Consider the following 72089-nt stretch of genomic DNA (forward strand, 5'->3'; position numbering starts at 1 on the left):
ATGCTGCTTGCTTTGTGCTTTGTGGGACTTTGAGTGATGGGAGTTGGTTGTTAGGTGAATACGTCAAGTCACATGTGATAAGGGTTGGATAATCTTAGAGGATTGGATTTGACCCTATTGCGCAGCTCTTGTTTGAGTCTAACCGTTGTAGGGACGAGTCTTTTACTCGAAGGATTATCTGAGCCTCGTTACATGTGATGGTATTCGGGTAATGGCTAATTGGCATTACAAGGAGGCCTTCAGCAGCTGAGGACCGGTGTGGGTCGTGTCAGAGATTTTCCCTAAGGTAAGCCTAGGATGAGAGTAGTAGAGATCAGTAACAGTAGTAGTGACTTGGTGGAGTCGAGGCGGTTCTTGAGGAAAGTACGGATAGATGTCGAAGGTAGTATGGGCCCGTACTACTGAAAGCAGAGGATCCGTACTTGAATCGAGAAAGGTTGAGGCAAGACCAAGGAGCTCGTGATGGATGTGATCCCTCTAGATGTATCAGTATCACTGACGGTTGTCATTATGTATTGCAGAATGGTGGTACTACGTCCGAGGCCAGCAGTTGGCAGTTCAGGAGAGGGATCGGGTTCGGGCTCAGGTTCCTAACCAGTTGATGAGAGGCTACGCGAGTTTATCGCGTCCGAGATCACTAGAGGCATCCTTGATGCGACCTCGGTCATCTTTCGGTCGATCAAGGAAGGGATTGTCGAGCTGATGGAGGATCGCCTCCGGGCGTTCAGGAGCGACATGGCGACCAGCCAGTCGGGATCACGCACACTGTCCTTTAAGGACTTCAGGGGCAGTGGTGCGCCGGATTTCCATGGGGCGAAGGACCCCATTGTGGCCAGACGGTGGATTGCAGACATTGAGTCTGCACAGTTGACCAGCTTCTGCCCTGAGGGGTCGAAGGTGAGATATGCAGCAGGATGCTTGAGAGATAGGGCCAGGGATTGGTGGGAGTCGGTTGGTGACTCTCTGGGAGCCCCGGCGGTTGAGGCTATGACATGGCCGGACTTTGTGACTTTGTTCAGAGCGGAGTTTGCACCTACAGTGGAGCTCCAGCAGTTGGCGAGGGAGTTCTTAGATATGAGACAAACTACGGAGACTGTGGCGGAGATCACCGCCAAGTTCCGGGAGAGGGCGTTGCTAGTGCCCCAGTATGCGGGAGATGAGGATATGAGGAGGACCCGCTACCATGACATGCTGCGAGCCGACATTCGGGAGCATGTTAGTTTTTCAGCTTGCCCTACCCTGGATTCCATGATTGTCAGGGCAAGGGAAAGGGAGATTGATCTGGAGCACATCCGGAAGAGGAAGGTAGAGGAGGGGCAGGTGACTGGGGCTTCGGGGAAGAAGCCCAAGGGACCAGATGGTAGGCCGAAAGGCCAGCCAGGACAGGGCCGCTGCAGGAAGTGCGACAGGCAGCATGAGGGAGCATGTAGGTTGGGATCTTTGGGCTGCTACAAGTGCGGCAAAGCGGGGCACTTCAGCAGGGATTGTACCGCCCCTGCACCCACTATTCAGACATTTGAGTTGCAGTGTTTCCACTGCAACAAGAGGGGCCACAAGAAGGCCAGTTGCCCCCAGTTGTCAGCAGCAGCGCCAGTGAAGGCGCCAGCTCCAGCGACCCTGCGGATTACTGATGGCCGGCAGGGCAAGGCAGAGGCTCCAGTGGTGAGGAGCCGGGCTTTCCAGTTGACGACCGAGGAGGCACGCGCCGCACCCGATGTGGTGACGGGTATGATTCTTTCCCTCTGATTTATTTATATGATGTTTATGATACTGATATGTGCTCTGTTTAGGATCGTTCCATGTGAACGGTATCCCAGTTCAGGTATTGTTTGATTCGGGTGCTACCCGATCGTTTGTTTCTCTTGCTCTCAGCAAGAGGTTTCCCGAGTCTTCAGGCATGTTGGATTGCCCTTTAGAGGTAGAGATTGCCGATGATCGATCGGTGCGAGCATCAGCGATATTCCGAGATTATGTGCTTAGATTATTCGAGGAGCGCTATCTGGTAGACTTGGTTCCCATACCTTTGCGGGGGAACAAGGTTATTATCGGCATGGATTGGCTAAGCTCCAATGGGGCGGTGATCGACTGCGCGCAGCAGTTGGTGCGGATCAGGACCCCAAGTAGGGGAGAACTGGTGATTCAGGGCGAGAGGCCACAGCGAGGACCAGCTTTATGTTCGGCAGCAAGGGCTAGGCGTTACCTTCAGCAGGGTTGCGCAGGATATGTCGCCTATGTCATGGATACCCGGGATGCGGGAAAGGCGACGGTGAGTGACGTTCCGGTGGTGCGAGACTACGCAGATGTGTTCCCAGAGGAGCTTCCTGGGATACCCCCAGAGCGACAGGTGGAGTTCAGGATCGACCTAGTCCCTGGTGCGGCTCCGATATCCAAGACACCGTATCGGTTGGCTCCTCCTGAGATGCAGGAGTTGTCTACACAGCTGCAGGAGCTGTTAGACAAGGGATTCATTAGACCGAGCAGTTCACCTTGGGAAGCCCCGATTCTGTTTGTGAAGAAGAAGCACGGGTCGCATCGGATGTGTATAGATTACAGGGAGCTGAACAAGGTGACGGTGAAGAACCGTTACCCACTCCCGAGGATTGATGACCTCTTTGACCAGCTACAGGGATCATCTTGGTTCTCAAAGATTGATCTGCGATCAGTATATCATCAGATGAGGGTCAGAGAGGAGGATGTACAAAAGACTGCATTCCGGACGCGCTATGGCCACTATGAGTTCGTGGTGATGCCTTTCGGGCTCACCAATGCTCCTGCCGCGTTCATGGACCTCATGAACCGCGTGTGTAGACCGATGCTGGATCGGTCCATGATAGTTTTCATTGACGACATCTTGGTCTATTCCAAGACGCAGGAGCAGCATGAGGAGCATCTGCAAGAAGTTTTGGATACTCTGAGGAGAGAGAGCTTGTACGCCAAGTTCTCCAAGTGTGAATTCTGGTTGCGCGAGGTGCAGTTTCTTGGGCACCTTGTCAACCAGAACGGTATCCTGGTCGACCCGTCCAAGGTGGAGGCCGTGATGAGATGGGAGGTTCCTAGGTCGATAGGAATTTCACTTCCAAATTCTTCATATAAATTATTTCTCCGGTAGTGTCTACTCTACAAGACACACTATCCCAGAATTTACTTAGTAGTGTGGAGACAAACGGTCTCTAACTAGCTGCATCATTTTCTAACTCATGCAAATCACCATGCACATTTATTCATTTCATTATCCTTTCATGACATCATCATTCCTTTATATGAGAAAATTTTCTTCTCATGGGTGTATCTTTTAAGTTTACTTCTTAGGAATCTATCCTCGGAAGTCTGCATTTTTAACTGCATCTCAGCATGTTTTACTAGCTTCGACTTGGTTCTCTGTCATTCCTAACAACAACATCTCTTCTCATACAACACTCTGAGTGTATATATTCTTCAACTTTGTACTCTACCTTACTCTAACTAGTAAGTCATTCAGCCTTTCACAACTAAACAACTCATTTCACCATCCTAATCATGTATGTTAAATTCGGCTTAACACACTATGGAACTTTCATAAGGATGTGATAGAAGTCAATTGTCACTCGGTATTATTAAATACTAAGTCTGAGCATCTGGTATAGGGTTACATATCAGCTCTTACTATACTACTCGAACTGCATACTACATCACAATGTTAGGCAAGGTCTTGGCCTATTGAGTCTGAAAATTTTGTTAGCCTTTCCTTTGATCTTCATTGAATTCTTCTAAATTTCGCACAAAATCAATTTTCGATATTATCGAAGTATTCATCACCATCTCTAGTTCTTCTAACTCTGTAAGCAATCACTGCTTCAATCTGGTTAGCGGTGGAACAACTTCATGGATTACACCAAAATATTCATCTCTTCCGAATGTACTTTGAACACACAACATTCCTCCAAAGGTGTTATTATTTCATCAAACATAGTTTGAATGTACAACACCACTCTATAGGTATTAATACACTATTTACGGTATCACTTGATAGGTTTTATTTTACGATATTTCTCGACCGTTTATTTACGAAGTTATCGATGTCAACTATTGTAAGTCTCCTTATCACCTTGAAAAGTTTCATGCCGATGGAAAAGAAGAAACAGAAACAGTTCTATCGACACGTGGATGCTTCGGAAGAGAAAGTGTGGCACCACGTATCCCCAAGTCGTGCTCGTGCTTTCGGGTATTTATCTTTTAGCACATATTAGCATATAAGGCATCTCCCTTAAAGTATGCTAGTGCACACTATAGCTAGTGAGGTATTCAACATAAGGCATGCTATAACAATTCAATTAGCATATAATATTAATTAAAGCATATACCATACTTAAGTCTTTCTTATGGTTTGTATCCATATACTCCTAATGAATCCGTTCATATATTGAACTTCCGACGGTTTAAGTCTAAATACCAATCCGTGGTATTTCGTTCACTTAAACTACTGCTCTGATACCATGACTGAAAGACCCCTTTTCATACTTAACATTATTACTCCAAACATGCTACATGCATATTCATAAACATATTTTACATATATGGTTTTGTTACAAAAGACTGGATACAAGCCGACTAACGAGGTTTTTACAAAGTTTTATATATTACATAATTTCCCAGGAATTTATACACAAAATACAAAAACTAAAATATTATCTATTCTACATCTTCTAACAGTACATAACTATACTGGATGTTTATTACCTGCAATAAGTAAACACTGAGAGGGATAAGCGGGTGACGCTTAGGGAGTTCAATAACAGTTACAATATAACGTTATGCCATATATATATATATATATATATATATATATATATATATATATATATATATATATATATATATATATATATATATATATATATATATATATATATATATATATCTCAATATGACAGAAGCAAAGAGGGACAAAGCACAACAAAGGCAGATGAGTATCATATGACATGCTTTCCATATCAACGAATAATCTGATTCAAAGATTTACAATCAATGAAATACAACAATTTCAACATGATATACATCAATAAGACTTTAGCCCATGTGGCGTAGAAAAGACACGATTTCTGAATTAACATTTTGGCTAGCAATTTATAGGCTTTCAGCCCTGCCTAGCCTTCTGCCAATGCCAAAGTGATGCTTAATCATTCACTTCATGGTCAAAGGCTACATACCAATACCCAAGTGATGCTTAGTCATTCACTTCGTGGTCAAAGGTATAACTCATTATCATAATAACACGGGAAAACACATTGCACATATAACAAATAACATACAATTGTCCCTATATTGAACTCACCGTGAAATAACTGAATGATAAAATGCTGATTTGAGCAGCACTTCGTCTCTAAAAACGACTTTCTTTGACGAAACCGGGGATTTTTGTTGAAAACCGGGCCTTGCGCGAGCAGATTTTCAACTCGAAAAACTCTTTTCTCGGGATCTTAGGGCTCTCCGGGGCTTGCTTACGATGCTAGGATGATATTATAGGTTTATGGGTGTTTAGTGTAACATAAACGAAAGTAGAGGGTGAGAGAAGTGAAAAATGTAAACAAAAATTGGCTGCCTTCGATCGCTATTTATAGGGGACCGAGAGCTCGCATTACGCTTGGCGTAATTCTCTGGTACGCGGGGCGTACTACCTCGCAAACCTCTTCGTTGGGCATAACTTCGTACGCTGGACGTACGAAGTGGATCAGATCGGACGCGTCAAGGCTACGACACGTGGCACTCATGCGAAGGAGTAGGGAGGGTGACGGACTCCGGAGCACTTACACGAGTACGATGGGCGTACTTCGGTACGCAGGGCGTACTCCTTCAGACCAGCCTCGAAGTTTGTGCCCAAAACTTCAAAAATTCGTATCTTCCGCATACGAGCTCCGTTTTTTACGTTCTTTATATGCACGCATAGGTGAAATTATGCTCTGCAACTTTCGTTTAGACTCCGTCGGCTAATTTTGACTTTATTTTTAAAGTTATATTTTTAACAGGCCGGGACAGGAAAGGTCCGTTAAAATTTCATAACTTCTTCATCCGATGTCCGTTTTCATTTGTCTTTTTACCATTGTACTACTATTGACGAGGTCTCCGATTCTCGTTTAGGTTGTGTCGGCTAAAATCACTCGATCTTTATTTCGAGTTTCGGGCTGTGTACTCCTATGTCGATTCTTAGAAAAATCATAACTTCCTCATACGAAGTCAGATTTGGACGTTCTTTTTATGAAAACTCTCGTTTTAACAAATACTACGACTTTCATTTAGATCACTAAGGCTAAAAAGTAGTTTATCGTAAACTCACTTTTTACGTCATATGGCGTCGTGCTGGTTCTGTCGTGAAACTTTAACAAGTCATAACTTCTTCGTTATAACTTGGATTTCGATGAGGTTTTCGCCTAAATGTTTCTAACGAGATAATATACAACTTTCAATAACATTTTTTTACTTATTTTCCAACTTAAATTTTTATATTTTCGTTAATTTCAGTATTTGACTTTTGATTGGAATCTCATAAGACTTCCAATACTTCCCGAATGATTTTAAACATAGTTTTACTTCAATTCTCATAAAACTATCTTGTTAGAACTCAATGCTCAAAACCATATATTATTTAATAATATTCATTTTTAAACTAACAAAACACGATAACTGAACGTGTATGTTAGAGTTCATTACTTTGAAACAAACATCTTTATAAAAGCGAGTGCATTACACTTTTACATACATACTAAACATACTCGACTCTTATAAACTTTATACAATGAAATTCATTATGCCTAGTGACTTAATGACAATTAAGTTAGGGCTGAGAGCTATTCACAAACTTTTTAGTTAAGGGCTTTTTAGTGAGACGTTATTCATTACCTGAGTCTAAACACTTAGCATATCCACACTACTATAACTGTTAATCTTTGAAGCGAGATACATATGTATAGATCTATACAGGGTTGACATCCCCACACGTGGTTGCTAGCTACAACGCTCAACCGATCAATCGAAGCGGGTGATAGGTGTCTACGATCTTTACTGCAACATCTAATGAAGCGTTGTGTCCAGGTACAATCAGTCACATAGCTCGGTTATAGGACTCACTATAAACATTAACCATAATATCTCTCTCTCTCACTACCAACCATGGACTTGGTTGCTTCCAGAACTATTTTCAGTATGTAATTACTTATGTAACATAACAATTTGGTTTTTCAAGGATATTCAAAGATTCATTACAAACACAATTTTAAGTACATATTTACTTATTCAAAAATACATTTTGGCTTTTAGAGACTCATTTCAAACACTTTATTAACTATTGTTATACATACAAAGAAATTACTTTTTAGACTTATTAAAAGTATTACTGCTATTAGCATAAAACTGTTGGGTTTTATGTACTACAACACTCCTATGGTGCACATACAACCCTAATGCTTTGGATCTAAGTTTTCTCTAGCTATACATGCAATAAAATATCCAAAGCATGAAGCCTACAACTAGCATACAATTTGATACTTGAATCATAGAATAAATTAGAAGATTACCTCTTGTTATAGCTTGTTGAATTTTGGCCTTTAAGAACTTAGCACCCCAAGTGTGATGCCTCAAACGGTTCACAACACACCATGAACAAAAGAGGACTTGAGAGAGAGGTTGGAGGCACTCGAATTCGGCTATATGAACTCTAAGAACACTTGTGTGTCCGATTTTAGGCCAAGGGTAACATATATGTAGTGTATGTAACACTCCAAATCAGGTATTACTTTGAAACCCTTGAAGAAATCTATTTTTAGTGTAATAGCCCCTTAAGTATGTTGGGCGTACTTATGAATACGCTTAGCGTACTATGCAAGGATGATCGCGGAGGGGCAGCACATACGCTGGGCATACCAGAAGTACGCTGGGCGTACGTGCTGGATGTTTAAACCCTAAATTCCAAACTTGAGGCCTATTTAAACGTCCTTAAGCCCCTTGGACTTAACCCTAGAGAGCCTCCATAGCCTTAGTTCGTTCTTCTACTCCAGAGAGAGCTTGTGAGACCATTTTGAGCTTAGAAAGGGTGTTGGTGGCCATTTTTAGTGTCATTCAAGAAGGAGAAGTTGTCAAGGAAGCTTGGAGTGACATTGGGCTTCAAGAATCTGCATCTAGTTCACCTTGAGGAGCTTCTGGAGGTATAAAGCTTGGAACTTTCCACCTTAATCATTAGATCTAGCTAGGGTTTTCTAGTTTTGTTCCCTTTCTTGGTTTTGGATCTCCTCTTGTGAGTTGGGCAACTCCAGAGGATGAAAATGTTAGATCTGAGGTCCCTTGGTCCATTTATAGCATAAAAATGAAGTCTTGGTGGGTGTTTTGACCTCATGCATGGGTTAAGACCCTTAAAAAGGTCTTAATGGGGGTGTTGGGAACATATGAGACATGCAAAGGCATAAAGTTGCCAACTCTATGCCCTAGGTCGTCTTAATAAGCTTAGATCTGACTTTTGGACGTGAGAGAATCAAGTATTAAGCACTTAATGGAGAAAGTGCTTAATCTGTTAGTACGCTGGGCGTAACCTGGCGTACGCAGCGGGTAAGGCTCAAAGACTCAGTACGCTGCGCGTACCAGGGTGGTACGCTAAGCGTACGCACAACAGATAGGCTTGGATTTCGTTTTGGGCCTTTGAACTGTTGGGCCTCAATTTGTTATTGGGCCTGGACGTGTTTTTAGGATGTTGGGCCAGTTCATCTGTTTTGAGTCATGGATGTTATGATTGGGCCTTATTGGGCCATGAGGCCCATTAATGATTTTGGATATGGACTTTGGACCCATTAACTAAGGAAGACCTTTTGGGCCTTTGTGAAAGGACTTGGAGTTTGGGATTTTTCAATTAGGTTGTGCTTAGCCCTAACATGGAGTGATATTATTGTTGTTCAGCATGGGTGTCTACGGACTGTTAGGAAAGCAGCCTTCGGATTATACAGACAGAGGTGAGTCTTCTCACCATACCAATGGGTCTAAGGCACCAAGGCCGACCCATATTATGATATGTGGTACACTAGCTGTAGTAGAGATATGTGGTATGATAGTTAGCTTTATGCTAAGTTGTATGCTAGTGATTATGTGGTATTTGCATGAAAGACCATGGGGGAGCCCATGACACTTGGATGTAAGACCATGTAGGGGAGCCCATGGCTATCCGGCAGGGAAACACCACGGGGGGAGCCCATGGCACTTAGGTGTAAGACCATATGGGGGAGCCCATGGCGTCCTTATGCATGGATATGTGGTTGAGATAGCTTGTATAGCTAATATGATATGCGATATGTGGTAGAGATAGCTTGTATAGCTAACATGATATGTGGTATATGGTAGAGATAACTTTTATAGCTAATATGATATGTGTTATGTGGCTTGTGTGTGGGGTATGCTCTGGGGGACTCACTAAGCATTAGCTTACAGTTTGTGGATTTGTTTCAGGTACATCTGAGCCCAAGGGCAAGGGCAAAGCTTGATGGCGCAACGTGCACTCTCTCACCGACATTTTATGGGACACTCTGATGTTTTTAAATAAAGTTGTAATGAATGTGGAATTGAAAACAATTGTTTTGGGACTTCATGGTTATGGAAATGTGTTTGATTAATTGAAAATGAAAATTTTCTTTTGAAAATTTGGGTCGTTACAAGTTGGTATAAGAGCCTTGGTTTGAGGGATTCGGGCACACTCTCGGGTGTGTCAGGACTCAAACTAAGGAAATGGTAAAATTGTTTTAAAAAATAAAATAAAAATTAAAGCTTTTAAAGAAAGGAAAATATGAGAGTGAAACGCGCGTGATCAGCCGAGCCAAGTAAGTAGTTCCCCAATGTGTTAGCCATGTTATACTGATATTTGAGCTTTGATGATCATATGGAACTTGCTATGTGTATACTTTTAAAATTGTATACAGTTAAGAGCTTATAGCCTTAGAATGATTGATTTGGCCTTATTTCCTGTTCCTTGTATGGTTGTGGTCCTAGGGTAGAATCTCTTATTCAAAAGTCTATTTGATCCTTTTCCGTTTATAATTTGCATGCATAAAGGCAACCTGTTATGATTGATCTGTTTGATGTGGGTAGAGCAAATCTTAGGACAGCCTAGGATTTGAGTTATGTGGTAACCTGTGGGATATGGTTTATTTTGGGACGAATTGGAGTTATCAGGTAGAGCTTTGGGGAAAGGTACAGGTAGGTGTGGAAGGTAGTATTAGGCCCGTACTACTGAAAGCACAGAACATGTACCCAAACCAACGTTAGACCTGGGAGCTCTAAGGAGGACCAGTGTGGGAAGATCCCTGTATGGATATCCTGATCATTATGTTTTATGGTATTACAGTACAGTATGGTGGTGACACGACATGGGGCTGGGGGAACAGGATCGATATCTGGATCCGGGGTTGGATCAGGTGACACTACCGATGTCATTGATGAGAGGCTGCGCGAGCTTATTGCATCTGAGGTTACGAGGGGAATCCTTGACGCTACCCCAGTCATCTTTGGGACGGTCAAGGAGGTCATGATGGAGATTATGGAGGAGAGGCTCAGGGCATTCAGAGCCGAGATTGTTGCAGGCCAGGTTGAGGCCCGAACTCCCCCGTTCCAGGAGTTCAAGGCGTGTGGGGCGCCAGAGTTCTTCGGGGTCAGGGACCCCATTGTTAGCTGACGCTGGGTGGCGGATATCGAGAACGCCTAGCGCACGAGTTCTTGCCCGGATGTGGCAAAGGTGGGATTCGCTTCTTGTATGCTGAGAGAATGAGCCTGAGATTGGTGGGGCGAGGTTACTAGCCAGGTGGGAGCAGTCGGTGTGGCTGAGATGACATGGGCCGAGTTCGTTCGACGATTTGACTTGGAGTTTGCACTAGCCATTGAGGTGCAGAGGATGGTGAGGGAGTTCCAGGAACTCCAGCAGACCACCGAGACTGTGGCGGAGATCACCACCAAGTTTCGGGAGCGAGCATTGTTGATCCCACAATATGCTACCGATGAGGATATGCGGAGGACGAGATATAATTCCATGCTGAGGGATGATATTCGGGAGTTCGTGAGCTTTACAGGGTGCAAAACCCTGAATGAGATGGTAGATAAGGCCCGGGAACGGGAGATGGAGTTGGACTTCCGCACCAAGCGGAAGCCGGAGCAGGCACAGGAAGCGGTGGGTCGGGCTAAAAAGCCTAAGACCTTGGATCCATCTAGTAGAGGCCAGCAGGGCCGGGGCCGCTGCGCTAAGTTCGGTAAGCCGCACAGTGGAGCTTGTAGGATAACAGGCTCGGGATGCTACGCATGCGGCCAGCAGGGCCATTTGATCAGGGATTGCCCCAAGAAGGGCCTGATTTGGTTCCAGGTGTTTCATCTTCAATTCCAAGGAACAGCAAAACAAATTCGATGTGAAAGCTGACGAGGGTAAGTTTCTAGGATATTCGCTAACCTCCAAGGCATATAGGGTTCTTAACAAACGCTCAAAGAAGATCGAAGAAACCTACTATGTCAAGTTCGATGACAACTACTTGAAGAGGATTCAGTTGAAAGAGCATCAATCAAAGGAAATCTTTCCTAAGCCAAGTCCAGCCACTGTTCCAATCTCTAGTCTTTATGACGAATTCATGCTACTTTTTGATGAACCAGAAAAGGCTGTCACATCCGAATCAAAAGCAGCTGACAACAAAGTGGATGAATTAAAGAAGATAATTGATGAAGCCGCGAAAGACATGGAAAATCAGCCATCAACTATGAACATACCTCAAGACACGAGCACTACATTCCAGGGGGAGGATTCTGACTCCAAGGCACGTCCTCAGGGGGAGCAACCAACTCCACAAGAAACGCACATTCCGTCGCAGGAGGAGGGTTACACTTCGTCTCTTTTATCTGACCTACCTTCTGTTACAAATGACTCACCTCCAAACGTATCTCCCAAACCTCCATTCACAGGAGATACTTCAATTCCTGATGAAGAGGACCACTCATCATTCGAGGGGGAGAATAAGGATGCAAATGACGATTCAGACGCTCAATCAGAATTCGAAGAAGTAAACGCTGAATTGGATCCCACTTATGATCCAAACTATCCTCCACTAGCCAAATGGACCAAAGATCACCCGAAAACCCAAGTTATTAGTGAAACTTCTACAGGTGTTCTTACGAGATCTCAACAAAAAGCGAAACAAACTGCATTATTTTCTCAAGTAGAATATTGTATGTTTAACTCATTTGTTTCCAAGGTAGAACCCAAAACCTTCAACACTGCTCTTGATCATTCTGATTGGGTGCAAGCGATGCAAGACAAACTCAATGAGTTTGAACGAAACAAAGTTTGGAGATTGATTCCAACTCCACCAGATGCATCGGTTGTAGGTTTAAAGTGGGTGTTTCGCAACAAAATGGACAAAGAAGGGAACGTCATAAGAAACAAGGTGAGACTCGTGGTTAAGGGATATTGTCAGGAAGAAGGCATCGACAACGAAGAAACCTTCGCTCCTATTGGAATCTGTTCGCATCTTCCTGGCATACGTAGCACACAAAAACTTTGAGGTGTTTCAGATGGATGTTAAGTGTGCGTTGTTGAACGGAGAATTAGAAGAGATAGTATACGTGGAACAACCTCCTGGGTTCGTAAACGAGAAGTACCCAAATAACTGCTACATCTTAGACAAGGCAGTCTATGGTCTCAAGCCAGCTCCAAGAGCCTGGTATGAAACTCTCACTCGCTTTCTTAAAATGTCTAAATTTAAACAAGGTTCGGTTGACCCAACCTTATTTCGCAAGAAAGAGGGTGACCACTTGATGATCGTCCAAATCTATGTTGATGACATCATTTTCGGTTCTACAAATCCCAACTTAACAGCTGAATTTCGAAAATTGATGGAAACAAAGTTTGAGATGAGCTCCATGGGTCCAATTAACTTTTTCCTTGGACTAAATATAAGACAGGGACCATAAGGTATTTTCATAAATCAGGAGTCATACAGGAAGTCCTTACTGACAAAGTTTGGTATGGTGGGAGACTCTAAAGTGAAGGTTCCAATGGCATTCAGAACGAAACTGACACCATCTCTGGAAAAACCAGCTGTTGATATGACTCTTTATCGCCAAATGATAGGATCATTGATGCATCTAACAACTAGTAGACCAAATATCATGTTTCCCGTTTGTTATTGTGCCAGGTTCCAAGCAAATCCACGTGAACCTCATATGGTGGCTGTCAAGAATATCTTCACATACTTGAAACGAACTTCATCACTTGGCATATGGTACCCTGCGAAATCAGGTTTCTTTGTACAAGCATTTTCGGACGCCGACCTTGGTGGATGCGGGTTAGATAGAAAAAGCACAACCAGAGGATGCCAATTTCTAGATGGAAAACTTGTTAGTTGGCAATCCAAGAAGCAAATGTGTGTGTCCTTGTCAACCGCTGAAGCTGAATATATAGCTGCCACATCATGTACGTCTCAAGTCATTTGGATTCAAAGTCAACTTCGTGACAATGGCTTGAGCATGAAACGAATCCCACTATATTGTGACTCTGAAAGTGCTATTCGCATTTGTCACAACCCAGTGCAACATTCAAAGACAAAACACATCGCACTGAGGTATCATTTCATCAAGGATCACGTAGAAGACGGTAACGTTGAAATTCACTTCGTGACGTCTGCTGATCAGTTGGCTGACATATTCACAAAGCCTTGCCTGAAACAACCTTCAACAGAATTATTCAAGGCCTAGGAATGATGGAAGCTGAATCTGTACCGAAACCACCTTCGTTTTATTAAAGTTGTTAACACGAATCGATGCGATCGTTCGCAGAGACTCGCTGACCAATGTTCATTTGTGGTTCGGTCTAACTGATATCCTTTTTGTACTTTAGGTATATTGTTTAATATCTACAAAAATCTTTTGTTTAAAAAATCCAAAAATATTTGTTATTTATTCTTATTAAGCGAATTGACACGAACGCTCGCTTTAATTCGTTTCCGATTTTTTCGGGACACGAATTGGCACGAACGTTCGCCCTAATTCGCATCATCCAAAAAAAGTATTATTTTATTTTTTGTTTTTTTTATATTAGATTATTTTCTTTTGTACATTATTCCATTTTATTCAAAAATATTTTCTTTCTGTTTTTTTTTTTTTTTCAGAAAATGTCAAAATCCAAAAATATTTTATTTTTGTTTGTCTTTATTTCTTTTATTTTTGCATATTTCAACGCACAAGAAGATCATGAAGACACAAACTCGTGTGATAGGGCAGGTATAACATTCTTATCTATGTATTAGCTAAGTGTCCCTAGATGCATGCTGTTGTATGTTGTCTAAAACCTCTATTGACTCGATGTGAAGCCTTAATGAATCGATTCTACCAATCGTTTCTTCCCAATTAGGCTGTTAAATTCACATTAGTCATGAGGTACCTTACTCTTCTCGCTTTTATTTAAGAGTTATCTGCTTGGTTACTTTCGTTTAGCAGAGGTACATTCGCTTCTCTGGAACCCTCTTCATATTTCTCCATTACCTTCATATTTATCAATGTAACCCTTGAGACTCTCAGCTATACCACTGAGGTCTATGGTTGCACAACATCTGTGTTAATGATCTTAGTTTTGCTTACCACAAACTGAGTGAAAGCCCAAATCCAACACACTTACACGAATTGACGGTGAACAATTAACTATTCTAGATTTTCACCATTGAATTGACGAAAGCCATTTTCGTGGTATGTATCAGGAAATCTCTTTTTCTTTTGTGAGATCTTTATGAAGTGTTCTGATTCTAAGATACTTCTTCCCATAAGATCCAAATTTATTTTTTTGAGATTTCATAAGCTTAATCCAGTTACTAAAATAATTCCTCACCTACTCGTTCAACTGACTACACTGGTCACATGAGTACTTCAATCAACATTCGTTCTTATGTCAAGTTCGTTGTTTGGTTGGAGAGTAAGCCACCCATTGATCCTAATTAAAAGATGCCTTTCAATGTTTCTTGTCAAACAGTTGATCGTATTTCAACGGGAAACCACACATACATTTTTTAATCTCTCTTGATTTTGAAGGAAGAGATCGTTGCCCGGGATCTATTGTTTCGTGTCTTTTAAGACATCACTAAAATCCCATGGATAAATTTTTCTTTATTTCTTTTCTTTGGCACACTCTCGCATGAAGATCTCTTTGATTTTCCTAAAGTCTTGCTTGTGGTACTTATGGCATTTTCAGTTTCGCAGATTCAATGATACTCACTCTTAAATGCGAACGGCTGTATGGTTATTTATTGCAACGAATGCAGTTTGAAAGGATGAGAACAAGATAATGATGACGCGGCTGTTGGTGGATAAAAGTTCGAAATTTAGGCGCGTGGAATTTGAAACGCTTCCACTTATCACGCCGCCTGACACCTTTATCGGGGCTACAGTTGTCAAATCCCGCTTTTTCAGGCGTCGTTTCAAAGGAAATCACTCGATTAATTGTATCTCCTATGTAATCGTATAAAAGTATTTTTGATGCACGCCTTACCTTTTACCACTCTCAAATTCTCTCAAGAACCCTAAAAGGCAATTTCTCTCTACTGTTCTTCTTCTACATCAACTGCAACAATGGCCGGTTCTTCATATGTTCATGATCAAGCCGCACAATCCTCACTACTTGCCATTAAACAACATCAAAACCTAATACTTGATCCGTCTCCGTTCAAGTACGACTCATACATGCTGCCTATCATCGAATGCTTGAAGTATTCCCGTCTGGTCACTGCTTTAACTAAAGTGGAGTGTGTTCTAATGTCTCTACTTTCGAAGGCTTATTCTTTTGCCTTGTACATCAAGGAAGAAGAACGTATCACCTGCGACATCTCTGACAAGAAAACCTCAATCACCAAGTCACGGTTCTGCTCTCTGCTAGGACTTGCTTCTGATGACTCCATGGTGAATCCGGACTCGATCTCCACTGCAGCTATTTTAGAGATGTTCTATGATATGGGATATAAGGAAATCATTCCATCTATCTCCAAGTTCAAGAAACCTAACTTGCCTTCTCAATGGAATGGTTTTTTCACTCTTCTCTTCAAAGCTTTTTCTGAAAGAGTCACAGGTTCAGACTGTGCTAGTAAGCTGTTCATGACCTTGATGTATGGTCTCTACTATGGCATCAACCTTGACTATGGCACTGTTCTGTAGGCTCAACTGGTGCAAAGTACTCACTTCACGACTCGACACAGTGAGATTTTATGTGCTTGTTTCTGGATTATTGTTGTTCAACGACCAATCGACAAATACCAAATTCCGATGATGAAGGATTCATTGAAGTCTTCGATTGCCACTTTTCACACCACCAAGATAATTATTTCTGACAACTCGAAGTTCGCTTTTGCTGGTTCCATTCCGAGACCATGTTTCATTATGTTCCAGCTGTAAGCAAGATCTTGGAGGAATACAAAAAGCATCCATCTTCAGGAGCTCGCACCATTACTCCTGAGATGTATCTGTCCATTGATGAAGCTGAAAAAGTGAAGAAGGGGTAAGCCAAAGCAATCGAAAGAGGGTTCTTCTGAGCCAACCGCGACTCCAAAAAAGCGAAAAGCGAAAACTGCTCCTTCAGCAGCTCAACCGAAAAGGCGAAAACAGCCTGCTCGAAAGCGAAAGACTCCTACACCAAGTGCAAGCGAAGGTTCAGAATCAGATACTCAATTTGACGTTCGCACTAAGGAGGACAATCCTGTTTAAAATGAGGAAGTTCACAAAGAAGAAGTTTGCAACGAGGAAGAAATCCTTCACAATACAGAGAACACATCCAATCCTGAGGTAACTCAACATGTTAATGACTCTGTTCCTTCTCCACTTCCTTTACCTCAAATCACCTCTATCCCCATCATAATTGCTCCATGCCCTCCACCTGTTTCTACACAACCACAAACCAACATTCCTCTCTCCATCCCATTGTTCACTGATTCAACAGTTCCTCCCACTACCTCTACCCCCACCTTCTGTTTCAGTCAACGAATCTGATACGGGGGCTACAACTTTAAGTTTCTCCACTCATGTTTCTCTTCCCATTTCCCCAATTAATCGAAATAACCCAGATATGGTCTTCGGTGATGATGAAGATGAAGACCTTGGAGGATTTACTTACATTCCTTTTCAAATTCGGACTGAGAGTGAAAATGAGGTGCAGCTTACGAAAGGGCAGCTTCAGTCTCTTCATGAAAAGATTGACAAGTTAATTCTCTCTGCCAATGCCTCCTATTCTGACGCCTATTCTAAAGCCACGATAGATTCTCTCTTTAAACGAATCTCAAAGGAGCATACAGCCAATGGTGAAAAGATGAACAAGGTTGTGGCTGATTCGGCTGAAGTTTGCAAGTCTACAACTGAAAAAGTCGATAAACTAATTGTTGACTCCACTGCTTTCATGGAGAAATTTCAAACCACTTACAACTCCAACACCACTGCTGCAAATGATGCCTTGAAGAGTCTGGGAAATCTCTTCAAAAACGAGAAGACAAAGTTACAAGAGATTCGCATTGGTCTGAAAACTGACCATGAAGCGTTTCAAACCTCCGTTTCGTCTCAAATCTCAAAGCTTCAAGAAGAACTGGCAAATGAGAGTGATCTCAAGGAAACTCTTGCTATCAAGACCGAAGAAGTCAAGGAGTTAAGTTTCAAGTTGAACACTTCGGAGAAACATGTCAATGATCTGTTATCTGAGAGGGCATTCATGCGCAGCTGTATCACTGATGTTACTAGCATGCTCTCAGATATCATTAAGACCAGGGACTCCATGATCACCATCACCATGCGAAAGCATCTAGCAGAAAAGTTGAGGCCAGTCTTCGCAATGCTTCACCGTCTTGAAGGTGTTTCAGATCAAAGCATTAACCGGAAACAAGGGGGAGAAGGTGTATCTGGTGGATCACGGAAAGAAGAACCCAAACTAAAAGAAGAACCCAAAGCTCCAGTCAAGCAGGAACCAAAGGGTAAGGAAAAGCTGTTTAGTGAAGATCCTATTATTGACAATGACGAAGAAGAAGAGCCTGATGAACAAGAACTACAAAGACGTAAAGATCGTGAAGCCGAAATGGATGAGCACCAGTGTGACACCAGTCAAATTTAGGTCAAAAATAAATTGATCAATAATCGTGATTGGGATGAACCAAGTGGTAGAGATTGTAACAAGGTTTCCAAAAATATAAAGAACATTGAAATCCGAGTTATAACGAAGAAGTTATGACCAATCGAAGATCCACGACAAAACCGACAAAACACTGTTCAGTGTAAAAAGTGAATTTTCGATAAAAAGACTTTTTAGCCTTAACAATTTAAATGAAAGTTGTAGAATATGTTAAACCGAGAACGTTCATAAAAAGAACGTAAAAATCTGACTTCGTATGAGGAAGTTATGATTTTTCTAAGTTTCGGTTTAGCAGTGGACAGCTAAAAATTCGAAATATAAATCGATCGATATTTAGCGGATGCAACTTAAACGAGAATCGAAGGTCTCGTCAAAAGTATTACAACGGTAAAAAGACAGACGAAAACGGACGTCGGATGAAGAAGTTATGAATTTTTAACGGATTTCCTGTCCCGGTCTGTTAAAAATAACAATATTAAAAATAAACTCAAAATTAGCCAACGAAGTCTAAACGAAAGTCGTAGAGTATAATTTTACCTACGCGTGCATATAAAGAACGCTAAAAACGGAGCTCGTATGCGAAAGTTATGAATTTCGCAAGTTTTTTGCACGAAAATCGAAAAATCTAGAAAACCGGGAAATTTCGCATGGACCCTCTTCGGCCACATCACCCTCGCTTGCGAGGCCTCCCCGTGTCGGACACGTGTTCGCTGCTGATTGGACCGAAGTACGCGTGTCACCTGCTGATTGGTCCGAAGTCGTCATGGCGCCTCCTGATTGGACCGAAGTTCGGTCCTCTCCTGGTCCGACACGCATCCGAGACTGCCACCCTCCTCGCTTCTCCTTCTGACGCGTGGCTGTTGACTCGCCTTCGCATTCACCAGCTGTCCGAACCCTCGCCACCTGTCCAATGACTCACCCCTCGGCCGAACCATCGCACCCCTATATAAAGGGTGCGAGACTTCTCGGATTTGGGAGGTTTTTCACCCCAAATTTCACCCTTTTTCACCTTTTCACCCCCTAAACTTTCTTACGACCCCCCAAGGCCCCAGTATCGTATCTAAAACCCGAAGCAATCCCCGAGGCCCCGGAATTCTCGAGAATATAGTCTCTTTCCAGTCGAAGTGTTGCCCGCATAAAGCCCGATTTTTAATCAAAAACTCGCGGTTTCTTCGAGAAAGATCATCTATAGAAACGAAACCCTGCCCAAATCACCACTTATCAAAGTGAGTTCATACCCCTATAATCTACATTTTTAATGGTTTTTAAATGCTTTTTAGGGGGGAATACTAGTTTAACACAATATAAATTGGGTTAATAATTGTATGTGATAATAATCACACAAAGGGTTTCCTTATGCTTTTAAGGATTACCAAATACTTCCAAAATGACTTAAAGCCATGTTAAATCTTTAAAGTCATGTAAACTCCGTTAAATTCTTTGAAAAAGGTTTTAATAAAATATTTCAAATTATAATTGCCAAAATCATGTTTATATATGTATAAGTATATAAATAAGATTTGAAGGGCTTAGGACTAATGAATTATCTTATTTCCTTTTCCTTGTTTGGATGTGGAATTAAGGTGGTGTTATTTGTCCGAAGGTCGTTTCCTTCTTAATTATATATATATATATATATATATATATATATATATATATATATATATATATATATATGTATATATATATATATATATATATATATATATATATTATACATATATGAATATAAAAGGTTACTTCATTCGGTATCATTACCTTTGTATCATGTTGAGCAAAAGTGTTTATCCATGAGAAATCATGCTAATCAGATAGAACATATAAATTATAATAGGTATAATTTATGATTCAAAACTAAATATACAAGTATGATTCACGATTGTATACTTTCCAAGGAAATTACCAAAATTCATTTATCTATACCAGGATATGTATAATACCTTTAATATATGGATAACATATTAAAGAAGTAATAATACATCATACCGGGTTTGCATTAACAAAGGTACAATACAGAGTACCAGGGTTAGCAATCACGGGGTAATAATACATCATACCGGGTTTGCATTAACAAAGGTACAATACAGAGTACCAGGGTTAGCAATCACGAGGTAATAATACATCGTAAATCTCGTTGAAACAATAAATTTGTGAGACTCTTCATGGTGTACTTATCTAAGTACGGCCTTAAGTCCTAACTTATTAACCAGAATCTCCTGTAGGGAGGGCGTGAATTTGTGTATAGATCTATATGGGACTGAAAATCCCGCACCTTCACTGTTCGCTACAGTTTGGCCGGCAGGCCTAGGGTGTCAAATATCATATCGTTTTCGACGCCTGAAGAACGTCGCATCAGGCACATCAGTCATATTAGTATGGTTAATAGAACTCACATGGATAAAACAACGAGTAAATTACTTAGTAATATACTTCTCTTAAAACAGTAAGAAAAGATAATTACATCCTGACCAAATATACCTTCTGTTAGTTTTTACTACAAGTATCATGAAATCAAGTATGGCAAATATACTTGTACTTATGGTTTTGGAACATTTAAAACCACAAAGCAGTATTATGCATAATATAATATTTTTCAAGATTAATACTAATGTTTTACCGTAGAACGGATATAACTAAGAATACTTTTATAAATGAAACGGTTTATGGGATTAAACTACTTTTACAAATGAAACGGTTTATGGGATTAAACCACTTTTACAAATGAAACGGTTTATGGGATTAAACTACTTTTACAAATGAAACGGTTTATGGGATTAAACTATTCTTACAATTGGAACTTAGTAAACTAGTATAACATAAAGGACCTTTAGTGGTTAATTCTATAATTCCTTAGTTTTTACATCAGAGTTATACATAAGTAATATCCGATTGACAGTGAAATGTGTGACTTCCGTCTTACTTCCTGTTCCTTGTTTGGTTGTGGGCTTAGGGAAGATACACCCATTTAACTGTCCATTCGATATTAGGTTCTATATAATTAGTATAAACTAAGTAATTACAGAGGGAAACTATTGAGGTTACCAGTTTATCACCTCAGGAAATATAGGATTTTCTGGAGGAACCAGCGAACTTTTCCAAGAACTTAGAGTATACTTTATAGAACTAAAATACTTAAGAACTCACCAGCTTAAATGCTGATCTACTCTTTCAAAATAACTTGTATTCTCAGGAATCCAGTAGACAGGTACACTCCTGAAGCTTTTGAGAAGACTACCTAGTACCGTATCGCGACTCTTGTCTTTTATTGTACCTACTTTGGTGCTTGAATATGTAATGTTTAAACACTTATGTAAAACTTATACTTATTAATGAAATGGTTGTTTGTACTTTGATTACTATATTGCATGTGTTGTGATACTTACCTGAAGTCCTCCGCCCCCGAACGTTTCCGCCGTTCTGGTTTGGGGATGTGACAACCAGCGAATCATCAGAGAGGCTGAAGAAAAAGAAAGGGCTGAGAAAGAGGCTCATGCAACTCTTCAGAGCAAAAAGCTCTTGTTTCCCAAATGGACTTTGAAACGACTCCAGCGTGCTGCTGTTGATCTTCTAAGCCAGTATTGGTTAGAGCCAATTGTGTCTTTTGATCTTCAAAATACACAAGATTCGCAATTGGATCTACCAATCACTCCTAAGGCTTTCAGGTTTCGCTCCTTTGTGAAAGTGGCGAACGTTGCATATACTAACAGTGGGGCTGATCATATGTTATTCTCGTTTTATCTGAAGCATATGAAGTCGCAATACGAGACCTGGTCGTTAAGCAAGATTACTGGTGTGAAAGTCACAGGGCCTATCGAGACGGACAACTTTCCGAACGTGAAGTTCAAAGTTTCAAGGGGATCATCCAGTCAATGCTACAAATTTACTCTTGCTGACTTGCCTTGTCTCAACCCCAATGACTGGTTCGCTCTTTACAACCTACTGATGAAGGACAAAGACAAATATGAACCTGTCATGTCTCATCTCCAAATCATGATCAAGTCTTACATCCAATAGATCGGGGACATGGACGTGAAGATTACAGCGGTGTTGCGAAAGAAGCCTACTGTTGTTCTCACGGAATCTCCAAAAGATTCTGAGAAGTTGAAGTCGGGGAAGATCTATAGCAACGAATGGTATGTGGTGTATCAGGCTAGGGAACAAACCGGTCCAGACTATCGCAGAGGTTGTTTCTTCCTTTCCGACAAACACTTGTTCACTACCAAATTTCTTGAGCATATATTGGATTTGGTGAAGCGATTCAAGGGTAACAGCAAGGATGATGTCAAGTGCTTCTCTGATATGATTTTATGGTATCTGGAAGTTCGTCAGACCATATTTGGCATCATTCCAAAGGTTTATGAAGTTCAAAAGCGAATCCAAGGCTGATGGGTTCGTGCCTCAATTGACGCAAAGGGGGAGATTGTTGGGTATTTAATGTTGCGTCATTGGGCCTTTTGTTTAGTCGTTTTGTATTATCGAGTTGGGCCTGTCCACTCGTTATTTATTCTAGGGTTAGAGTATTTAAGATGCATGCATGTATCGTATTTTAGTTAACTCTTATCTTTTGTTTTGTAACCTTAAACACACCTCTACAATAGAAATTCTTCATAGAGTTCTTCTGAGGCGTGACGTTTAATCATTCGATATTCTTGATTCATCATCGCGTTCTTTATTTTATCTGTTCTAGAATCTAATCGATCTTTAAGGTTTTATTCCTAACAATATATATATATATATATATATATATATATATATATATATATATATATATATATATACTACTATTATTCATTTTTATATACATATATGACTTAAGAGAGACATTTTTTTTAAAGTTTGACGGCAAGTACAAGCCTTGGAGCCATGGCGCGTCATGACGAGCTTTTTAGAACCTTTTGCCCTTCAATCACCTTACATATCTTTGAGAGCCACCAGATGACCTGAATCAACCTCATGAAAACGAAACAATCACCAAAGAGATCATGCTATGATGGATTTCTAATCTAGAGCAAACACCTCGCCGGAAAACATAAATGGAGAAAGATAACATGAAAACTACATTTGAAACTACTCCATTCATGTCGCTGCCTGTCTACTTGCTCTGATGGATCATTCTTTCTTTTTGTAGGCCTCTCTCTTTCTAACCTTCTCGTTCCCTCTCTTCGGCATACAAAACTCAATGGGTTTGGTATCTATAATCACGAAATTGCAAACCTCGCCTTTAGTGAGATCGGATATGTCAGTGACTGATAAGATGGCTCGTCGGATTAAGGATTGCAAGTCTCGCTTATCGATAATGACATGGCCCGTCTCATGGCCTCCTTGGCGACCAAAGAAATCCGTTTACAAGCTTGCCAAGGTCTTTCAACGATGCCATATCTAGACTACATTTAGAAAAGGAAGCAAAGATGAGTCGAGAAGGAGGCGTTGGAGCAAAGGGGGGAAGAAAAAGTCAACGACATTTGTTATTGCTTGTGGGAATCCTGTAGACAATAAGATGTAGACAATAACATCATGGGAAGACTTTTTTATGACAATCTTCAAAATATTGATAAGGACCATTTAAACCTGACGATGTTCACCTCTTGCCTTTAAACCAATGTTTTAAAAACCAGTTTATTAGTTGAACCGGTATGGTGATATGTTCCCGGTTTAACTGGTTCGACTGTCGGTTCAACCAATTTCAAAATTTTCATCTATTTTCTATTTTCTTACACATGCATAGACATTCACAAATTTAAACATTAAAAATACAATTAAATACAAGTTGAAGATCAAATCCAAATATATTAAAAACATATAACCGTAAGTTTAAATCAATCCACGCACATCAAAAATAAAATAGTGTATAATAAGGAAACAAAATATAATTTTAGATGAATATAAACACATTAAAAAACTTTATAACATTTATCATGTGTTTTTATTCAAAAAAATCTAAATAGATGTGGAAAAAAACCATAGTTTGTTATGAAAATGATTTATTTCCATATGTTTTTATTTTATTTAACCGGTTCAACCGGTTTAATTTAACCGGTTCGACCGGATTTTTGTAAAACATGTCAGTAGTTCATTCTGGTTCATAAATAGATATAAAACTAATGCTAGTTGAACCGCTCCCTTCTCCGGTTCCCGATTCGACCGACCGGTTCAAATCGATTTTTAAAACATTAACCTAAACTACCAAAAATAAAACATGAAATGACATTTTGAAACAAATGGAAAAAGTTTGTACGGCTAAATTCACATTAACCTTTTTTTTATAGGTTAGTTATAAAATACGAAAATAAAAATTAATAAAGATGGTATTATTATTATATGGATACGATGGAATGGCCCAATGCAAGTAATACTTAATTCTATGTTTTTTATTACATATTAATTGACGAATAATATTATTAAATTTCTTGATCGCCAAAATAAAGATGTTAATAATAATCTTATCAAATAATTGAACTGCTCTTTCCCAAAGAAGAAGACAATCAACTATAACCTAGTGGAATCGGACTGAATCAGAAAAGACCGAAACCAAGGTATTCAGTCCGCTTCCATTTACCACTAAACCGGTTCTAGTTCTTCGTTTCTTGGTCCGGATCTAAACCGATACTCATCCCTACTTATCTTATTGGATATTCACCCAAAAAAAAAAAACACAATGCATTACGCAAAAATTGAGCAATTTCATGTAATCGCCCATCCACTTGATTCATTTTACGTTTGCTACATAACATGCTAAACTTGCAACCAAACAAAGATTAATTCCCAAAAATCGATAATAAATTAACATAAACCCTAATAATCCAAAATTTATGCAAAAACCCCTATACCAAAAACTACCATTCAAAGACATGAATCAAAACCCAAAACCCTAATCCATACTTCAAAACCCTTTATTCAAAAAAACACAAACAAAAATTTCAACTTTCATGTTTCCTCCTCTTCCTTTTCCACAAGAATCTTCTTGCAAGCTTCATAACACATAAATGAAATCCCTGCAGCCGGAACAATCTTCACACAACTTGGCCCTAAACCCCTATACAACCCCTTAATCCCTTCTTTCTCAAAAATCGTTAGCAAAGCATGCAACATGTTATCATAAACCCTTCCATTAATCGCACCCGCTTGCATATGTTTCCGTGCCACTTCAAGCGGGAAAGTCGCGCTACTCGATATCGCGCCCGCCGCTGACCCGATTAACAAAGTTGCAATGTTGCTGATTTGTTCTTCTTTTGTGAGCTTTTTGTACGCTTTTCGTAACGTGTCGTATGCGAAATAGTTTGTCGCGGCGTATGGGATGACGCCGATTAGGCTTGGGGTGAGCCCGCGGTAGAGCTCTGCGGGCCCCTCGGTTTGAACGATTTTGAGGAATGCGTCGGCAAGGTTTTTGTATACGCCTCTCTGTGGGACCACACAGATTAAAAAAGTTAAAAGTTAAAAGTTACAATAACTCCTGGTTTAACTTAAAAGTTAAACCAGTAGTGGAAGTTAACAAATAAGATACCGTTGTTGTCCACAATAGTTAAAATGGTAACAAATAACCATTTCAAAAGTACCTGTACTGTGAGACGGGTTTTGAGTAGTTCAAGAGGGTATGTGCATATGGTAGAGCTGATTCCGGCGACCGCCCCCGCAATCAGTGATTCCGGTACACGAAGTTTTTCCTTTTCTCCCGGTTTAGGAGCCAAATTTTTCTTCACGGTATCATAAGCAAATAACTGCAGAAATATATACTGTCATATCACGACACGACACGACAGAACAAATTGTACTTTATTTGACATGTATTGGACGGGATCATCAGATCCAATGACACAAAAAGGTGGAAGCAAAAAGTCATTGACAAATATTTATACATGGATCCATTTATTTTTGTAGAAATGTAGAATTTAATACCTCAATTGCCTTGCTAGGGGCAACACGAATGACATTGACTAAATTACCCCTAAAAAGTCCTTTCCAGCCTTCTGTTTTCATAATATCCTGAAAAACCTCAACAGTAGAATGCCCACAACTCCCTACCATTAAATGAGTTCTTATAGTTTCCAAAGGAGCAACAGAAGTTCTTGATATTGCTCCTGCAATTGCTCCACTGATCAATCTCCTTAAAGATGGATTCCCAATTTTGATTTTTAATTTCAATCCGCTTTTCTTCTTCTTCTTCTTCTTCAACCCCCCTACCCACTCTTCCCCTACCTCGATCTCTGGTGCCCCAACAGCACGAAAATTTGATTCTGGTGTTGAAACGAATTTGGATGAATATGGGAGCTTCACTCCGCCATTATTGTTGGTGTTCTTCGAATTAGGGGAAACCCCACTGAAACCCCCTTTACCCATCTGTCCTACGCTTGCGAATAACGCTCCAGATTGTGAAAAGTTATTATCATCTCGAGGACACCAAAGAAATCCAATTCCGGAATTTGGGAATAATCCTTCTCCTTTGTTCTCAAGTAATCTTCGTGTATCCATTTGAATAAAGTTAATAAATCACCAACGCTTACGAGAAACTGAAATCAAACAACTTTTTTTTTTCTGCATGGATTAAATTTACACAATCAGATATTGTTAATTGGCCGCAAATGGGATTTAGGTTTTACAGTTTTACTCTTAAACCAATGTGATATCGAGTTGGACGCATGAAAATCGGTAAAAGGTTAGGAATAAGAAGAACCCAATTTGGCGATAAAAACGATGACGAAAAATAGGATCTTTGATTAAAAGGGAAATCGTACCAGGTGAGTTCTTTGATGACGATAGAAATCGATCGTCTTCTTTGCTGCTTCAGTCACTCGTTCATCTCTTTCTGGGTGTGTGTTTGTGTGTGTTTCTCTCTCTAAAATCTTCAGTGAAGTGTTAGAGAGAGAAAACGGAGGTGGGTTTGGCCGTTTGGTTGTGGGAATTTGGAAGATTTACAGTGTTTATGAAATGACCTGATTTGGGGCGAAATCACAACCACCTTTTAATATTGTCGTAATCTTTTGAAAAAAATATATAAAAATTTAATGTTAATACATAGAACTTATTATTATTTTTTTCATTATTTTTTAACTTATTTTTAAATTTATAATATGTATTTTTTTATTGAAAATATAAATATTTCTATTTGTAAAACCTGCCACATATTAATTGAAAGTATGTAAAAAAAATTGATATTTGTTTAGTGATCAAATCAAAATATAAATGTATGAAAAAAAAAATTGCAGTTATTAAAAGATTAAGAAAATCCTTTAAAATCAACATATAAATTGCGTTCTACAAGTTTGAAAGTTACTCTTGAAGCCGTGGCAACACTCAAAACACATTTAGATATTTATATTTTTCAAGTTTCATAAACTAAATTTGATTCTTGAGAAATTTGTAATTATTTTGCCTAAAAATTCCTATAACTAAATAAAGAGAAAAAGTAAATATTTGCAAAATATATTATCTACACCTTCCATATATAAATAAAACAATATTCAATGTGCATATAATATATTACCTTATACGTATTGTGTAATTAATGGACAAATATGTGAAATTTAAAATAATATTTAGGATGTTACAATATTAAAATACTACACTTTTTTTAGAAGCTTCTTTAAAAATTAGATTTACAACAAGGGCTATAACAATTACTCTTTGATTTTCCAACTTGTATTGCTCAGTAACTTTATGAACATTTTAAGGATGTGTATTAGTTATATAAATTGCATATTTTATAGTGATATCTAATATATTTAAGACCAATTTTGAAAATTGATTGCATATAACTCGTATTAAGATTTAATGTTGGTTTGAATAAACTAATTATGTGAAAAAAACTATTTTGATATTGACATGTTTAAACAATTTTACAATTCGAATCTCATATTCAAAATTTTAAACAATTTTTTAAATTAAAAAAAATTATCAAAGATTTATCCGCAATTTAAAAGACATTTTGGCGCCACACAAAATGGATAAAAACAAAGTGTGTTTATTAACGTTTTTGCCAAAGTATAAACCTATTTGATGAGGACCACGAAAATATTTCATTATCCACACCATTTGTGATTGAATCTTATATCTACAAATACAATGCCCATCAAAAGTTCACTTAATGAGATGATAGGGGAAGCTTGTGGACCATGGTTTAGTAAAAGTTTTGCCGTTTTGGATTACTGGTCAAATGTCCAAAAAGGCCCTTCAATGGTGAGATTGTAATGAATCATGGGTAATTTTTAGATTGCAAATTCCGTATTTCTGTGTGCTTATCTAACATGATGTTATTTGTCCATATGATGGTAAAACACACTGGTTGATGTATGAAATTTTATAAAAAAAGGTTTGAGGTTACATATTAAAAAATAGCTATAGCTATATGATTTATCCTACGTAAGGGCATTGGGACGAGTTCGACGTGGGTATGATGTTGTTTACCATTTTTTTAAGTTGAAGTTACTTATTTGTTTCCTTTGTCTATTTATTTTCCCCTTTATTGTCTTAAAGTTACTTATTTGCTCCCTTTATCTAAAATTTTGTAAGGTGGTTCACAAAATTTAGTTAATTTTAAGGGTAAATATCATAAAAGACATCAAATTTACATCAAAATTTCAATTTGACAGTTGACAATGTGTTTTTTTCGTCTCAAATTTGACACTGTGTTTTCCAATTTGTTACAATTCTGACTACTTGATGATGTGACATGCTGACATGACATGCTGACGTGTCAAAATCGATTTTTTTTTCTCACAATAGACACTAAGTTTCTACCTTTTTCGATTTTGACACTAAGTTTATTTTTTTTCTCAATCGAACATCATTTTTTCCAATTTTGTTCAGTGTTGACCATTTTTCATTTAAAACCGTATAAATAATTTTTTTCTCATTTAAAAACCACATTGTTATATGAATACAAAGTTTTTTTTTTAACATTCAAAGCATAATGTTATATATATATATATATATATATATATATATATATATATATATATATATATATATATATATATGCAGGTCCGGCCCTGACATTTCGGAGGCCTTGTGCAAAAACTAAAATGAGGCCCCATAAAAATTTCTTGTAAATATTATTAACTACATTTGCTACAACTAATTCAAAACATAAAGTTGCTAAAAAACATCTTATAAATTCACCACCACAAAATAATGTCTTCATCACTCATTAGTAATCAAATAAAACTGTAAAACTGATATAAACAACTTTTCAAAAAAAAAAAAAACAACGCATTACTATTTTCTAAACATTGACCTTCTAGCATTTTTAGAAGAAAATTCATCTATGAGACTTTCATAATCAATATTCTCAAGAAACTCGTTCTCAATCGAAATCAATGCCAAAGCGTTTAATCTCTCTTGAGACATGGTCGAGCGCAAATAAGATTTTAAAAGCTTTAGTTTTGAAAAGCTTCTTTCCGCTGACGCAACTGTAATAGGAACAGTCAACAATATTCTGTATGCTAGACAAGAAATTGGATAAGTGTTCATCATTTTTAGGAAATTTAGTATTCCGTTAGCTGTATTGTGTTCAACCGGTAAATGTTTTTGTAACATCTCCAGTTCGTTGAATAAATCATCAGCATCAATGTCTGAGATATGACCATTTTGCAGCCTCTTTTCCAGATTTTTGCAACATGACTTTAACTCGCTAGTATTCATTGACTTCAACTTTTCTGCTGTGAATAAGAAACCAAAAATGTCTTCATATTGTTTGTATTGTTCAAACCTTCGCTCCAATGAACCAATGCTTGATCAACTATGTACACAAAATATTAAATCCTAAATGACTCTTGAGGTGAAAGTTCCTGTACCGGCTCTGATGACCCAATGTCATTCTCATCAAAATGTCTTTTTTTAACAACTTTTCTTTTATTATTTTTCTCAACAAACACTGGATCAATTTCCAAATCAGAAGCTATAGCTCTCGCACAATCTAAAGCCTTCTCAAACCCGTTCTCTCGATAGTCTTTAAAAAACTCAATAAGTGCTCTCACACTACTCATTGCCTCATCAATACGCATAGTCTCAGACTGAAGTTGTTTGCTCAGGTTATTTACTTTAGCCAATATATGATACCATATAACCATACCTGTTATAAAGTCAAATCTGCCAAGTTCGTACTCTGCTAGACAAGTAGCTTCACTTATGATCTTTATGTCTGTCTCTTCTTCAACAAGTTTATGCAGAGCTTTTACTATTTCAGGAGCTTGAGTAACTATTGCTTTCACACTTTCAATCCTACTTTCCCACCTTGTAGTTGATAATTATTTTAAAGTGAGACTTTGTTTCGGTAATGTGTCTTTTAAAATTTTCCACCTTTTTGTCGAATCAGCAAACAATGTATAAATACGTTGAACAACTCCAAAAAACTTTGATGCTTTTTCACAAGAGTTTGCCATATCTGACAATGTCAAGTTAAGAGAATGTGAAGCACACGGGGTGTAAAATGCTCTAGGATTAATATCCAAAAGTTTTCTTTGTATACCTTTATGTCTTCCCTTCATGTTGGATCCATTGTTATAACTTTGCCCTCTGATATTATCGATGTCAAGATCAAGATCTTGTAGTAAGCTTTGCAATGAGTCAAATAGCCCCTGCCCTGTGGTGTCACAAACAATTAAAAATTGCAAAAAATATTCTTCAACCTTTATAGGAGTGGAACATACATCAACACACCTCAATATCAGTGTCATTTGTTCTTGTTTGCTAATATCTGGAGTACAATCCAATATTACTGCATAGTACTTAGCTTCCTTAACTCTTTTCACAATTGTATCTTTAATTTCAGAAGCAAGCAAAAAAATTAACTCGTTTTGTATCTTGTGACTCAAATAATGATAATGAATCTCATTATTTTGTATCCTTCGAATATGCTCAGCCAATACTGAATCCCACTCTGCGATCATCTCAACTAAAGCCATAAAGTTGCCATTATTTTCAATTTTTCATCATACAACTTCTCATTACTTCCACGAAATGCCAAGCCTTGTTTGGATAAAAATTTCACTAATGCAATCAACCTTCTTAATACCGTCCTCCAATGTTTAGTCTCTTTCTTGATTTCGTATTGAAAAGTTTTATCAATAACTTTGTTAGTTTCTAGCCTTGCACGTAAGTCAAACCAAAGAGACATATTATGGATATGCTCTGCACTACTTTCATGCATCTTCAAAGTACGGGAAAGATGCCCCCAATCGTTTATCCCCTCATGTGTTAGATTACTTGCTTGTGGTTTCTTCTTAAACAACTTACAAGAGAAACAAAATACTTTATCAAGATCCTTATAGTAAACAAGCCAATCTCTATGATGCTTCTCCCCGTTTGGTAAGTACTTATTGTAAAAATCTGCACGAAAACGTCTGTTTCTTCCATCTTTACGACCTTTGCCTGTTAATATATCTCTTATGGGACCATTTTTCACTAGTAAATCTCTCCATTTAGTATCAATGGTGTCCCAGTTTCTAGGATCATAAATGTTCACTAGAATATCTTCTTTGTCATCACCATTGTCGTTCAAGTTGTCTATGTCTTCATCTACACAAGGCATATTTTCTGGCACTTGCAGTTCAACTTCTTCTTCTCTAGGTTCTTCCACAACATTGTGAAGTTCTTCTCTAGGTTCTTCTACAGTTTCATGTATCTCATCCATATTTTCTGGCACATGCAATTCGGCTTCTTCTTTTTCTTTATGTTCTTCCCCAACCGATTCTTCATTGCGATGATATTCCGACACTTTTTTTATAATAAATGAATCCATAGATCCTCTTTGACTATCAATAAATTGTGCTTCTTTCTGTTTTCTTTTACGTTTAGAAGACCCCGATTCAAATTTTCTAGTTGGAGCCATGCTTTTCTTAAATAAAAAAAATCTATATTAATAACTTTAAAATATATGTTTGTAAATATTTATTAAAAATTTAATGTTTAAAACAATTAGGACATTTGAACAACTTAACTTAACATGGGTATTAACTGTTAAAACTAATCCACTAATATGATTTAAATACCCAAACCACTAATATGATATTCAAAGAATTCAATTCAAATATACAAATTCGAAAACTGTAAACTCAAATGAAATATGCTAAAAGTAAAAACAAATAACTGTCAAATTAAAAAAATACTTAAAATTTTGGTTTTCAATCTATTATAATACAATATATATATATATATATATATATATATATATATATATATATATATATATATATATATATATATATATATAACCATGCCCAACCCCATCCCTAAATTCGTACATCACCTATTGCCCTACTTTTGACCAATGTGACATATAACCCTAAATATTGAAAAGCTAAAAAGCAAAACCTAAAACAATATATAATAAAATATAGATAGATCAAGACATAAAAAACCTATCAAGCCAATACATAAAAAAATAAACCAACAGTTTCATTATTTATTAACTTTATGGAGCATTAAACATGGAGAGAAAGACAGAAAGCAAAGCATTGCAGTCAAACGACAAGCATGGTTGGAAAATTAAAAGAGATGAAATACTAACCTTAATTTGCAGTAAGCAGTCAACGAGATATACAAAACAGCAAAAACCAAAAGACGAGAGACGAGCAACACAATTTCTAGGTTTGGTAGGGTTTGAGTTTTTCTTACTTTTTGGTGAGTTTGTAAAATATAAAACGTTATCTAAAATTTATAAAGAAAACAAATTTGCATTTTTTTTATATAGATATTTTCCTTAAATTGGTGATAAATTTTAAATTTATAATTAGATTTTGATTTTTGTTGAATTTTTTTCCTTAATTAAAACGCATCTAAAATTGGAACCAAATGTTACCGGGCTAATTTTATTTATTGATAAAACATAAAAATATATTTTACAAAAATATCAATACTATAACTATAAATTATCCAAAAAATCGGAGGCCCCCTAAAATCGGAGGCCTGGTGCGACCGCACCGCCGGCACCACCCCAGGGCCGCCACTGTATATATATATATATATATATATATATATATATATATATATATATTAGTTATATCATGATAACTAAGCTAACCATAAGCTTCGAATAAGAATAACAAAATTTTATCAATTATCGTTTATAAAATATTATTTATTTTATTTTTTGTTGTAAATTTTACACATATTTTATTTAGAATTAAATGATTCTATTAGGTATAAATAATTTTATCGAGCTGAAAAATATGATTTACAATATTTTTAATGGACATATTACATACCTTAAGAATAATTAAATTCTCATTCAATATTTAAATGGTCATTCAAGATTAAGTCATTATAGCATTTGGGAGTCATATCATAAGATTCAAGATGTTCTTAATAATATTCTGAATATGATATGAGATGTAAAAATTTTACGGGTTATAAATTTAACATTTGGCCATTGATCGACTACACGCCTTCAAACCTTCATACTCATTTTAATGTTGTGTATTTAATATAAAATACAATTTTATATAAGTAATACATATTTATAAATAACATAGTAGATTGAATGTAAAAAAAAGTTAGTATTTGTAAATATTTCCTAAATGTAACCATATATGTTAAACGATATATGTCACGTGAAACTTGAATTGTTGAGAAAGGCATTCTACTTCCACGACTATAATTCCACTATACCTAACCCTTTTTCTCCCTCGGGGTTCCTAATCGAATTAGGAATATCTCTCTCAATTCCTATTCCCTCAACCAATTTTATCGACATTTATTCTCAAATCCTACGATAAATTCACTAACATATCAGAAACCTCACTTGATTCAACCATAAATCTAACCGATTACCTCAATTTCTACCTATCAGTTGATCGCGGGTTGCAATTTGGGAGTTTCGTTGATTCATTCCAGGTAATCTCACTACTTAGCGATTTACTCTTCGATTTCGATCATCTACTGTGCCCTTTAGAATTTGTTAGAAGCTTCGATCTTTCTAAGATGGATGGAAACAAAGATGAAGCGTTGAAGTGTTTAAAAATTGGGAAAGACGCGTTAGGGTTAGGCGATCGAACTCGCGCTTTAAAATTCATCAAGAAAGCTCAACGATTAGATCCTTCTCTTCCCGTTGACGATCTGTTATCAACTCTAGAAACCACAAATGAATCACCAAAGTCATCGCAGACCGGTGCCGGTGATGGTGATAGCTCTAACGTTCGGCGTAGGGTTCCGGGAACTGGATCTTCATCCGGTTCATGTACAGAAGAACAGATCACAATCGTGAGGGAGATCAGAAGGAAAAAAGATTATTACGATATACTAGGGCTCGAGAAAACTTCTAGTGTTGAAGATGTTAGAAAAGCTTACAGGAAACTCTCTTTGAAAGTTCATCCTGACAAGAACAAAGCACCAGGATCCGAAGAAGCCTTCAAGAAAGTCTCCAAAGCTTTCCAGTGTTTAAGCGTTGATGAAAATCGAAAACAGTATGATCTAGTCGGGTCAGATGAACCCACTTACGAAAGGCAAACAACCAGGCGTAGGACCCATCAAGGATTCAACAATGGCTTCTTCTACAATCAAGAAGTAGATGCAGATGAGATTTTCAGAAACTTTTTCTATGGAATGAACCCAAGAACCACAACCCAGTTCACCGGGTTCAATTTTGGACCCGGAATGGGTACAAGAACAGGTGTAAACGGGTCGGATGGGTTTAATATACGGGCTTTGCTTCAATTTTTGCCAGTTATTATCATTCTGATTTTCAGCTTCTTGCCTTCTAATGAACCTGTTTATTCTCTTCAAAGAACATATACCTATGATTATCGTTTGACTACACAAAAAGGGGTTAATTATTTTGTGAAATCACGCAACTTTGAACAAAAGTATCCATCAAATAGTCATGAAAGGGTTCAGCTTGAAGGAAGGATTGATCATGAGTACGTGTCGATTCTTTCTTATAATTGTAGATTGGAGGCACAAAGGCTTCATTGGGGGTATCAACGTGAAACGCCTAATTGTGACATGTTGAGGCAGTTTGATCCTACTTTGGTGGATTCACATTGAAGGTCCGGTTGCTTTTTTTTTTTTTAATACTTTTATTAATATTATGGTATTATTATTATATGGCTTTTGAGAATAATGTTGCATTGGTATTTACTATCAACAAGTGTACTTATAACATTCATAAAAGATAAAAAGATGATTTGTGTATTTTTTGTAATAGTTTAAAGATTGGAAAGCTTGGTGCTTTATATGGAAACACAATTTTAGATTTTGTTTTTTTTTATATTTTTGCAGATAGTAATTCAAAAAATTCGTGAAGCTCTGAGAATATGCAAGTGGATTTGCATTTTTTGCAGCGAAGTTGTAAAAGCAGCGTCAGACAGATAGATTATTTAGCTGAAACTTTTATATATTTTTTTGAAGTCTGAAATTAATTTGTTACTCGATTATTTTGAGCTGACTTTGGAGTATTTGTTTTATAAATTGCGATATTTTTCTTATTTATGTGTTTGCTTGAAATTTCCAGTGACCTTATGTCCAATTGAGTTGTGCTACTCTAATCACAATTGAGCACGTGTTGGACTTTCTGCAATGAAAAGAGGCATCATTGAAAAAGTGCAAGCTTTTATGATGGAATGAAAATTGTAAAATTGTAAAATTGTAAAAGAGGCGTCATTGAAATGTGCAAACTTTCTGCAATAACGTATTTTAAAAATAGATATAAAATCACTTGAACTGAAAACCAGTTTTTAGCCTGGATAAAAATTCAGATATTTCAAAACAGGGAAAAAACTCTTGTGCCTTTTTTTTTTCTTTAATATGCACAAATCAGCATCTTCTATGAATGTACAAGTACACTTGTCAATAGTAACAAATCATATTGTATAAAGTCCTTATATCAAGAGCTTCTGGATCACATCCTGAAAGTCCAAACGACAAAATTTTATAATTAAAATATAATTAAGAATCAGATTAAGGCGCAATTAGTGTGTAATTAGATTAAAGATTATGAGAAGATAATAAAGTAAACCTTGAGTTGCTGGATTTGGGATCTTAGTTGACTTTTTTCAGTGCTGATCAACGAACATGAAATCACAGGTCTTTCAACTCCACATGCTCGCCCCAATTCTTCTTGTGAAGGAACAAAAACGTATGCTACATTCTGTAATTATAATTTTATAATTTATATACATATTAAAAAAGTAATTTAACTATTTTCTGTAGTGATTAAACCATTGTTACATTTTAAAAAACCCATTTTCTTTTGAAAAATGGCAATATATTTTTACCTTATCTTCAGCAAGGAGGGGAATATGAATAATGGTTTCAAAATCTGGAGTGTCTGCAGCCATCACTACAAATTCACAAAAATCCATGTGTAGGGCCTTTGTAACTACAAGAAAAAATTAAAAATTAAAAACAAACAAAAAAAAAAAAAGTTTTTTAAACTTATGGGATTTATACCTTCAATGGGACCCTTTTTGATTTGTTTGGAGTTAGCAGCTAGTTGAACAACATTCAATATTCTAATTGTAAGCTCAGCATCAGCTAATGGGTAAGATTTAGGCATCACTGCTTCTTCTATCTACAAACAAAAAAATATTCATATAAAGTCAAAGAGTCAAAGTGTATTGATTAATGTAAAATGTGGTGTTTGTATGTGAAGTGAAAAACATAAATTCAAATTATGGGAGAGAGAAAGGTACCATTTTTTGGGTGGATTCTGTAGAGAGAGATGAGGGTTTGAAAGAGCGATTAATAGCATCCGCTTCAAGTTTATAAATAGAGTTAATTTCAATTACAACCATCTAAAATTATTATAAATCACTTATGTACTAAAAAAAGGATATTAACAAAAATGACTACTTCTTTAAAGATTATCTTGAATGCAACACCAACAAAGCTTTTTGGAATTGAGTGTCAATAGTCAATAATACTAAATGGTATTAAATCAAGTAACATAATATCTACTTAACTTAAATATTAATTTATAGAATTTCTAAGTATCATGAAACCCTTACATATTGGAAAACTTTTAACTTCGTGCATGATAAGTATTTTTTTGATCACATCCTGAAAGTCCACAAGACTGAATTTTATAATTTCATAATTTTATAATTAAGAACAAGATTAAACCTCAATTAGTGTGTAAAGAGTATGAGAAGATAATAAAGTAAACCTTGAGTTGTTGGATTTGGGATCTTAGTTGACTTCCTTCAATGCTGGCCAACGAACATGAAAGCACTGGTCTTTCAACTACACATGCTCTCCCCAATTCTTCTTTTGAAGGAACAAAAAACATATGCTACATTCTGCAATTATAAATTTATAATTTATATATAAAAAAAATAACATCAAACTCAATGATTTATGATTTATTTATCAACTTAGCCCCTTAATGGCTACCTACTTAGTATCTTTTTAGTACATTATTGGTTTTTATAACTTTTATCAGCATTGTTAAGTGTAAAAATACAAATACAAATACAAAAATATTAGAAACATACTTTATATTCAGCAAGGAAGGGAATATGGGAAATCATTTCAAAATCTTCAGTGTCTGCAGCCATCACTACAAATTCAGAAAAACCCCTATTCAGGTCCCTTGTAGCTGTTAAATAAAAATAAAAAAAGATTAGAACCAACATTAAGAACAAAATAACAAAAATAAATATCCAAACAAGTCAGAATGATATTCACAAACTTGATAAAATTTGGTTAAGAAAAAGAACAAGAAACATGGCCTAATTTAGTTAGCTTTAGCCAAGAAAAAAAATACTCATAAATGTATAATCTTTAGCATATAATAGTTGATACTCCTATCAAGTATCAATTAGTTCAAAAGTTCCCAAATCCATGTATCTCTTAATTTCATCGTCAAAACGAAGATATCCATGTGATTAGAGTAACTAATTAGGTCACAATATTTGAGCGCCGATTAATTTAAGCGACAAACGGAAATACATGCGGATGATTAAGGAGACATAGTACAAATTCATAAGGAGAATTGGGATCATACCTTCACTGGGACCTTTTTTGAGTTGTTTGGAGTTAGCAGCTTGTTGAACAAGATCCAATATTGTAATCGTAAGCTGAACATCAGCCAATGGGTAAGATTTATGGGTCACTGTTTCTCCTGTCTGCAAACAAAAAAAAATCATACAAATTCGAAGTGTATTGATTAATGTAAGCTTGGTGTTGTATGTGAAGCGTAAAATATGAATTCAAATCAAATTTTGGGAGAGAACTAAAACTGAGAAGGGTACCATATTTTGGGTGGACTCGTGATGAGGGTTTAACAGCATCAACTATTATTAGTGTAAGTTGTGTACTCTCTATTCTTGAAATTGATTTCTATAGCTTGTGAAGGATTGTGTAGGTAGTTTCATGATTCTTTAAAAACTCGGTCTTTGGGGTTTTTTTTATTACACATTGGAAATCTTTTTGCATCTGATGTATTAACAAGAAATACCTAGCCATTGTCATAACCAATTTTATTGTTAAGTGGTTATTTCTTTATCTAGTAAAAGAGATGATACATTTAGAATAGATATCATTTTGCATCTATAGTTTATATATTGTCCTTGTTCTCTTATGTGATAATGTGACTTGTTTGGCTTTGAATTTGGCTTTTGGAGTGCTTAAACCTTCAACAACTTGACTTTAGCTTTTACGACAAGAATGTTTTTATCAATAGATGGTGCACTTTAGTATAGATGTTTAGGACAAAAGGTGTTTTTGTTTCTAAGCCTTTGATTTACTTTAATCCTGAAAAGACTTTTGTTATGGGGGCAAACTTACGAAACATGGAGTTCAAGGACTTCATTTTCTACCTCCGAAATTTAATAAAAGATAAATATCGTGATATGTATTACTTAGGGGGTATTCAAAACCGGATATCCGAAAATTCAGATATCCGAAATTCGGATAGTTATTCTTGGTACCTGAATCCATATCCGAAATTTCGGATTCGGATACGGATTCGGATACCAAAATCAGATATCCGAATGTTTTAGATTTTGGTCCAAATTTAAAATCATTTCTATTATAGAAGCCAATGCAATAGTTATGAATGAATATGTCTAAACAGCACACCTAATATTCTAAATGGTATATTTTATGTTAACTAAACTAACTTTTTCAATTTTACGATATGATATTTAAGTTGCGACTTGGGACAATTTGTTTTTGTATGTGTAGAAAAAGATAGTGCTTCTCATTCATATTATCTTTAAATTATAGTTATATATCTAGGTAATATAATATATCAAAATTAAAGACTTGAGTGCGTTCATTCTTCATTTCTGTGACTACATTCGAGAATTCATAGGCAATGCAGATGTGTAGTAAAGATGTTTAATTAATGGTATTACGAATATACTTTACTAATTAACTATATGTGGGATTAAACTAACAAATAAAATATAAAAAAAAATCATAATTTTTGGATTTCGGATATCCGAAATGTAACATCCCAAAATTCAAGACCAAAAATTCCGTTTGTAATTAAGTTATTATAAAACCACGGTATAAAAACATTCATAATAATATCTTATGTTAAAACCAAAGTGTCAATAATCAAATCATATTATCATAAAACCATATCAGAGTGTAATTCCAAAGATCTCATGTGCGGAAAACAGAGTGTGATGCGCTGTGATCGTCGACTCCTTTCCTTTGAAAACGAAGTACCTGAAACCAAAACTGCAAACCGTAAGCACGAAGCTTAGTGAGTTCCCCCATCATACCACATACCACATAATGTCTGTCCCTCGGTATCTTTCAACCGGTATCTGTCTGGCATAACTGGGAGCTGGGCTCCCCTTCGGTATCTTTCAACCGGTAACCGGGAACTAACCTCCCCTTCGGTATCTTTCAACCGGTAACCGGGAGCTAACCTCTCATTCGGTATCTTTCAACCAGTAACTGGGAGCTAACCTCCCCATTGGTATCTTTCAACCGATAACCGGGAGCTAACATCCCCTTTAGTATCTTTCAACCGGTAACCGGGGACTATTTCACCCCTACCACTACCACATAATAACCTATCATAAACATACCGCTAGGCATGCATGGGTTCTGACGACCCCTTCGGTATCTTTCAACCGGTAACCGGGGACTATTCCCCCTACTACCACTATCATATAACATCATATCATGCTAACACATAAAACATATCAGGTAGTAGCAAACCTAGATAATTATCACAAAGACAATCATCTATCAACCAACTCCTACTAGTGGGCCGACATTGTAGCCGTAGACCCACTTCTACTGGAAGGTAACTCACCTCACACTGCAGAAGTCCCGCAGACACAACCCCAGCTGCTGGATGATAGATTCCCGAACTGTCAATATCAAAACATCACTCAATTAATAATTGGGTCCCAACACATAACCATAAGTTCTTGGAGTAATAGGCTACATTACCCCATCTTGGCTTGATTCAAGCCTAAGGCCCAATCCAAAGGCCCAAAAGTCAAACTAGGAATCAAAGCCCAACATATGGCCCAATTTTCCAAATTGGGCCCAAACCTTTACATGGTCTTATTCTAAGGCCCAACCATTTAGTCCAGTCCAAACATTTGGCATTTCTAATGGCCCAATATCTCATAATCATAAAGGCCCAATTATGGCCCATCTATGGCCCAAATTTCCAAATTGGGCTCGAACCTCACATATGGGCCTTACCCTAAAGCCCATCTAAATATTCTAGTCCATATGATTATTCTTGGATGGCCCATCAATATCCCAATCACCAAAGCCCAAAAGAAGGGCCCAACTCAAAGCCCAAGTGAAATTAGGGTTTCACATAAAATGACAATTAAGGTTAAGTGTTTCTCACTTAACCCATTTGTAATGCCCCGATTCTCAGGTATTGATTTTAAATAAGAATTTTCTTGATTTCACGGCCTAATCGACGAGTTGGTTTCCCTACTCGTCGAGTAGCAGCGGGTTGGTCCGCGTGATTTAGTGACCTACTCGCCGAGTCCAAGAAGGGACTCGACGAGTAGGAGCTGGCAGATGAAACCCTAAATTCCGGGGTATTGCACCCTATTTAAACGATCATTGGCCTCCTCAGCCTCCCCTTACAACCTCTTGATAACCCAGAAACCCTAATTCGTGTGATTGTGCTCCATTTATGTATTCTTAAGCTTTGAAAGAAGATCTTTGGAGAGGAGAGCTTGGGAGCAAGTATCTAGAAGCAAGGGAACGTGTGGGATCTGAAATCTATCTTAGTGGCATCCTTTGGAAGGTATCAAATCGCTATCTTGACCTCATTTCATTTCTAGATCTCTTTTGGGTAAAATTTAGGGCTTTTCTAGTATGTTTGGAAGCTTTTCTTGTGTATAAGCTAAGATCTGAAGTTGTAACTTCAGATCTGAACTCTCTTGGGCCTTTAAGTCCATAAAGCTTCCAACTTTAGCAAAGATGAGACTCTCCCTAGGTGCAAACCTCCATTTGCAAGCTTAGTTTGTCATTTTAAGACTTTAGGGCCTTGCATGCACGTAAAGTTTGCAACTTTACGTGATAAACATGCCTTGGGAAGCTGGATCTACAATATGGAGCCTTAGCATGGCTTAAAAAGCCACTGTATGGATGAAGGACTGAATGGACTCGGCGAGTCGGATGAACGACTCGGCGAGTCCGATGAAGATTGCCTTGGGCTCGGCGAGTCAGTCGAATGACTCGGCGAGTCGGCTAGGGTTTTCCCGACCTTTAGACACGTATGAACCCGACGAGTTGTAAAGGGGAAACTTGACGAAGTGGCCAAGGAGTTTGCGGCCACTGACATTAGGAACTCGACGAGTCGCTCAAGTGACTCGGCGAGTTAGCGAGTTATGCAAGGAACTCGACGAGTGGTTGGTTGTACTCGACGAGTTGGAGTCAACATGGACTGTTGACTTTGACAGTTGACCTTGACTTTGACCAAGGGTTGACTATTAGACTCTGGGGCATTTTGGGAAATTGGAAATTTACAAGCATGGTTCTATGGTGCATTCAGGAGGTGGAGTCGTACCGGCAATCCAAGAGCTTGAGTTTATCTTCAAGTCGACAGTGCGAGGTGAGTTACATCACTATACTAAGGGGTCTAAGGCACCAAGGCCGGCCCATTGGATATGTTATCCTATCAGTGTTAGATGTTGGGTATGAGTTAGTGTTGCATGCTAGTGGTTATGCCAGTTAGGTAGGTATGTAGGACTACTTGTGTTGTTATATGATTATCTGCATGCTCAGTAGTTATGTTATATGTTGATATGTTATGGGGGATGGGTTAAGGTGATACTGCTCCGTGCGGTAACCAACAAACCCGGGAGCATTCCATATACGAGCTGTGGGCCCGGTAGGCAATCCAGACTCGTACTGTGGGCTCGGTGGCAATCCAGATGCGAGCTGTGGGCCCGGAAGGCAATCCAGACTCTCACTGTGGGCCCAATGGTAATCCAGTAGTTGGAGCATTCCAGATACGAGCTGAGGGAGACTCGTACTGTGGGCTCGATGGCAATCCAGATGTGAGTTGTGGGCCCGGTAGGCAATCCAGACTCACACTGTGGGCCAGGGGTAATCCACTCTGTAAAGCTGTGGACCCGGTACATGCTATTATTTGTATATATATTATGTGCAGTGCATCGGTATTTTCGGGGAACTCACTAAGCCTCGGGCTTACAGTTTCAGTTTATTGTTTCAGGTACATCAGGGGATCGCGGCAAGGAGAAGGCGTTATCGTACATCTCCTCATGTTTTATTTATGTTTCTGGGATGAACTCTGATATTAGACTATTTTGAAAACGAATTTGTAATGACTATTGGTTTTAAATGTTTTGAAAAAGTTTTAAATTGGCTTGAATCTTTATGGGTGTTACACCATTAAGGACTTAATTCATTAAGTCCATTACTCTACTAGATAAGTCATATGATGTGATTGGGTGTAATTGACAATTCCATTCCAATGGCCCAAATGTGGGTCCCGATAAGTCCAAGGCCCATATATCCACAATTAGGGTTTTCTAAACCCTAATTAGGGTTTCCAACCCATTCCCTACCCAATAGGCCCAATAGCTAAGTCCTTAAATCCATTAGGGTTTCTAGTCCAATCTGTGTCCAAACACTCCAAAAGCAATCCAAACACAACTAATCACACTGCCACCCAACACGGCGGCTGGTGGCGGCAGGAGGCGGCAGCCACCACCTCACGGTGGTGGTTTTGAGTTTTCTTTTCATTATTCTAGCCACTATTACAATTTTATAATGAAATAACCCAAAATAAACACACACACTCAAAATAATCACACACACACAACCACCCTTATGGTGGCCGGTGGTGGTAGGTGGTGGCAGCCACCACCTCACGGTGGTGGTGGTGGCTTTTCCGGCCAAATAATCACCCACACACAACACACACTACCATAAAATACACACACACGATATGTTGCTTGCAAACGGACCCAGCCACCAACCTGGTGGCGTTTGGCGACGACATAACCATGGAAAGGCGGCAACAATGGCGTCTGCGGTGGTGTTGACGACGACAGCCACCATGGCTAGCTGCCATGGTGGTTCTTTACAACTCCTACTCGACAGAACCTTCCCCCATAAACGAAACCACCTCGCGATCCACGAATGACGCCATCATTCATCGGTGATAGCGAACTCATCCCGGTGGTTCTCCGACAACGATAAGGACTCGACTCGGCGGCAAGGCATCAGCCTAGAACGACGGCGTCTGGCGGTCTTGCTCGATCGGAAACGAGGAGGAAGGGTGGTGCGGCTGGAGCTTGACGAACGCTGTAGGAAGGATCCGGAGATGGTGGCGCCGGTGAGGGAGGCATAAGGGTGGAGAAGTGGCGGCTGTAGATAATTGAGTAGGGTTAGGGTTCCTTAAGATCTATATACCCGATGCCCTACAAAAGTCATTGCCATAATGGCAGAAATGGTCCCTCTCCAGAAATATCTTTTCAAATTAAATCCCATATTTACTCTTTAAACCCCAGCATTAAATATCCATTGCAATCTAGGTACAATATTTACCAAACAGCCCCCTTGCCTCCAAATTCTCTTCAAATAAAGTTCCAGAAGTTACCATTTAGTCCCTGCCTTCATAAATACTTACAAAACCAATCCGGAACTTACACTTTTAACCCCCAATCTCTAAAATTGTGACATTTAGCTCCTCGAGACCAACACCTTGCTATATAATTATTGATTTTAGGGCTACTATACAATCATTAATTTATTTATTTATTTATTCATTTAATAAACGGGGTGTTACAACTCTCCCCCACTTAAATTAGATTTCGTCCTCGAAATCATTCATTACCATTCCTTACGCGCCAAACCACTCAAGTAACATGGCCACAATCCTGGGTACACCCTAGCCTTTCCAAGGCAATCCAAATCATCCCTCGCAGGGTTCTAAAACCCGAAAATAAATGAACCCTTGCAACAAACACATCTACCTTGTCTGAAATCTGCAGTCTCGAGGTGGTCTGATTTCCTGACAGGCCACTCATACTGAATCATTATTGTTGAAACCAGTCCGCTTATCCATCAACTGACTACTCAACTTCTGATAACTCGAGGTCCCCACTATAAAACAGGGTCACAGACCCATTTATCCATGCAGATTATTTATACTTGGCCAAGGCTCAGATAATCCCGCTGTGAGTGACTTAGCATAACCCAAACAATTTGTTACTCTGTCCGTACTTGCAACCCAAAACACAAATACTAATACTGCCCAAACGCTGAACTGCCTGAACACTGAACTGCCTAAAGCAGTATGTTGCCTCATGGCTGCTTTCCGAAATCTACCGAGAGCTGCCTGGTCTCAATTCGTTCGCCAATCATCTGAAATATTGGGTTCCGGACCAGCTGCGGAGCCCAAGGACTCCCACTTAGTCGTCTCACACGACTTCTGAACGAAATCCTTCTCAGGAACTAGTTGCCACTAGTTATCATGCCGTTGTGACTCTAACAACCGTCTGATCTAACCGATCGGGTCCGTGCGTCGAATCCTGAAATCCAGATCCAAGGCTAAAAGTGATTACTACATGACCAATGGTAGCCTTATATCACGAGCGACCTTAAGCAGTCCACTGTTTCCTTGATCTCATAACTGTAGTGGCTCTCCTACAGTCTTATCACTGGCTTAACCAGGTCTAATCCCTCTGGGGAAATCTATAAACCAATATGTGGATTTGCCACGCCCTCACTGCTACACCTGACTGGTGGGTACTACTGTTCCTTCCGCGTCCTAACAACGCACTCATGCTATCTACCAACCTAGTGAATGTTACGGCTACACCCGCAGTCTTACAACACTCTATCACTATTCGATCGTTAGTGAATGCTACGGCTACCCCCGCAGTCTTACAACACTTTCCATGCTAACTTACTATTAGTGAATGTTACGGCTACCCCCGCAGTCTTACAGCACTTTCCTTACTATCTGACTATTAGTGAATGCTACGGCTACCCCCGTAGTCTTACAACACTTTCCATACCATCTGACTATTAGTGAATGCTACGACTACCCCCGTAGTCTTAAAACACTTTCCAAACTGGGTCAAACACGCACTCGACCTAACACTTCAACTGAACTTGAGTTCTAATTGGAATCCCTAACCTGATTTCCTAAGGCCTGCTATCACATGACCTCGCTGCATCAGTGTTGCACCCATGCCCGTGATCGAAGCGTCACAGTAAACTACAAAGTCATCTACATCCTCTGGCAGGGTGAGAATCAGTGCCTCGCACCACCACTGTCTGAGAGTCTCGAAGGTTGCCTGCTGCTCAGGACCCCAGCGAAAGGCCACCGACTTCTTGGTCAGTCGGGTCAAAGGAACCGCAATCTCGGAGAAGTCCCGTATAAATCTCCGGTAATAACCCACTAGACCCAGGAAACTCCGAATCTCAATTGGAGACCTCGGAATCTTCCACTGCATCACGGCCTCTATCTTGGCCGGATCTACCAGAATACCCTTCTGGTTGACAAGGTGCCCAAGAGATTGCACCTCGTGCAACCAGAACTCACATTTGGAGAACTTTACAAAAAGTCTCTCCCCCACTTAGGTTCGACTAACTCTTCACGGTACGTGAGAACTGAAGGATTACCAATCCTTCTTACTTCCTAATAGTCCACTGCCGACAATCCGAGCTTACCAATGCTAACGATCAATTACCAGTCAAACCTTTAGATCGCCCATCCTCTGAAATCTTGAAGAGTACTCTTGAAATCTGGTCTAGTCTGACACCTCAGTACATCTCCCAAGCTGTCAACTGAAGGCCTTAATCTTCACTCTGGCTGACGAATCCTCGTTTCCACCCCCAATCTCGCAGCACTACTAAACTCTGACCGAACACAACCCATGCGAGAAATGCAATTCTCTTGAACATCCAATGACCGAACACCCATGCATCTAACACTCGCAACTGACTCCACTATCTTCATGCTACCAGTCCCTCCCTAACAACGGTAGTGCCTTGAACTCCAAAGTTCATCCATAGACAATGGTCGACCATACCTGAACCATGATAGAACCACTAAACGCTGACTTCACTGGAGAACTATCGCTCTAACCCTGACCGAATATCCTCTGAATAATACCCCGCACATATACTGACGAAGATCCGAAATGATAATGGTACACGCGGAACCCACTCCGCAAGATGCGTCCCGTTGTGGGTTCATCAAGGACTTTTCGGCATGCAGGTTGGCATATATGATCCTTGTGTAACACCCATAAAATTCAAGCCAATTTAAAACTTTTAAAACATTTCCAAAACCATTAACCATTACAAAACTTGTTTTCAAAATGTATCATATCAGAGTATCCCAGAAACAAAGTCAGAAAAAGTGAGGAGCTGTACGATCACGCCTTCGCCTTTCCGTGATCCCCTGATGTACCTGAAACAATAAACTGAAACTGTAAGCCCGAAAGCTTAGTGAGTTCCCCCAAAATACCCATACCAAAACAATACACATATAATCATAAACAACATACTATGAGTCCAGTCAACCATCGGGTTGGAATACCCCAGGCCCTCAACCATCCGGTTGGAATGCCAACATACTATGGGTCCAATCATCCTCGGGATGGAATACCCCAGGCCCACAACCAACAGGTTGGAATGCCCACATACTACGATTCCAATCATCCTCGGGATGGAATACTCACGGCCCACAACCTACAAGTTGGAATGCCCAGGTCTATTGGCCTCCGCACAAGCAGATAAACCTCAACCGCTAAACGAACATGCGCACATATAACAGATAATCACATAATAGTCTATAGACAATAATTGATCTAACGGATCATATCACATATCATATAATATTATCCTACCCTCTAGGATACCAGTCTAACAGGTCTTACCACAGACCATATAATATTATCCTACCCTCTTGGATACCGGTCTAACAGGTCATAACACATACCATATAATATTATCCTACCCTCTAGGATACCGATCTAACAGATCATACTAGCATAACATAACCAGATAACAAATCCAAAGGGCCGGCCTTGGTGCCTTAGACCCTTGAGTATAGTTTGGATAACTCACCTCGCAAGTAGCTCGGAAGGTAGTGTCAAACTCCTCCAGATGAAGCTCCAACTCCAACACTTATATTCACCAATGTCCTTTGCTATCAATATTCAATTTACCAAAATACCCTCAGAAGTCAACTGGTCAACCCTTGGTCAAAGTCAAAGTCAACTGTCACGGTCAACAGTCCATGTTCGAGTACCCGTATCTACTCGCCGAGTTCCTTGCATAACTTGCCAACTCGCCAAGTCACTCGTCTGACACGCCGAGCCTAAGGCAAATCTTCATCGGACTCGCTGAGTCGTTCATACAACCCGTCGAGTCCCTTCCGTCCTTCATCCATACAGATGCTTTTTAAGCCCTGCTAAGGCTCCATACTGCAGATCCAAGCTCCTAGGGCATGTTTATCACGTAAAGTTGCAAACTTTACGTGCATGCAAGGTGCTAATGACTTAAATCAAGCTAAAGAAGAGGTTCTAGGCAAAAGAGCTTCACCAACCTGCTAAAGACTGAGACTTTATGATGATAAGAGCCAAGATGAGCCTAGATCTGAAGTTGCAACTTCAGATCTTGGTTCATTACTCGAAATGTAACACCAAATGCCCAAAATGGTCCCAAAACTCAAATATAAAAGGGATCTAGCTAGAAGAAGCTCAAGATGATGACTTGATACCTTCAAATGATGATAAACTGAGGTAGACTTCAGATCCCTAACTGTTCCTTGCTCAAAGCTTCTTGATCTTCAAGCCTTTCCTCACCAAGATCCACCTTTCAAGCTTAAACACACAAGTATGGAGAGAAAATGGAGACTTAGGGGCTGTTTGTTTTTTTTGTGAAGATCTGGGCAACCACTTTTGTCTGCGTCGGGCAGACAGCGCGCAGACATATGCTTTCGCAGAGTGTTTGTTTTTTTGAAGTGAACAAATTAAAAAAAGTCTGCGCGAGGTCTTCCTGGCGCAGACATGGACCATTGTCTTCAAAGGTCTTCAGACCCCATTTTAACCTAAACCAAAAAAAAACATGGGCCACCATACATTTTTTTTCTTTCATTTTTTGCTGAAAATGCATTTTTAATGTTTATGATATGAAATTAAGTTTGAAAAATCAATTTATTTCAACAGCTGCAGACGTTAAAAACAAACAGTCTTCTTATTGCAGACTGCAGACATTTGGTCCACCTTCTGCCGCAGAGGCTTGCAGATGTGGTCCGCAGACTGCAGACATTTTGGCTTCAAGAAAACAAATAACACCTTAGGGTTTCTGGACTCACAGGGGCTGTAAGGGAAGGCTAAGGGGGCAAAGGATCCTTTAAATAGGGTGCAAAACCCTGGGGATTAGGGTTTCACCCTCCAGCTCCAACTCGTCGAGTCACTCTTCGGACTCGGCGAGTTGGTCACTTAAATACGTGGCCTAATCTCGCTCCTACTCGACGAGTCAGGGCACCCACGCGTCGAGTAGACCTTGAAACTTGAAATTTAAAGTCATACTATCAATACCTGAGAATCGGGGCGTTACAATTCTCCCCCACTTGAACTAGACTTCGCCCCCGAAGTCTGCTGCGGTGAACAACTCCGGATAGTGCTCCCGCATCTCAGCCTCCGGCTCCCACGTCCATTCTGATCCCCTCCGATGCTCCTACTATACCTTCACCAAAGGTATCTCCTTGTTTCGTAGAATCTTCACCTTCCTCTCTGGTATGTCCACGGGCCTCTCAACATAGTTCAGGCGCTCATCGACCTGAATGTCATCCAAGGATACCACCGCCTCTTGGTCCATAACACACTTTCGAAATTGCGAAATGTGGAAAGTGTTGTGAATCCGACTAAGCTCCTCCGAAAGCTCTAGCCTGTATGCCACCTTGCCAATCCTGGCAATAATCCTGAACGGCCCAATATATCGGGGACCCAATTTTCCCCTCTTCCTGAAGCGGATCACACCCTTCCAGGGCGAGACCTTCAGGAGTACCATATCACCGACCTGAAACTCTAACTCGGATCGGCGCCGGACGGCGTAACTCTTCTGCCGACTCTGAGCGGTCTACAGCCGCTGCCTAATCTGCTGAATCTTCTTGGTAGTCTGCAAGACTACCTCCGTCCGACCCATCACCCTATGTCCGACCTCACTCCAACAAATCGGGGTGCGACATCTCCGCCCATACAACAGATCGAAAGGCGGAGCGCCAATGCTGGAATGATAGTTGTTGTTGTAGGCTAAGCTATCAATTGCGTGCTATAGCGGTGCTATAGCGGCGCTATAGCATTTTGCAGAGGTCGAGAACCGCTATTTTCAGTTTAGCATTTTCATTTAGCGGTACCGCTATTAGCGGCGCTATTCACCGCTATTTACCGATATTTCAATTACCGCTATAGCGGCGCTACGGGCGCTATTCCATTTCGTTCACATTTTTGGCCATTTGGTTACTTTGTCAATGAAAAACTATTTTTAATGATCTCACTACACTTTCATTTTAAAAATCCCGAACAACTAACATAATTAAAAGCATTCAAAGCAACTACATCTACCGACAACTCTCTTTCTCTTCTCTTTCTGTACCCACGACGACTTAAGCTGCTATGGTCGGACTCCACTAATGCTTTTTCTAAATCAACCCACGCCTTTGAGGCTACAACTTGGGACTTAACTCCTTAAACCAACCACGACCTACTAATACGAGATTGAATCCGTGCAATGCAATTAAACTCTATTTGACACTTTGACACTACCTAGTTTCCATATTACTATAGTAGAATATTATGTTATGTTTTTATATGACTTTTTTGGTTTGATGATATTAATTCTATATAGACTTATAGAAATGATATAAAATTATAAATTATATGTAATATTAAAAAACCGCTATATCACCGCTGTATCACCGCGATAACCGCGATTTCAAATAGCGGCATGTGACCGCTATTGAAATTTTGACCGCGATAACTGCATAGGTTGTAGGCGAACTCTGCAAGGGGTAGGTGGGAATCCCAGATCCTACTGAAGTCAATAACACACGCCCTCAAAATGTCCTCAAGGGTCTGAAGGGTCCGCTCACTCTGACCGTCGGTCTGCGGGTGAAATGCTGTGTTAAAATGCAACCGCGTGCCCAGTTCCTCGTGGAACTTCTGCCAGAAGCGGGAGGTAAATCTAACATCTCGATCGGAGACAATGGAGACTGGGACTCCGTGGCGAGCAACAATCTCGCGGACATACACGTCGGCCAACTTCTCGGCCGATGAACTCTCCCGTATGGCCAAGAAATGGGCACTCTTGGTCAATCGATCCACGATGACCAATATAGCATCAAACCCCTTCGCAGTCCTTGGCAACTTGGTAACAAAATCCATCGTGATATGTTCTCATTTCCACATGGGAATCTCCAGGGGCTGCAGCTTGCCATGTGGCCTCTGATGCTCGGTCTTGACCATCCTACAGGTCAAGCACCTCTCGACGTACCAAGCGATTTCTCGCTTCATACATGGCCACCAGTAACTCAAACTCAGGTCTCTATACATCTTGGTGGCCCCCTGGTGAATAGAAAAATGAGACTTGTGAGCCTCCTCCATGACTGTTTGTCTGACCTCACCAGACATCGGAACCCAAAACCCGACCGCATCGGGTCAATAATCCCCGACTATCCTGCACAAACCGGGTGTTCTCACCCTTGATCCTCTCCAGCTTCCAATTCTCCGGTCGCATGCCCTCAACCTGGGCGTCTCTGATCAGACTCACAAGCGGAGAATCCACCGCTATCTTCATACATATAATAATCGGCTCATAAGCACAAATACTCATACCTGGACCAATCAGCCTCGAGCTGGAATACCAGGCATGCCTACGATGGGTCCACTCATCCCTAGGATGGAATACCCTCGTATCATGCACATGTTTGGTCCAATCAACCCTCGGGTTGGAATACCAAACATGTCAGTTCCACTCAGTCGTAGGGTCCAGTCATCCTCACGATGGAATACCCTAGATTGGAATACCACTTTATACATAACTCGGGTCTAACCCATAACTTGAAATCCAAGGACCTATCCTTGCATCTCATCCAAAATCCTCTGATTCGTCACAACCGAGTAACACTCATCTGAAATACCACGTTCCGGCCCGGTCGCGGAGCTAAAGGATTCCCACATAGTTGCCTCACATGATTTCCGAACGAAATCCTTCCCTGGAACTAGTTGGCATTAAATATCATGCCTCTGCGACTCTAACAACCTCCTGATCCAACTGATCAGATCCATGCATCAAATCCTGACATCACCAAATCCAAGGCTAAAACTGATTGCTACCTGACCAACGGTAGACTTATATCACAAACGGCCTTAAGCAATTCCTTGCTTCCTTGATCTCTTAACTGTAGTGGCATTCCTACAGTCTTATCGCTAGCTTAACCAGGTCTAATCCCTCTGGGGAAACCCATAACCAATCCGTGGATTTCCATATCCTCATTGTTACACCCGAACTGGTGGATACTATTGTTCCCTCCGCGTCCTAGCAACGCGCTCATACTACCTACCAACCTAGTGAATGTTGCGGCTACACCCATAGACTTACATCACTCTAGCACTATTTGTTAACCTTGTGAATGCTACGGCTAGACCCGCAGACTTATAACACTTCTCACACTATCTGCTTCTAGTGAATTCTATGGCTACCCCCGCAGTCTGACAACGCTTCCCATACTAACTGATCGCTAGTGAATGCTACGGCTACCCCCGCAGTCTTACAACACTTCCATACCGGTCGAACACGCGCTCGACCTAACACACAACTGAACTTAATTCATGGCTAGAATCCCATCCTATTTTTCCCCAAGTTCTGCTATCAAGCGTCGAGAAGACGCGATTCACATACTGGGGAGATTTATGGAACTCCCAACTCACACAACACTCAAACCAAGCAGCCACTTGGGTTGTCTTCCTTCCTTACAACGATGCAAAACTTATCCCATTTTCAAAACCGATCCTGGTTGTGCATTCCGGTTCGATTCTCCCCCACTTAGATTCAACTAAGTCTTCACAATACATGGAAATTTGAGAATTCCCAATCCTTCTTACTTCCAACGATTGATCTGATGACAATCAGACCTCACCAACTAGTACTCCTTACTAGCCGGCCCAAATGATCACACGCTTCTAATAACTAGATGAACACCTCCTAAATCCCAGTGAAACCGACAGTCCCTAATGCTTGGATGACCCCACGTTCAAGTCCTGGAGACCAAAAGGTAGATGCTCCAACTAATACCTCGTCGACGAGTTACTTCCCTTGGCGCTTTAGTCCGTCAACCGCTAACGGTTGCTAAAACCATTGAATCCTGACAAAGTTGAATAACCATCCTGTGGAACCCTGTCCGCAGACCTCCCACCTAATACCCTTCTTCCCAAGATGCTCCAAACAAGTTCCCCGCTCTCGGGCTCTAGAATCATTCTCTTCAGGGTTCGCACCCTGACTCACTTACCAGCTTAAACATCCACAACTAAACTGCAGCAGCTAAAGCAACCTCTGCCCTAAACCGGGCTACAAACCACTCCCAAAACAGAGTCTAGAATCCCCAAAAGTGGAATAGGCCGCACAATCAATCCTTACCGCCTAATACAAGAGATCCAAGGCAAACCGAGCCTTACAAAATACTTATGCCACATCGACCCACCTGCGCTCACCGGCACTGAAATAATATCGCCAATCCCTGCAACCAACTGACCCGAGCTAGAATACAGCCTGATCCTGGGATCACAAGCCTGCTCACTCCTTCGAACTTGAAAACATGAAAGGGCAAAACCCTTGCCATAGATGATAAAATTCTAATCAATCACTCTACCTCCCCTCTTTTAATGAATCCCTGAACTCTAATCACCTACAATACTTTGATAATAAATTTCTCCTGACACCTCCAATGGCCTAACAACTCATGAAACTCCGCAACACATAGATCAGACAGAACAGGCAACTCACCCAAAATTACTGCTTATCCATATTCAACAATATTCCAAGACAAAATAAATACCGATCACGGACGATTTGACCACAATATTATTACAGAATGGGGTTTTCCAATTACATACAAGAGACTTCTTGCGACTCGGCCTTGACCTCCTGAGTAACGATGACCACTGGAATCTGAATTCCTTCCATGCTCAACGCAGGACAGCTGGACCTGAAATGACCTGGTTGGTGACAGTGAAAGCATATCTGATCCTTATTGCAATCCCGTTGCACATGCCCTCTCTCCCCACACTTGTAGCACCTGAATTTGTGACAAGCAAATATGTGGGTTCCCCCACACTTGCCACACACCTCCTGACCCTCCTGACTTCCAGTGCTTAGGTTCGCCGTCTCCAACTCTTTGTCCTCTGCTGAAAAGTCCATCCTCCTCTTTCCTAGTTGTGACCCCACCACCGGCACTCCCCCAGTAGTCATCCCGATAGCAACATCTATCACAGATTACAACGCTGCAACTTGCTCCTCGAACTTGGCGATCACCCTGGCGGTGACCCGGTCCACAACACCGAACAATTCTTCTTGCAAAATCTGAGAAACCTCCACGGAAATCATCTCCCGTATCTGATCGACGAACAATACCGGCTTATCATGGCCACTCGCTCCCGATCCTGATCCGGATCCCGCCTCAAATCGATTCGCCATCACCATACTGAACATATACCTGGAAGATATCAGATAATCCGCATACACGACGGTGAACCTAATCCCAACCAAACCCTAGGGGTTGTGACTTCCTTGATACACGTATGGGTCCTGTGCTTTCAGTAGTACGGGCCCATACTACCTTCTACACCTACCCATATTTGTCTCAAGTATCACCACAACACCCTACAATATACATATACATAGCAAGCGATAAATCCTCACACCTAGAGGAATGCTAAATATCTCATAACTGGCCTCCCGGCCTCTGACTACCCACCCATCCACCAACTGCCACACGACCCACCATTGGTGCCAGTTAACTATTGCATGAATACAATCACATACCGCACGGCTTAAACAATCTTTGACTAAAAGATTTAATCCCACAAAGGTTAGAATCAGACAAGATCTGCGCAGCAGGACCAAATCCCTTACCCAAAGACCATTTAACCCATGTAGAATGTGACTTAGAGTATTCACCCAATAGTTATTTCACACACGAAAGAGTCACAAACAATCAATTGAGGTACTCTACATAAGATAAGGCATCAAAGATCAGGCAATTCTATCATTCGATTCCTGAGGATCCCTATCTTATTACTAGCATGCTATTCTAACATATCACATAATATCAAATAACTTGTATGGTATTTTGGGGTCTACTTACTGGCTCCGGCTGATCGTACACTTCGCATCCTCTTTTACTTATTTTGAAAACCATTTAAAAATCATTTTGAAAATCTTTCCTTGATTTGAGACTGGATTCACACAAGTGTTCCTCCAATTCACTCAAACCAAGGCTCTGATACCAACTTGTAACACCCACAAAATTCAAGCCAATTTAAAACTTTTAAAACATTTCCAAAACCATTAACCATTACAAAACTTGTTTTCAAAATGTATCATATCAGAGTATCCCAGAAACAAAGTCATAAAAAGTGAGGAGTTGTACGATCACGCCTTCGCCTTGCCGCGATCCCCTGATGTACCTGAAACAATAAACTGAAACAGTAAGCCCAAAAGCTTAGTGGGTTCCCCCAAAATACCCATACCACAATAATACACATATAATCATAAACAACATACTATGAGTCCAGTCAACCATCGGGTTGGAATACCCCAGGCCCTCAACCATCCGGTTGGAATGCCAACATACTATGGGTCCAATCATCCACGGGATGGAATACCCCAGGCCCACAACCAACAGGTTGGAATGCCCACATACTACGAGTCCAATCATCCTCGGGATGGAATACTCACGGCCTACAACCTACAGGTTGGAATGCCCAGGTCTATTGGCCTCCGCACAAAGCGGATAAACCTCAACCGCTAAACGAACATGCGCACAAATAACAGATAATCACATAACAGTCTATAGACAATACTTGATCTAACAGATCATACCACATATCATATAATATTATCCTACCCTCTAGGATACCGGTCTAACAGGTCTTACCACATACCATATAATATTATCCTACCCTCTAGGATACGGGTCTAACATGTCATACCATATACCATATAATATTATCCTACCCTCTAGGATACCGATCTAACAGATCATACTAGCATAACATAACCAGATAACAAACCCAAAGGGCCGACCATGGTGCCTTAGACCCTTGAGTATAGTAAGGATAACTCACCTCGCAAGTAGCTTGGAAGGTAGTGTCAAACTCCTCCAGATGTAGCTCCAACTCCAACACCTATATTCACCAATGTCCTTTGCTATCAATATTCAATTTACCAAAATACCCTCAGAAGTCAACTGGTCAACCCTTGGTCAAAGTCAAAGTCAATTGTCACGGTCAACAGTCCATGTTGACCTCAACTCTTCGAGTACCCTTATCTACTCGCCGAGTTCCTTGCATAACTTGCCAACTCGCCGAGTCACTCGTCTGACACGCCGAGCCTAAGGCAAATCTTCATCGGACTCGCCGAGTCGTTCATACGGCTCGCCGAGTCCCTTCAGTCCTTCATCCATACAGATGATTTTTAAGCCCTGCTAAGGCTCCATACTGCAGATCCAAGCTCCTAGTGCATGTTTATCACGTAAAGTTACAAACTTTACGTGCATGCAAGGTGCTAATGACTTAAATCAAGCTAAAGAAGAGGTTATAGGCAAAAGAGCTTCACCAACATGCTAAAGAATGAGACTTTATGATGATAAGAGCCAAGATGAGCCTAGATCTAAAGTTGCAACTTCAAATCTTGGTTCATCACTCGAAATGTAACAACAAATGCCCAAAATGGTCCCAAAACTCAAATATAAAAGGGATCTAGCTAGAAGAAGCTCAAGGTGATGACTTGATACCTTTAAATGATGATAAACTGAGGTGGACTTCAGATCCCCAACTGTTCCTTACTCAAAGCTTCTTGATCTTCAAGCCTTTCCTCACCAAGATCCACCTTTCAAGCTTAAACACATAAGTATGGAGAGAAAATGGGGATTTAGGGTTTCTGGACTCACAGGGGCTGTAAGGGAAGGCTAAGGGGGCAAGGGATCCTTTAAATAGGGTGCAAAACCCCGGGGATTAGGGTTTCACCCTCCAGCTCCAACTCGTCGAGTCAATCTTCCGACTCGGCGAGTTGGTCACTTAAATACGTGGCCCAATCCCGCCCCTACTCGACGAGTCAGGGCACCCACTCGTCAAGTAGACCTTGAAACTTGAAATTTAAATTCATACTATCAATACCCGAGAATCGTGGCGTTACACCTTGATAACCCAAACACTAGCAAAAAACCGACCCGAGATCAGACTTATCCAAACTCACTCACAATTCCAAAGCGATACAGATTCCCAACATCCACCTAGTAGCACTAGAAGATGACATACCCGCAACATCTGGAGGAATCCTAATCACTTTTTGCAGATATGACCAACCCCGCTACCTTGTAGCAGCCTAAACCCTTGGAGTGACAAACTCCCTTATGCACTTTCCTATACGTGTTGCACTGACTCCGGCCCTGCTGGCCTTTCACCTGATGATCAGAAGTCATGGGTCTCTTCCCGGGACCCTCTACTATACACACCTGGCACGACCCTCTCTTCCCAGGGTGCTCCAAATCGATCTCGCATCCACAAACTCTTGGACGTCATATCCTTCAGGGTCTGACACCCTATTAAGTTCACTGGCTCACTTGCCAATCGCTGAGCTGCAACAGCTGGAGCATCTTCTGTTCCCAAACTGGGTCACAAACTCCTCCCCGAAGCTTCTCAGATTCTCCAAGACTCTCACCAAGTCGAGTATGGATCCTGTGCTTTCAGTAGTACGGGCCCAATACTACCTTCCACACCTATCCATACTTTCCTCAGCAATCCTCCCGAATCCTCCAAGTCACTTCCTCAAACTGGTACACCCAAGTCTCACTGAACCTCACTACTAACCCACTGAAACATATCCTAGGCTTTCTTAGGTTCCCGAACTCACCCAGTCCTTAGCTGCTGAAATATTCTCAGTAATGTCAACTAGCTACCTCATGAATATAGCCACATGCAACAGGGATCAGATAATCTTTCGAGTAAAATACCCATCCCTAGAACGGTTGGACTCAAACAAGAGTTGCGCAATAGGGTCAAATCTATCACTCTGAGATTATCCAACCTGTGCCACATGTGACTTAGCATATTCACTTAATAGCTAGCTCACATTACTAAGAGTCCCACAAAGCACAAACCAAGCAGCATTCAGACAATGGAAAATCTAACCATCATTTTCCAATCAAACCATTCTATCCTCTAATCAGGAAACTGTACATACAATACAAAGGCTCATACAATCAGGCATAACCTAAGCACGCTATCCTATCACTGACTGATCAGTAATAGCATACAAGTCTACAAGCACATACAATAGGCATATAAGGCATCCTTCCTAGATCCTCAGCTCTAATCTAGCATGAAGTTCTCATAATCATATCATAACATAGCATATCATAACATGTATGGGTATCTTGGGGAAAACTTACTTGAGCTCGGTTGATTGCACGCATCACACACCTTGTTCTTTTCAAAGTTCTTTCCTCTTTTCAAACTTCTTTTTATAAAATGATTTTACTTTTGAAGAATTTTCATACCAAGTCCTCAGTTTGAGTCCAGATACACCCGAGAGTGTGCCCGAATCCCTCAAACCAAGGCTCTGACACCAACTTGTAACATCCCAAAATTCAAGACCAAAAATTTCATTTTTAATTAAGTTATTATAAAACACACGGTATAAAAACATTCATAATAATATCTCATGTCAAAACCAAAGTGTCAATAATCAAATCATATTATCATAAAACCATATCAGAGTGAAATCCCAAAGATCTTATGTGCGGAAAACAGAGTGTGATGCGCTGCGATCGCCGGCTCCTTTCCTTTGAAAACGAAGTACCTGAAACCAAAACTGCAAATCGTAACCACGAAGCTTAGTGAGTTCCGCCATAATACCACATACCGCATAATGCCTGTCCCTCGGTATCTTTCAACCGGTTTCTGTCTGGCATAACTGGGAGCTGGGATCCCTTTCGATACCTTTCAACCGTTAACCGGGAACTAACCTCCCTTCGGTATCTTTCAACCGGTAACCGGGAGCTAACCTCCTCTTCGATATCTTTCAACCGGTAACCGGAAGCTAACCTCCCCATCGATATCTTTCAACCGGTAACCAGGAGCTAACATCCCCTTTGGTATCTTTCAACCGGTATCCGGGGACTATTTCACCCCTACCACTACCACATAATAACCTATCATAAACATACCGCTAGGCACGCATGGGTTCTGACGACCCCTTCGGTATCTTTCAATCGGTAACCAATGACTATTCCCCCTAGTACCACTATCACACAACATCATATCATGCTAACACATAAAACATATAAGGTAATTGCAAACCTAGATAATTATCACAAAGACAACCATCTATCAACCAACTCCTAGTAGTGGGCCGACATTGTGGCCGTAGACCCACTTCTACTGGAAGGTAACTCACCTCACACTGCTGAAGTCCCGCAGACACTGTCCCAGCTGTTGGATGACAGATTCTCAAACTGTCAATATTAAAACATCACTCAATTAATAATTGGGTCCCAACACATAACCATAAGTTATTGTAGTAACATGCTACATTACCCCCATCTTGTCTTGATTCAAGCCTAAGGCCCAATCCAAAGGCCCAAAAGTCAAACTAGGAATCAAAGCCCAACATATGGCCCAATTTTCCAAATTGGGCCCAAACCTTTACATGGTCTTATTTTAAGGCCCAACCATTTAGTCCAGTCCAAACATTTGGCATTTCTAATGGCCCAATATCTCATAATCATAAAGGCCCAATTATGGCCCATCTATGGCCCAAATTTCCAAATTGGGCCCGAACCTCATATATGGGCCTTACCCTAAAGTCCATCTAAATATTCTACTCCATATGATTATTCTTGGATTGCCCATCAATATCCCAATCACCAAAGCCCAAAAGAAGGGCCCAACTCAAAGCCCAAGTGAAATTAGGGTTTCATATAAAATGACAATTAGGGTTAAGTGTTTCTCACTTAACCCATTAAGGACTTAATCCATTAAGTCCATCACTCTACTAGATAAGTTATATGATGTGATTGGGTGTAATTCACAATTCCATTCCAATGACCCAAATGTGGTGTCCCGATAAGTCCAAGGCCCATATATCCACAATTAGGGTTTTCTAAAGCCTAATTTGGGTTTCCAACCCATTCCCTACCCAATAGGCCCAATAGCTAAGTCCTTAGATCCATTAGGGTTTCATTAGGCCCATTAGGGTTTCACAAGGCCCACTAGGGTTTCGCTAAAAGGGCACCACCTACTACCACATCGGGTAGTGGTGGTCAACGGCGGCGGCCACCACCTCATGATGGTGGTTAGGGTTTCTAGTCCAGTCGTGTCCAAACACTCCAAAAGCAATCCAAACCCAACTAATCACACCGCCACCCAACACGACGGCTGGTGGCGGCAGGAGGCGGCAACCACCACCTCACGCTGGTGGTTTTGAGTTTTCTTTTCATTATTCTAGCCACTATTACAATTTTACAATGAAATAACCCAAAATAAACACACACACTCAAAATAATCACACACACAACCACCCTTGTGGTGGCCGGTGGTGGTAGGTGGTGGCAGCCACCACCTCACGGTGGTGGTGGTGGCTTTTCCGGCCAAATAATCACCCACACACAACACACACTACCGCAAAATACACACACACACACGATCTATTGCTTGCAAATGGACCCAGCCACCCACTTGGTGGCTTTTGGCGACTGCAGAACCATGGAGAGGCGGCAACAATGGCGTCTGCGGTGGTGTTGACGACGACAGCCACCATGGCCGGCTGCCATGGTGGTTCTTCACAACTCCTACTCGCAAGAACCTTCCCTCATAAACGAAACAACCTCGCGAGCCACGAACGACGTCGTCATTCATTGGTGATAGCCAAACTCATCCCGATGGTTCTCTGATAGCGATAAGGACTCGACTTGGCGGCAAGGCATCGGCCTAGAACGGCGGCGTTTTGCGGTCTTGCTCGATCGGAAACGAGGAGGAAGGGTGGTGCGGCTGGAGCTTGACGAACGGCTGTAGGAAGGATCCGGAGATGATGGCGCCAGTGAGGGAGGCATAAGGGTGGAGAAGTAGCGGCTGTAGATAATTGAGTAGGGTTAGGGTTCCTTAAGATCTATATACCTGATGCCCTACAAAAGTCATTTCCATAATGGCATAAATGGTCCCTCTCCATAAATATATTTTCAAATTAAATCCCATATATACCCTTTAAACCCCAACATTAAAAATCCATTGCAATCTAGGTACAATGTTTACCAAACAGCCCCTTTGCCTCCAAATTCTCTTGAAATAAAGTCCCAGAAGTTACCATTTAGTCCCTGCCTTCATAAATACTTACAAAACCAATCCAGAACTTTCACTTTTAACCCCCAATCTCTAATATTGTGACATTTAACTCCTCGAGACCAACACCTTGCTATATAATTATTGATTTTAGGGCTACTATACAATCATTAATTTATTTATTTTATCATTTAATAAATGGGGTGTTACACGAAATATCCAAAATTTTACAAAACTGCTATCCGTATCCAAATCCGAAAAATTAGATATCCGGAAATTCGGGTATCCGAAATTTCGGATAATTTAAGATCGGATGTTTGGATTTTTGATCGGATTTTCGGATACGAATATTTTTGAACACCCCTAGTATTATTGTCTTCCAAACGGGCCATAAAGATGGGTTGAGAGAGTCAAGAGATGAAGAGAATATACAAACAAAAACAAAAGGGAGAAATATGGAACGTGAATATATTTCCTTCCATTATAAGGAGGATCGAGAAAATGAAAGAACAACAGAGGTATGGTACTCACTTGAAATGAAGCTTATTTTATGGAAAATTACTAACTTTATATCATTTCATCATAGGTATTGGGATGTTACTCCAAGTGGTCCGCAACAAAATGAAGTGAAAATATTACATGAGGTGTAAACAGTTGACTTGGACCAAAGAACATGTAGGTGTAGAGCATGACATCTTACTAGTATACCATGTTTGCATGTCATTCCTACAATATTGTTTTTGAATGGTAATGAATAGGAGTATGTTGCTATTTGGTTCATAATAAACATGTTTGGAAGTTGCTATAGATATACCGTGAAGCCAATTAATGGAGCTGACATGTGGTTGGATACAAGTCTTCAATCCATCTTGCCACCAAGGCATAAGAGAATGCGTGGGAGACCAAAAGTGAACAAAAAGAAAATTCCTACAAAGAAAGAAGGAAATCATACTATTATAAAGAAGGGGGCATTCTAAAATATGGTAATTGTCATCAAGAAGGTCACAATAAGAGACGATATATATGGCTGAAACAAGGTTTGATCCCTAATTACATTGTTTCTTTATTAAGATTTGAACACTAATAAAAAAAATTTGCTTTATAAATGCACAAGTAGCTGAGGAACATCTGGTTGATGAGGAGGTTGTGGTTGAGGGACAGTTGGCTAATGAACAAAGTATATAATAAGGAGGTTAGGGTTGAGGAACAGGTGGCTGGTGAACAAGTAGTTGAGGAACATGTGGTTGCTGAACAAGTACCCAAGGAATAAGTAGCTGAGGAACATGTGGTTGATGAATAAGTATCTGAGGAACAAGCAGCTAAACATGTGGTTGCTAAACATGTAGGGGTTATTGCTCAAATTTTGAAAAGGAGAAATAATGGTCCTTCTTAGAGGATCGCAAAACTTAAGTTGACGAGAAAGGTGGTGACAAAAGATGGTAGAGGGGAAAGTATTGAAAATCATGCCAACTTAATCTAATATATGTGTTTTGTTTAATTATGCCAAAAATTATGAAATGTCACATCTTTTGGTGCTAAGTGCACACATAAAACAATTATGTATTGTAAGGGATATTCTTTTAGTAATGTGTGCACGCACATGTTTGGAATGATTATCATCTCGTTTTTATGCCCTTTAAACGTGGATAAAGTAAACTAGTCCATGAGCACAACCAAACCCGAAAACCGAAAACCGTAACCGGATGAGAAATCGATGATTTGAGTTTTAGTTTTTAAAAAACCAAAATATTGGGTTCGATTTTGGTTTTAATAAACATAAAAACCGAACCGAACCGAATCTATATAAATATTTTTTTTCTGTAAATACTATATACTTATATACATATTTCGTGAGATAATAACACAAATAACATGTAGCTCAATTGGTTATGCACGTCGTCCATGTTCCTGGAGGTCACGAGTTCGAGTTCTGTCCCAAATATTTCTTGTTCCATCCTTCGAATTTTACTATACACATTTCTTATTCAACTTCGAAATTTCTTATCCCACCTCGCTGTTGTCTTGAAACTCAAGCTAATCTCTACTCTTATAAAATATAATACCTTCCTCCGTTTTCATTATAACTATTGAGAATATTTCTTATACCATTGAGAGTTGGCTTAGATCCAACATAACCTTTGGTTAAATGGTGATTAAGTCGTTAAGTTTGAAATTTTTGGGTTTAAAACCGATGAACCCGAAACCGAACCCAAAGAAACCGAAAAACCGAACCCATCGGTTTTGGGTAGGTTGGGTTCTAATTTTCTTTAAAATTATAACTCGATTTTGGGTTCGGTTTTAGGTCAAAACTGACCCATGCTCAATGTAACACCCGGAGTCTAGAAGGTTATTAAACCAATTTGGAGTAGTTCGGTCAGTTGGAGGAGCCAACTCGGCGTGTTGAGGATGAAGAATCATGGTATTTAATGGGTCTACTCGATGATTTGAGGAGCCTCAACTCGGCGAATAGAAGTTGGCTTGACCGCGAAGTTTAATGAGGCAACTCAATGAATTTGAGGAGCCTCAACTCGGCGAGTTGGCCACTCAAAAGGAAACCCTAATTTTAGGGTTTTGCACCCTATTTAAACACTTTAAATTCCAGGTGTTGGCCTCATTCCCAACCTCCATAGCCCCTAACCCTAATCTCGAAACCCTAGAGCCTCCTTGAATGTTGTGAGCTTATTGGGGGTGTATTTTGGTGTGTTTGAAGCTCATTGAAGGAGGAGAAGCTTGGTGCAAGGTGGTGGTTCAAGTAGGAGCTTTCAGATCTTGGTTCTCTGCTCCATTTCCAGCATATTTAGGGTATAAAGTTCTAACCTTGCTCATTATTGGCTTAGATCTATTCTTGGGTTTATTTATATGCATTTAGCCATGAATGGGTGGTTATTGGGGAAGTAGAAGTCCCAAGTGTTTATTCTTTCAGATTTATGATCCTCATGAGCTCTTTTGGCATAAAGGTGCCAACTTTATGGTCCTATGGGCTTCATGCATTCATTAAGTCCTTCTTTTGGCCTCTTTTGGGCATTTGAGCTTCTTCTAGTCGTGAATAAGTGTAAATTTGGAGACTTTACTTGGCCATCTAGCCTTATGTGGTTAGATCTGCATTTTGGGGTTGTGTCCTTGTAGAATAAGTGCTTAATGATTAAGTCCTTACTCTTTTAAGCTTAGGGTTAGGGTTTTGAACCCATTTTGGTGGTTCTTAGGGGTAAAGTTGGAAACTTTCCCCCTTCTCGAGGCCATTTTCAGTTAAGATCTGAGTTGTGAAGCCCTTATTTTCGATAAGGCCAGCTTAATGAATTAAGATGTTGGATTTTGGCGAACTTGACGAGTTTTTGGGTGAACTCGGCGAGTTGATGGGGTTTTGCCTGATCTTTTCAGACTAATAAAGAAACTCGATGAGTTGAAGGACAACTCGGCGAGTTGGGTAACTCGGACCGTTGACTTTGACTTTTGATTTATGACTTTGAGCAAGTTTGTCCCAAGGGGTAATTATGGTAATCTGAATTGTAATTAAGGGAAGTATGGGCTTAGGATAAGGCCCATACGGGATTGGACTTGAGAGTTTGATTTATTAATGGGCCATCAGAATACAAAGTGTTGAGCCTTAAGGCAAAGCCATGTAAGGGGGTTTGGGCCCAATTTGGAAAATTGGGCCAATGGTTGATTTGTGGGCCTTTGGGCCTTTGAGATTGTAGTTGGCTCATAAATTTGGACAAGGATGGGTTAGGGGTAAAATGATCCTTTTACCTCAGGCATGAAGTTGTGGTTATGGATTGGAACCCAATTGTTAATTGAGTGTTCTTTTGTTATGATAGTTCAGGGATCTGCCGGCCAGCAGCCAAGAGTGATTATGTATGATTCAGCAGTGCGAGGTGAGTCTTCTCACTATATCCATGGGTCGAAGGCACCAATGTCATCCCACTACATGTTATGTGGTATGCTAGTTGTCTCTGTGATACTTGCGTGGAGGACCCCGGTGGGAGCCCGTGACACTTGGATATCAGACTATGTTGGGGAGCCCATGACATTCCAGGTAAAGACCATGGGGGAGCCCATGGCACTTGGATATTAGACCATGTGGGGGAGCCCATGGTATTCCAGTTCAAGACCATGTGGGGGAGCCATGAAAATTATATATATGTTGCATGATATTTTGTGGTTATATGTTATATGGTATTTTGGGGAACTCACTAAGCTTTGTGCTTATGGTTTTCAGTTCATGTTTCAGGTACTCTGGTTTTCAAACGGAAGGGCTCGGAATGATTGCAAAGCACACATCATATGTTTCCGCCACACGTGAATTACTCAGAGTTTATGGGAAAGAAATTTATTATTAATTTATTAATCCAAAAACAAAAAAAAATATGTCATGATTTTTGGGGCGTTACACTCAACCCAAGAGAAAAACTAGGGTTTGCATAAGTGATTTTGAACAAAAAAAAAGCTATTGTAACTTGGTCCGAAATGCCCTTTCTATCAAGTATCGACTTGGTAAAAAGTTCCAAAATCCATGTATCTCTTAATTTCATTATCAAACGAAGATATACATGTGATTAGAGTTAATAATTAGGTCAAAATATTTAAGTTTCGATTACTTTTAGAGAAAAACAGAACATATGCGAATGATTAAGGAGAAAAAGTATAAGTTGATACGGAGAACCGGGATCGTATCTTCATTGAAACCTTTTTTTTGAGTTGTTTGGAGTTAACAGCTTGTTAAACATGATCCAATTTTGTAATCGTCAGCTGAGCGTCAGCCAACGGGTAAGATTTATGGTCCGTTGTTTCTTTTGCCTGCAAACAAAAAGAAAAATCATACAAAGTTGAAGTGTATTGATTAATGTAAGCTTGGTGTTGTATGTGAAGTGCAAAATATGAATTTAAATCAAATTTTGGGAGAGAACTAAGAAGAGTACTATTTTTTCGGTGGACTAGAGAAGGGACGAGGGTTTGAAGGAGGTAGGTTTAAAATTTTTTGATAAAACCAGGAAAATGCTCTAAGTTAAATGACTATAAAGTAAGGGCGGAAGTTATAACTTAAAAAATAATATAAAGAATAATAATGAAAGACCAGAAGCATTAACAAATAAACATTATAATGCACAAAGAACAATCTTATATTGTGATAGATTATCTAGCGATATTGTTTGTCACACCCCCGAACCAGACGGCGGAAACGTCCGAGGGCTCGTGTGACTTAAATTGAAATATCATCACAATGAATATACATGAAACATAACATAAACATCACCATGCATTAATACATTACAACCGTCATTGTTCACATCCAGTACATTGTTTACATTACATAATCCCAAAATAAATTGTTTATCAAATGACATCACACAAAAGACATTCAGACACACGCTTGATAATTCTTCATTCTAACGGTTACCTGAGAACACAAGTTATTTTGAAAACGGTCAACATATATAATATTGGTGAGTTCATAAGCAGGTTTGATATGAAAATGTTTTGTATTGTTTGTAAAACCCAGAAAATCCGATATTTTCTGAAACAGAAATTGTTAACGAAAAAGGTGTGATGATCCATAAGTATACGTGGAAATGATTTCAAAACATGCAAAAGTGAAATGTTTTTCCTAATAGTTCCTTGTATTATAGTTGTTGTAAGTAAAAGTGAATAATGTTGTTCCCCCGGAAAACCCGATGTTTTCCGACATAAATAGCATGATAGTTTTGTATTATTGTATCGTCATAGCATATGAACATGATTTCCCAATGATTACTTAGATGGTAATGGATCTCTATGTGAGTCGTTATAACCATGCAAAATAATGACTAATTCGTCTGTCTTGGCATTCTAGTGAATGCCGGTATTGAATTAAGATTTTGTCACCCTAGACTGGCCGAGTCTAACTGTAGCGAACAACTTAGGTGTGGGGGAGTCACCCCCGTATAGATCTATACACAAACTCTCGCTCTCCCTCCAGGAGACTTTGATTATAACTACAGACTACGACCGACACTTATTGGTGTCGCCCGTTATTTCTCACTAATCCAAAAGAAATTGTATAACATTTTTTCACGACCCGATTTATGTTTACTTGAATAAAGGTAAGCCTAACAGACGAAGAGAAGAGGACAACGGAGGCCCACTAACTTTGTATGTTATTACAGGCTGTCGAGTATGCTACGGACACGTTATAGCCCATTAAGCATATTATAAAGGTTTAAGGTCTTATTAGCAATACAAGTGGACCATTAAGGTCCAATACTATGTTAAAGCTAATAAAGGCCCACTGGGTATGTAATTGGGTCACCGGAAGCCCAATAAAAAAGTGTGATTATATTGGGCCCAGTAATCAGGATACTGGGCCGTAAAGGCCTAATAGCACGAATAGAAGATATTTGAGCCCAACCATTGAATCATTTATAATTTATTGATCTTAAGTTCGTAATGTAGCTATTTGTTGTAAGTGAGATGTTTATTCGAAGTGTTAAAAATGTTTTGACGTTTGATTTATAACGAAGCTTGGTTATATATATATATATATATATATATATATATATATATATATATATATATATATATATATATATATATATATATATTAAAACCATGCGTTATAAACTTAATATTTTTAGCCCAATAATTTAATATTTGTCTACTTGGCCCAAAAACATTTAGTTTGACCATTTCAGCCTCTTTATCTATTAAAATGGCACGTTTAGTCCCCTTTTATGAAAATTGACATTTTTGGTCCTTAAACCGTTTTTCTTGACATTTTAGACCCAAACTTTATTTAAATAATAATTTCAGCCCAAAACTATTGTACTTGTCATTTCCAGCCCTTGATTTGTAAAAAGTTTACACTTTTGGCTCAAATTCCGTAAGTTTTACAATTTTGACCCCAAAATCAAAAAACTTTGCATTTTTAGTCCAATTTTTGCATCAAAGTCATTTTCAGCTTCTAAAAATAGTTTATTCACGTTTTAGACTCATAGTTTGTTAAGTTTTCCAATTCAGCCCCTCAACATTTCATTTTTTCGCAACTTTGGGCCCAAAAACTCGTGAGGCCCAAATTAAAGCCCAATAAGCTAAAATTTATGTTTTTGACCCCTAGAAAAGTGTTATTTTCATAAAAGTTAGATTTCTATGTAAATAATACCATTTTGTCCTTATAAAACCGAAAATTACATATTTTACCCAAACTTTGATTATTTTTGCAAAAATGACACTTAAAAGGACTTTGACTTTGTTTTCACTTCTTAAGCCTAAAGATCCTTAGATCTTTGAAGTAAATTGTTTATTATGTACTTTGTTTATGTATTCTTCACACTTTAGCCATAGATTTCAAGATTTAGCAAATAACATCATATTTTCACAACATAAATCAAAGAAATCACATATAACAACATACACATATAGATCAACACATAGTACTTGTATTCTCCCCCCAAAAACAAGTAAAAACCGAAAACAAGGGGGTATGAACTCACCTTGCTTAATTGCTCATGGTTTTGAAGAAGAAATGGAAGAGGTGGATGTGGTTTTTGGCTTTTATAAACTCTCCTTGTGTAGACCTCGAGTTCTATGGAGTACTAGAGTATGGATCATGAAATGAAATGTTTATGAAGAATGATTTAGCTTAAAATGAAGTTTATGTATCTAGAAGTCATGGTAACTTACCAAGGATTTGATGATCTAGTGAAAGATCCTCTTGAATGCACCTTAGTTCTTCGAAAATTTGGATGTAGAAGAGGATGTTCTTGAGAGTGTTTGAAGTGTAAGTTTGAAGGTGTGTGTGTGTTTGCTTCTTATTCTCGGCCGAAGGAAGAAAAGAGAGGGAAGAAAAGAGAGGTGTGAGTTGATGGGTGCATGGGGAAGTGTAAGCCTTGCATGGATGTATGGTGGACAATAGGGAGGTGACACCCCCCCTAAGTCAACCCTTATCACCATCCTCTTTTTCCTTTTTTTTTGATGTTGGGCCGAGTTGGGCTTGGTAAAAGAAACATGGATTAATTTGGCCCACTTCTAGCCTAAGTTCGAAACTATGAGATTCATAAAGGAGGTTTTCGGCCCATTGGGATTCTTTGGATGGTTCACGGCCCATTTCGCATAATAGAATAGGTTTGTGGCCCATCATGGCTAATTAGATTAGTCATGGCCCAATAAGGCTTATTGGAGTAGTTTATTCCATTTTAGGCCCAATATGGCCCAAAATGTTAAATCTCATGAAGGTGGGTTGAATTAGAGCCCAATTAAGAGTTCTAAGCCCAAACTAGTCAAATTGGAGACTTATTGGTCCATTAGGCCCAATAACAAAATCCTAGTCCATATAGGACTTAAACCGTGATTTTTAGGGTTTCCAATCTTTTGTTGACTATTTGAAGTGTTTGTATAGAGTGTTTGATGGAATTTTGGTGTTATTGAATAAACATCATGCATACTTTCAAGTTTTAGTTACGAATGTTATCATTGTTAATGTTTACAAAAGCATTAGAATTCCTAGTTGTGACATCATCCCCCCGTTAGAGGAAATTTTGTCCCGAAATTCTCTTTGAAGCTAGATTTGAGAATGCGAGAATAAGTGAGGGTACTTTTGCTTCATCTGGTCTTCGCGTTCCCATGTGAATTCCAGTCCACGCTCTGCGTTCCACCGAACTTTCACAATCGGAATGCGACTTTGCTTAGTACGCTTCACTTCCTTGTCCATGATTTCAACTGGTTCCTCAATGAACAGGAGATTCTCGTTGATTTCGATTTCTTCCAGTGGGATGACAAGAGTTTCGTCGGATAAGCACTTCTTCAAATTGGAAACATGAAACACGGGGTGTACGCTACTGAGCTCACCAGGTAGCTGCAGCCTATAGGCCATTGGACCGATTCGGGCAAGAATCTAGAATGGCCCAATGTACCGTGGGTTTAGTTTTCCCCGTTTTCCGAAACGAATCACCCCTTTCCAGGGAGAGACCTTTAGCAACACCCGATCCCCGACTTGAAATTCCAAGGGTTTTCGCCGTTTATCAGCATAGCTCTTTTGTCGGTCTCGTGATGCTTGAAATCGAGCTCTGATTTTAACTATCTTCTCTGTCGTCTCACATATGATTTCCAGTCCTGTTAATGCATTGTTTGGTGTCTGTCCTCTTGCTAGCTGAGTGTCACCTATCTCATCCCAACACAACGGTGATCTATATTTACGCCCATATAATGCTTCAAAAGGAGCAACTTTGATGCTTGTGTGATAACTGTTGTTGTACGAAAACTCAATTAAAGGTAAGTGGGTATTCCACGACCTTCCGAAGTCTATCACACATGCTCGAAGTATATCCTCATGCGTTTGAATTGTTCGCTCACTTTGACCATCCGTTTGTGGGTGGTAAGCAGTGCTCATGTCGAGTTGTGTTCCCATAGCCTTTTGAAGTGTTTGCCAAAAGCGTGAAGTGAACCTACTATCCCGATCTAAGATGATAGATATTGGCATTCCATGGAGTCTCACAATTTCCTTGATGTAGATTCTTGTCAGTCGCTCCATCTTGTATGTCTCCTTTATTGGCAGGAAATGGGCGGATTTTGTTAACCTATCAACTATTACCCATATGGCGTCCATTCCATCAGTTGTCTTGGGTAATTTGGTCACAAATTCCATGGTAATCCTTTCCCATTTCCACTCGGGTATTACCGGCTGTTGTAATAGTCCCGAGGGCTTTTGATACTCTACCTTCACTTTAGCACAAGTGAGGCACTTGCTAACGTAAGTGGCAATTTCTGCCTTCATGTTAGGCCACCAATAATATTGCTTGATATCCAGGTACATCTTATCTGAACTCGGATGGATGGAGTATCATGTCTTATGAGCCTCATTCATGACTACCTCTCTGAATCCCCCAAGTTTAGGGACCCAAATTCGGTTCATGAAATAATATGTTCCTTCCTCCTTGACTTCGAAGTTCTTTTCCATTCCACGTAACGCTTCATTGGTTCTGTTTTCTGTCTTCATGGCATCAGACTGGGCTTCTTTGATTTGCGAGAACAGGTGGGATTGAATGGTTATTGAAAGAGTTTTCACACGACGATTTGAGTATTCTTTCTGACTCAAGGCATTAGCTACCACGTTAGCCTTGCCTGGGTGGTACTTGATTTCGCACTCATAATCGTTTAGCAGCTCAACCCATCTTCGCTGCCTCATGTTTAACTCCTTTTGATTTAAAATGTGTTGGAGGCTCTTGTGGTAAGTGAAAATGGTGCACTGCGTACCATAAAGGTAGTGCCTCCAAATATTCAAAGCAAAGACCACAGCTCCCAATTCGAGATCATGGGTGGTATAATTCACCTCATGTGTCTTTAGTTGCGGGGATGCATAAGCTATCACCTTCCCACGCTGCATGAGTACACAGCCTAAACCCTGATTCGAGGCATCGCATTAAACTATGAAGTCCTCAGTTCCCTCTGGTTATGATAGTACTGGCGCACTACAGAGAGCTCGTTTCAGAGTTCAGAAGGCAACCTCCTGCTTTTCTGTCCATTCGAATGGTACCCCTTTTGTGTAAGCATGGTAAGAGGCTTGGCTGTTTTGGAGAAGTTCTGAATGAATCTTCTATAATAGCCAGCGAGACCCGAAAATTGACGAATTTCTGTGGGTGTCGTTGGAACTGCCCATCCTTCAATGGCTTTGATCTTAGAAGGGTCCACATGTATCCCTTCTTGGCTGACAACATGACCTAAAAAGTTTACGCTACCGAGCCAGAACTCACACTTAGAGAGTTTTGCGTATAACTTTTCGGCTCGCAGGGTTTCCAAGATTTGTCGGAGGTGTCGACTATGTTCCTCTTCGCTTCGAGAATAAACCAGAATATCGTCGATGAAAACGATAACAAAATTGTCGAGGAATGGTCGGCAAACTCGATTCATCAGGTCCATAAATGCGGCAGGGGAATTCGTTAGACCGAAGGGCATTACAACAAATTCATAATGTCCATAGCGAGTTCGAAAAGCGGTCTTGGGGATGTCCTCTTCCCGGACCT

The 72089-nt window shown here is 39.7% G+C and overlaps 4 protein-coding genes and 1 pseudogene across 8 annotated transcripts; 1 reads left to right on the top strand and 4 right to left on the bottom strand.

Moving 5' to 3' along the window:
- Positions 1 to 24886: 24886 nt before the first annotated feature.
- Positions 24887 to 27042, bottom strand: LOC145125990 (adenine nucleotide transporter BT1, chloroplastic/mitochondrial-like). The gene is made up of 4 exons (XM_079061402.1): positions 26857 to 27042; positions 26021 to 26656; positions 25681 to 25842; positions 24887 to 25525 (listed from the first exon to the last, which is right to left on the bottom strand). The coding sequence occupies exons 2-4, from the start codon at positions 26591 to 26593 to the stop codon at positions 25052 to 25054; spliced, it is 1209 nt and encodes a 402-aa protein (XP_078917528.1). The 5' UTR covers positions 26594 to 26656; positions 26857 to 27042; the 3' UTR covers positions 24887 to 25051.
- Positions 27043 to 29874: 2832 nt separating this feature from the next.
- Positions 29875 to 31008, bottom strand: LOC145126891 (uncharacterized). The gene is made up of 4 exons (XM_079062171.1): positions 30769 to 31008; positions 30588 to 30696; positions 30419 to 30503; positions 29875 to 30340 (listed from the first exon to the last, which is right to left on the bottom strand). Exons 1-4 carry the CDS (start codon positions 31006 to 31008, stop codon positions 29875 to 29877), a joined length of 900 nt encoding a protein of 299 aa, XP_078918297.1.
- A 2686-nt stretch (positions 31009 to 33694) lies between these two features.
- Positions 33695 to 35541, top strand: LOC145124063 (chaperone protein dnaJ 49 pseudogene; annotated as a pseudogene). The gene is made up of 2 exons (XR_013715494.1): positions 33695 to 35103; positions 35336 to 35541. The product of XR_013715494.1 is annotated as a chaperone protein dnaJ 49 pseudogene (transcript).
- Positions 35542 to 35756: 215 nt separating this feature from the next.
- Positions 35757 to 37303, bottom strand: LOC145124064 (uncharacterized). 4 transcript variants are annotated; one of them, XM_079059290.1, is made up of 6 exons: positions 37221 to 37303; positions 36748 to 36764; positions 36506 to 36626; positions 36331 to 36434; positions 36072 to 36203; positions 35757 to 35961 (listed from the first exon to the last, which is right to left on the bottom strand). In XM_079059290.1, the coding sequence occupies exons 2-6, from the start codon at positions 36748 to 36750 to the stop codon at positions 35935 to 35937; spliced, it is 387 nt and encodes a 128-aa protein (XP_078915416.1). In that variant the 5' UTR covers positions 36751 to 36764; positions 37221 to 37303; the 3' UTR covers positions 35757 to 35934. The 4 variants fall into 4 exon arrangements, with proteins under 4 accessions (XP_078915416.1, XP_078915415.1, XP_078915414.1 ...); XM_079059289.1 differs by lacking the exon at positions 37221 to 37303 and adding an exon at positions 37063 to 37116; XM_079059288.1 differs by lacking the exon at positions 37221 to 37303 and adding an exon at positions 37063 to 37100 and having other exon boundaries at positions 36748 to 36809.
- On the bottom strand, positions 37229 to 38439 carry LOC145124066 (uncharacterized). Its single transcript, XM_079059291.1, has 4 exons — positions 38308 to 38439; positions 38061 to 38181; positions 37549 to 37652; positions 37229 to 37353 (listed from the first exon to the last, which is right to left on the bottom strand). Exons 1-4 carry the CDS (start codon positions 38344 to 38346, stop codon positions 37294 to 37296), a joined length of 324 nt encoding a protein of 107 aa, XP_078915417.1. The 5' UTR covers positions 38347 to 38439; the 3' UTR covers positions 37229 to 37293.
- Positions 38440 to 72089: the final 33650 nt, after the last annotated feature.

This window comes from Lactuca virosa, chromosome 7 (genome assembly GCF_052849685.1).
Source record: "Lactuca virosa cultivar CGN04683 chromosome 7, Lactuca_virosa_CGN04683_v6, whole genome shotgun sequence".
Classification (NCBI taxonomy): Eukaryota; Viridiplantae; Streptophyta; class Magnoliopsida; order Asterales; family Asteraceae; genus Lactuca; species Lactuca virosa.

Excerpts from the sequence above, each read along its gene's own strand:
- LOC145126891 (XM_079062171.1), bottom strand. The coding sequence starts at position 31,008 with ATGATCGCAGAGTGGGATTCAGTATTGGCTGAGCATATTCGAAGGATA. Across the intron at positions 30,697-30,768 it reads TGATATTGAGGTGTGTTGAT|GGGCTATTTGACTCATTGCA; the intron begins GTATGTTCCACT and ends ACCACAGGGCAG. Across the intron at positions 30,504-30,587 it reads CATGAAGGGAAGACATAAAG|ATATGGCAAACTCTTGTGAA; the intron begins GTATACAAAGAA and ends TGACATTGTCAG.
- LOC145125990 (XM_079061402.1), bottom strand. The coding sequence starts at position 26,593 with ATGGATACACGAAGATTACTTGAGAACAAAGGAGAAGGATTATTCCCA. Across the intron at positions 25,843-26,020 it reads CCCCTAGCAAGGCAATTGAG|TTATTTGCTTATGATACCGT; the intron begins GTATTAAATTCT and ends ATATTTCTGCAG. Across the intron at positions 25,526-25,680 it reads AAACCCGTCTCACAGTACAG|AGAGGCGTATACAAAAACCT; the intron begins GTACTTTTGAAA and ends GTGGTCCCACAG.
- LOC145124066 (XM_079059291.1), bottom strand. The coding sequence starts at position 38,346 with ATGCTGTTAAACCCTCATCACGAGTCCACCCAAAATATG. Across the intron at positions 38,182-38,307 it reads ACGAGTCCACCCAAAATATG|ACAGGAGAAACAGTGACCCA; the intron begins GTACCCTTCTCA and ends TTTTGTTTGCAG. Across the intron at positions 37,653-38,060 it reads CAAAAAAGGTCCCAGTGAAG|CTACAAGGGACCTGAATAGG; the intron begins GTATGATCCCAA and ends TTTATTTAACAG.
- LOC145124064 (XM_079059287.1), bottom strand. The coding sequence starts at position 36,849 with ATGGTTGTAATTGAAATTAACTCTATTTATAAACTTGAAGCGGATGCT. Across the intron at positions 36,435-36,505 it reads CAAAAAGGGTCCCATTGAAG|TTACAAAGGCCCTACACATG; the intron begins GTATAAATCCCA and ends TTTTTCTTGTAG. Across the intron at positions 35,962-36,071 it reads CCCAAATCCAGCAACTCAAG|GATGTGATCCAGAAGCTCTT; the intron begins GTTTACTTTATT and ends TTGGACTTTCAG.